Raw genomic sequence first — 71,492 nt, 5'->3', positions numbered from 1 at the left:
ATGGCTGATCATTCACCTCAGTACCCCTTTTCTGCTTTCTCTCCATACCCCATGATCCTTTTAGCCGTAAGGGCCACATCTAACTCCCTCTTAAATATATCCAACGAACTGGCATCAACAACTCTCTGCGATAGACAATTCCACAGGTTAACAATTCTCTGAGTGAAGAAGTTTCTCTTCATCTTGGTCCTAAATGGCTTACCCTTATCCTTAGACTGTGTTCCCTGGTTCTGGACTTCCCCAACATCACGAACATTCTTCCTGCATCTAATCTGTCTAGTCCCGTCAGAATTTTATGTTTCTATGAGATCCCCTCTCATCCTTCTAAACTCCAGTGAATACAGGCCCAGTTGATCCAGTCTTTCCTCATATGTCAGTCCTGCCATCCCGGGAATCAGTCTGGTGAACTTTCGCTGCACTCCTTCAATAGCAAGAACATCCTTCCTCAAATTAGGAGACCAAAACAGAACACAATATTCCAGGTGAGGCCTTCTCAAGGCCCTGTACAACTGCAGTAAGACCTCTCTGCTCCTATACTCAAATCCCCTGGCTATGAAGGCCAACTGCTTTGAGTGCTGTTGAGGGGGATGACTCATCAGGAGTGGGCAGCAGCAGCCAAGTTCATGGCACCGTGGCTGGCTCTGTTGCACAGGAGGGCAGGAAAAGAGTGGGCGAGCGATAGTGATAGGGGATTCAATTGTAAGGGGAATAGATAGGCGTTTCTGCGGCCGCAACCGAGACTCCAGGATGGTATGTTGCCTCCCTGGTGCAAGGGTCAAGGATGTCTCGGAGCGGGTGCAGGACATTCTAAAAAGGGAGGGAGAACAGCCAGTTGTCGTGGTGCACGTTGGTACCAATGACATAGGTAAAAAAAGGGATGAGTTCCTACGAAATGAATTTAAGGAGCTAGGAGCTAAATTAAAAAGTAGGACCTCAAAAGTAGTAATCTCGGGATTGCTACCAGTGCCACGTGCTAGTCAGAGTAGGAATCGCAGGATAGCTCAGATGAATACGTGGCTTGAGCAATGGTGCAGCAGGGAGGGATTCAAATTCCTGGGGCATTGGAACCGGTTCTGGGGGAGGTGGGACCAGTACAATCCGGACGGTCTGCACCTGGGCAGAATCGGAACCAATGTCCTCGGGGGAGTGTTTGCTAGTGCTGTTGGGGAGGAGTTAAACTAATATGGCAGGGGGATGGGAACCAATGCAGGGAGATAGAGGGAAACAAAAAGGAGGCAAAAGCAAAAGACAGAAAGGAGATGAGGAAAAGTGGAGGGCAGAGAAACCCAAGGCAAAGAACAAAAAGGGCCATTGTACAGCAAAATTCTAAAAGGACAGAGGGTGTTAAAAAAACAAGCCTAAAGGCTTTGTGTCTTAATGCAAGGAGTATCCGCAATAAGGTGGATGAATTAACTGTGCAAATAGATGTTAACAAATATGATGTGATTGGGATTACGGAGACGTGGCTCCAGGATGAGCAGGGCTGGGAACTCAACATCCAGGGGTATTCAACATTCAGGAAGGATAGAATAAAAGGAAAAGGAGGTGGGGTAGCATTGCTGGTTAAGGAGGAGATTAAGGCAATAGTTAGGAAGGACATTAGCTTGGATGATGTGGAATCTATATGGGTAGAGCTGCAGAACACCAAAGGGCAAAAAACATTAGTGGGAGTTGTGTACAGACCTCCAAACAGTAGTAGTGATGTTGGGGAGGGCATCAAACAGGAAATTAGGGGTGCGTGCAATAAAGGTGCAGCAGTTATAATGGGTGACTTTAATATGCACATAGATTGGGCTAACCAAACTGGAAGCAATACGGTGGAGGAGGATTTTCTGGAGTGCATAAGGGATGGTTTTTTAGACCAATATGTCGAGGAACCAACTAGGGGGGAGGCCATCTTAGACTGGGTGTTATGTAATGAGAAAGGATTAATTAGCAATCTCGTTGTGCGAGGCCCCTTGGGGAAGAGTGACCATAATATGGTGGAATTCTGCATTAGGATGGAGAATGAAACAGTTAATTCAGAGACCATGGTCCAGAACTTAAAGAAGGCTAACTTTGAAGTTATGAGGCGTGAATTGGCTGAGATGGATTGGCGAATGATACTTAAGGGGTTGACTGTGGATGGGCAATGGCAGACATTTAGAGACCGCATGGATGAACTACAACAATTGTACATTCCTGTCTGGCATAGAAATAAAAAAGGGAAGGTGGCTCAACCGTGGCTATCAAGGGAAATCAGGGATAGTATTAAAGCCAAGGAAGTGGCAAACAAATTGGCCAGAAATAGCAGCGAACCTGGGGACTGGGAGAAATTTAGAACTCAGCAGAGGAGGACAAAGGGTTTGATTAGGGCAGGGAAAATGGAGTATGAGAAGAAGCTTGCAGGGAACATTAAGACGGATTGCAAAAGTTTCTATAGATATGTAAAGAGAAAAAGGTTAGTAAAGACAAACGTAGGTCCCCTGCAGTCAGAATCAGGGGAAGTCATAACGGGGAACAAAGAAATGGCGGACCAATTGAACAAGTACTTTGGTTCGGTATTCACGAAGGAGGACACGAACAACCTTCCGGTTATAAAAGGGGTCGGGGGGTCTAGTAAGGAGGAGGAACTGAGGGAAATCCTTATTAGCCGGGAAATTGTGTTGGGGAAATTGATGGGATTGAAGGCCGATAAATCCCCAGGGCCTGATGGACTGCATCCCAGAGTACTTAAGGAGGTGGCCTTGGAAATAGTGGATGCGTTGACAGTCATTTTCCAACATTCCATTGACTCTGGATCAGTTCCTATGGAGTGGAGGGTAGCCAATGTAACCCCACTTTTTAAAAAAGGAGGGAGAGAGAAAACAGGGAATTATAGACCGGTCAGCCTGACATCGGTAGTGGGTAAAATGATGGAATCAATTATTAAGGATGTCACAGCAGTGCATTTGGAAAGAGGTGACATGATAGGTCCAAGTCAGCATGGATTTGTGAAAGGGAAATCATGCTTGACAAATCTTCTGGAATTTTTTGAGGATGTTTCCAGTAGAGTGGATAAGGGAGAACCAGTTGATGTGGTATATTTGGACTTTCAGAAGGCGTTCGACAAGGTCCCACACAAGAGATTGATGTGCAAAGTTAGAGCACATGGGATTGGGGGTAGTGTACTGACATGGATTGAGAACTGGTTGTCAGACAGGAAGCAAAGAGTAGGAGTAAATGGGTACTTTTCAGAATGGCAGGCAGTGACTAGTGGGGTACCGCAAGGTTCTGTGCTGGGGCCCCAGCTGTTTACACTGTACATTAATGATTTAGATGAGGGGATTAAATGTAGTATCTCCAAATTTGCGGATGACACTAAGTTGGGTGGCAGTGTGAGCTGCGAGGAGGATGCTGTGAGGCTGCAGAGCGACTTGGATAGGTTAGGTGAGTGGGCAAATGCATGGCAGATGAAGTATAATGTGGATAAATGTGAGGTTATCCACTTTGGTGGTAAAAACAGAGAGACAGACTATTATCTGAATGGTGACAGATTAGGAAAAGGGGAGGTGCAAAGAGACCTGGGTGTCATGGTACATCAGTCATTGAAGGTTGGCATGCAGGTGCAGCAGGCGGTTAAGAAAGCAAATGGCATGTTGGCCTTCATAGCAAGGGGATTTGAGTACAGGGGCAGGGAGGTGTTGCTACAGTTGTACAGGGCATTGGTGAGGCCACACCTGGAGTATTGTGTACAGTTTTGGTCTCCTAACCTGAGGAAGGACATTCTTGCTATTGAGGGAGTGCAGCGAAGGTTCACCAGACTGATTCCCGGGATGGCGGGACTGACCTATCAAGAAAGACTGGATCAACTGGGCTTGTATTCACTGGAGTTCAGAAGAATGAGAGGGGACCTCATAGAAACATATAAAATTCTGACGGGGTTAGACAGGTTAGATGCAGGAAGAATGTTCCCAATGTTGGGGAAGTCCAGAACCAGGGGTCACAGTCTAAGGATAAGGGGTAAGCCATTTAGGACCGAGATGCGGAGGAACTTCTTCACCCAGAGAGTGGTGAACCTGTGGAATTCTCTACCACAGAAAGTTGTTGAGGCCAATTCACTAAATATATTCAAAAAGGAGTTAGATGAGGTCCTTACTGCTAGGGGGATCAAGGGGTATGGCGAGAAAGCAGGAATGGGGTACTGAAGTTGAATGTTCAGCCATGAACTCATTGAATGGCGGTGCAGGCTAGAAGGGCCGAATGGCCTACTCCTGCACCTATTTTCTATGTTTCTATGTTTCTATGTTTCTATGCCATTTGCCTTCTTCACCGCCTGCTGTATCTGCATGCCAACTTTCAATGACTGATGTACCATGACACCCAGGTCTCGTTGCACCTCCCCTTTTCCTAATCTTCCGCCATTCAGATAATATTCTGCCTGCGTGTTTTTGCCAACAAAGTGGATAGCGTCACATTTATCCACATTATACTGCATCTGCCATGCATTTGCCCACTCAACTAACCTGTCCAAGTCACCCTGCAGCCTCTTAGCATCCTCCTCACAGCTCACACCACCACGCAGCTTAGCGTCATCTGCAAGCTTGGAGATATTACACTCAATTCCTTCATCTAAATCTTTGATGTATATTGTAAAGAGCTGGGGTCACGGCACACCACAAGTCACTGCCTACCATTCTGAAAGAGATCCGTTTATCCCGATTCTCTGCTTCCTGTCTGCCAACCAGTTCTCTATCCACATCAATATATGACCCCCAATATCATGTGCTTTAATTTTGCACACCAATCTCTTGTGTGGGACCTTGTCAAAAGCCTTTTGAAAGTCCAAATACACCACATCCACTGGTTCTCTCCTGTCCACTCTAATAGTTACATCCTTCAAAAATTCTAGAAGATTTGTCAAGCATGATTTCCATTTCATAAATCCATGCTGACTTGGACCGATCGTGTCACTGCTTTCCAAATGCGCTGCTATTTCATCTTTAATAATTGATTCCAACATTTTCCCCAGCACTGATGTCAGGCTAACCGGTCTATAATTTCTCGTTTTCTCTCTCCCTCCTTTCTTAAAAAGTGGTATTACATTAGCTACCCTCCAGTCCATAGGAACTGATCCAGAGTTGATAGACTGCTGGAAAATGATCACCAATGCATCCACAATTTCTAGGGCCACTTCCTTAAGTACTCTGGGATGCAGACTATCAGGCCCTGGGGATTTATCGGCCTTCAATACCATCAATTTCCCTAACACAATTTCCTGACTAATAAGGATTTCCTTCAGTTGCTCCTTCTCACTAGACCCTCGGTCCCCTTGTATTTCCAGAAGGTTATTTGTGTCTTCCATCGTGAAGATGAAACCAAAGTTTTTGTTCAATTGGTCTGCCATTTCTTTGTTCTCCACTATAAATTCACCTGCAAGGGACCTATGTTTATCTTCACTAATCTTTTTCTCTTCACATATCGATAGAAGCTGTTGCAGTCAGTTTTTATGTTCGCAGCAAGCTTCCTCTCATACACTATTTTCCCCCTCCTAATTAAACCCTTTATCCTCCTCTGCTGAATTCTAAATTTCTCCCAGTCCTCAGGTTTGCTGCTTTTTCTGGACAATTTATATGCCTCTTCCTTGGATTTACCACTATCCTTAATTTCTCTTGTGAGCCACGGTTGAGCCGCCTTCCCTGTTTTATTTTTACTCCAGACCAGGATGCACAATTGTTGAAGTGCATCCATGTGATCTTTAAATGTTTGCCATTGCCTATCCACCGTCAACCCTTTAAGTATCATTTGCCAGTCTATTCTAGCCAATTCACGTCTCATACCATCGAAGTTACCTTTCCTTAAGTTCAATATCCTAGTCTCTGAATTAACTGTGTCACTCTCCATCTTAATAAAGAATTCTACCATATTATGGTCACTCTTCCCCAAGGGGCCTCGCACAATAAGATTGCTAATTTGTCCTTTCTCATTACATATCACCCAATCTAGATGGCCAGCCCTCTAGTTGGTTCCTCGACATATTGGTCTAGAAAACCATCTCTAAAACACTCCAGGATCCTCCTCCACTGCATTGCTACCAGTTTGGTTAGCCCAATCAATATGTAGATTAAAGTCGCCCATGATAACTGCTGTATCTTTATTGCATGCATTCCTAATTTCTTGTTTGATGCTGTCCCCACCTCACTACTACTGTTTGGTGGTCTGTACACAACTCCCACGAGCATTTTCTGCCCTTTGGTATTCCATAGCTCTACCCATACAGATTCCACATCATCCAGGCTAATGACCCTCTTTACTATTGCGTTAAATTCCTCTTTAACCAGCAAAGCTACCCCACCACCTTTTTCTTCCTTCCTATCCTTCCTGAATGTTGAATACCCCTGGATGTTGAGTTCCCAGCCTTGGTCTCCCTGGGGCCATGTCTCCGTAATGCCAATTATATCATATTCGTTAATAGCTGCCTGCGCAGTTAATTCGTCCACCTTATTACGAATACTCTTCGCATTGAGGCACAGAGCCTCCAGGCTTGTCTTTTTAACACACTTTGGCCCTTTAGAATTTTGCTGTAATGTGGCTCTTTTTGATTTTTGTCTTGGGTTTCTCTGCCCTCCACTTTTACTTTTCTATCTTTTGCTTCTGCCCCCATTCTACTTCCCTTTGTCTCCCTGCATAGGTCCCCATCCCCCTGCCATATTAGTTACACCCCTCCCCAACAGCACTAGCAAACACTCCTCTTGGGACCTATACTCACTGCTAAGATCTGGATAGGGCTCGGAACCTGCACCCTTTTTAAGTCTCACTGTTTCAGTCTCTCCGGCTGCTGTCACTGACCCAGCCTGGACTGGGGAACTTAGAAACATAGAAAATAGGTGCAGGAGTAGGCTATTCAGCCCTTCGAGCCTGCACCGCCATTCAAAGAGTTCATGGCTGAACATGCAACTTCAGTACCCCATTCCTGCTTTCTCGCCATACCCACTGATCCCCCTAGTAGTAAGGACTACATCTAACTCCTTTTTGAATATATTTAGTGAAGTGGCCTCAACAACTTTTTTTTTGGTAGAGAATTCCACAGGTTCACCACTCTCTGGGTGAAGAAGTTTCTCCTCATCTCGCTCCTAAATAGCTTACCCCTTATCCTTAGACAGTGACCCCTGGTTCTGGACTTCCCCAACATTGGGAACATTCTTCCTTCATTTAATCTGTCTAAACCCGTCAGAATTTTAAACGTTTCTATGAGGTCCCCTCTCACTCTTCTGAACCCCAGTGAATACAGGCCCAGTTGATCCAGTCTTTCTTGATAGGTCAGTTCCACCATCCCGGGAATCAGTCTGGTGAACCTTCGCTGCACTCCCTCAATAGCAAGAATGTCCTTCCTCAAGTTAGGAGACAAAAACTGTACACAGTACTCCCTGGCTCACTGTCTGCCCTGGGACACTTTGGGACATTAGCTCCTGTCATTGCCGAGCTCACCAGCTATCCTGATTCCCACCACACCTGGGGGCCCTTCACCGGAGATTGTAGTCGAGATGTTCATGTCAAGCATTAGATCCTAAACACGATCTTTGTTATAACCATGCATCAACTGTGGATACAAACCCTATTAGCCGTTGAAAACTGTTGTCTTTCCATGATAGTACCTACTAGTCAATTAGCTTATGCTATGCTCTTGTCACGTTTGCAGAGGAAGACATCTAAGAGTCGGGCTGACTGCAGGCGCACGGGAGGAGGCCCTGCCCAGCTGACCAGCCTTACCGACTTGGAGGAATTGGTCGACAGCCACAGTCGCTCGGCCACCCGTGGTGAGGCAGAGCCCTCCCTTGTGTCACGTGAGTAATGTGTCAAGCAGTGTTAAAGTAATGTAACATCATTTCATTGTAATATAAGAATGATGTCATGTTATGCATACAGCTATCCTGGTTCCCATGCAGCCTCTGTGCTACTCTCAGGTTGACAACATAAGAAATAAGAGCAGGATCAGGCCATCTGTCCCCTTCGCTGTCCGCTCCCCATAAACCTTCAGTCCCTTATCATTCTGTCTATCTTAGACTGATCCAGCCTCCACAGCTCTCTGGGTCACTGAACTTCAACTTGGATGTACTATCATATGTACTACCGTGTGATGCGTTATTATGGAACGTCTCTTGGTCTCATTTATTATAGTAGTGCTGCTCCTCCTTCGTATGTACCTTTCCATTCTAATAAGCTCAATAAGCTCAATTGTGTTTTGCAGGTCCAACAACATCCTTGTGCAGTGAGGCACGAGCTTAACTGGAACCTGTATCGTTGCAGGTGGTCCTCACCATGGGTGGGGAGGAGGAGGAAGACAATGATGTTGATGATGAACAGACAATGGAGCCTGAAGAGGATGTTGCTGATACAGAGGAGGATGCCCCTCTGATGCATCTGTCACCTGTGGGACCTGCGGCCATAACATGGTCTTCGACAGAAGAGGCAGCGGGACCAAGCGGGTTGCAGCCGTCGATGCCAAGGCACATGTTAGTGCTCACGCCGACCCCACGGAGGTCAAGTCAGCGCGGACAGCAAACGCCTGCTCTGGTCGATCGCATCGAGGGTTTGACCAGACTGTACATGGAGAGTGTCGCGATAAGTCGCGAGCTCCTCCAGGCGTTCGTGGTTTACACGAGGGACATGTCCCGGGGTCAGCTCACAATTCGGAGGATACGCAGCAGATGATCCAGGAGATGTGTGCAACGACCGCCTCCATCGATGCCTTGCGGCATGCAGCACTGAACCCCAAGGTGCGGCAGCACAAACCACCAGCAACAGCACACAAGCAAGTCAGGAGGAAGCACTTCCTTCTGGCTGGGAAGGTGTTTCCGCAGGAACGTCTTCCCCTCCACCACCCCCTGAGCTGATCGAGCCATCATCAACCCCCACCCCCCCCTCCACAGCAGGAAGTCTTGCCGTTGCCCGCTGCATGCCTGTCTCGTCTCGATACCCAGGGATCAAAACGGGGGGGGCGGTGGGGGGGGGGTTAAGATACGGGGGATAAAGGACCTGGAGGGAAACATGGCCATAGGTAGGGAGGGGGTTGCTTTATTGTTGTTCTTATTGTTGTTATTATTATATTGTTCTTACTGTTGTTTTTTTAATTTTATTGTTGGTTGACTGTTTAGTTAAGTTGTTTGTTAAATCATTGAAGAATTTTATTGCATTTTACAATTGTTGTGCAGTGTCTTCTAATAACGTACGGTAAAGTAAAACATGAGTACAATTGTTGGAAAACAATCGCCAGGCCAGACCAGGCAAGGATGAAACATAATGCAACTGTTGTCTTTCCGTAACTGTAACTGTGACTGTCCCCAATGTAAGTTCATGCAAATCGTTCATTTATGAGCTGCTGACTCAACAGTTTTGCAGTCACGTAACTCCCACGGGGTTTTTCCAGTCTTGCGGGGGGAGCATGGGGGCAAGGGTTCATCGCCCAGCTGACTGTCCTCCCCGAGATCCTCATCCTCCTCTTCCACCACCCCTCTCTCCTGAGGTGGACCAGGGGTCCCATCTGGTAATGATTGTCCTCTCCTTATAGCTAGGTTATGCAACATGCAGCACATCACAATAAACTCAGCGAACTGGTCATGCTAGTATTGTAGGCTGCCTCCAGAGTGGTCCACACACCACTCCAATTGTCTTTTCGACAATATTTCGTGTAGCTATATGGTTTTCTCGGCTTCTGTCTGGGGATTATGTAGGGAGGTCATGAGCCAGCGGCAAGGCCATATCCTTTATCCCCCAGCATCCAACTGTGACCTTGTGGCTGACTGTTAAACAGGTCAGAGACAATGCTCTCATGCAAGATGTGCGCATCATGGATGAAGCCTGGAAAATTAGCATTTACTGCCATGATTATTTGGTTATGGTCGACAACGAGTTGCGCATTCAAGGAATGGAATCCCTCTCGATTACAAAATACCTCCACATCCTGCAAAGATGCTTTCAGGGTGATGTGCGTACTGTCTATTGCTCGCTGCACCTTGGGGAAGTTTGTTATTCTTGAGAAACCCAAAGCCCTCCCGGTCTGTGCCTCCCTGGTCATAGGGAAGCTTATAAAGTCCATCCTGCAAGTGTAAAGGGCTTGAGTCACATGTCGAATCTGCAGCCTACCAGCACCATCAGGACTGCACGTCCGTTGAGGTAAAGGTTACTGCGGCACTATCCTTCTCTGCATCGGGCAATGTATGGCATGCGAAGAGATATCACAGATGTCGCTAGCTGAAGCTTGAAAGGAGCCCTATGTGTAGAAGGTTAGTGCGCAGTAACCTTTACCTCAACGGACAGTGCAGTCCTGATGGTGCTGGCAGGCTGCAGATCTCCCTTGATGAGCTGGCATTTCTCAGGGATGATCTCCTTTCAGAAGCGCAGCCTCCTAAGGCAGGTGTTATCGGACAAGTTCAGGTATGATTGCTTTTCCCTGTAAGTTCGTCGGATGTACGGTCTCCTACTCCACATCAGTCTGCCACCTCTTTGATTGGGCTCTTCACTAAACCCAACTTCAGTCTCCAGCATGTGAGCATTTACTAATAATGGTACAGACCCCATCATTATCACTATTGCTATAAACGCCCTTTGTACTAATATAAATATAAATGTGAGTATCACAAGCTAGCACTAATCGTTTGCATGGATCATATAGAACAAGTAACTTATTAGAGCATAACAGGTCCCTAGCCTTCTTGAAAGCTGTCTCTTGAGATTTACCCCAAACCTAGTCATTACCCTGACGTAGCAACATGTGCAAAGGTTCTAACAACGTGCTCAGCCCAGGTAGAAAGTTAACAAAGTAATTGAGGAATCCCAGAAATGAATGCAGCTCCGTCACATTTTGGAGTCTTGATGGTCTCCGTCTTGGAGTCCTTGGGCCTGATGCCATCAGCTGCGATCTTCCTCCCCAAACATTCAACCTCTGGCACCAGGAAAACACACTTGGAGCGTTTCAGCCTGAGTCCCACTCTGTCCAGGCGATGCAGGACTTCTTCCAGGTTGTGTAGGTGTTCTGTGGTGTCAGTGATCAGGATTTCACCTTGGAACACGACAGTCCTCGGGACGGATTTTAGCAAGCTCTCCATGTTGCTCTGGAATTTTGTAGCAGCCGAACGAATCCCAAAGGGGCATCGGTGGTAAATAAACAGTCCCTTGTGCATGTTAATGCACGTCGGCTTTTTCAAGGATTCAGCCAGCTCTTTAGTCACATAGGCGGAGGTCAGGTCCAACTTGGAAAATGACTTCCCGCCCTCCAGTGTTGCAAATAGGTCGTCTGCCTTCGGTAGTGGGTACTGGTCCTGTAGCGAGACTCGGTTGATTGTCACCTTGTAGTCCCCGCAAATTCGGAGATCAACGAAATCTTCCCAATCAACAAATCATTCTAAAATACCAATGGAAGCCATGGTCGCATGAAAGTTCGTATTTCTTTACTCGTCACCAGTTAGTGTGTATGAAATAATCTCACGAGGCCAAGTACTGTAAGCTGAAATTAGTATGACCTTGGTTTCTTTATTAAAACTCTCGAGTGTCTAAACAACAAGGTAGCAAGCCTTTTATACCAGCACGAAGTGTGGGTGACCCGTAGGATTCCCGCAGTCACGCCATCTGGTGGCAACTATATATAGCTACATACATAATAGTGAGTGTCCGTGGTTTCAAGATGCAGCTTGTATTTATTACAATGTAAGTTATTTGGGACTGTCAATAAGTGTCCCTTTTAGCAGGTGACTGTTTTTTGGGTTGTCGGATTGTACAGGTTTCATTGTAATCGGCCTGGTGCAGGGAACACTGCATTTTCACCACAATGATGCTGGACTTAAAGGGTTAAATTATGAGGCCAGTTTGCACAACCTTGAGTTTAGCCGGTTATGGGGTAATTGGATTGAGGTGTTTAATTGATGAAAGGATTCAGTAGATTGAGAGAAACTATTTCCGTGGGTTGGGCAATGCAGAATACGTGGGCAGAATATTCCAATTAGAGCCAGACCATTCAGGAGGGAAATCAGAAAGCACCTTTTCACACACAGGAGAGTGGAAATCTAGAATGTTCTCCCTTTGTTGAAATGCTGCACCAAAGTTTAAAAATACGTAAAAGTTACAACACGGAAATAGGCCATTCGGCCCAACCAGTCCATGCCAGTGTTTACCCTGCACACGAGCAAATAGTCCTAATCACATTTACCCCTCCTTCAATTCCATTTCCTCCACCCACCGATCCAGTCTAATCTTGAATGCCTCAGACACTAACTCTGGAAGTGAATTCCACAGCCTCACAACTCTCTGTGAAGATGTTTCTCTTGTTCTCTCTTCTAAATCTTGAACATTTAACCTTGTATCTGTGGCCCCTCGTTCTTCACCCCTCAACCACTGGAAACAATCTGCTTCTATCTACCCTGTCCCATCCTTTCATAACTTTAAACACTTCTATCATGTCGACCCATAATCTGTAATGTTGTAATGAAAAGCTCAACCAGCAATGACTTTCTGAATGTTAGCGACGAGAACACTGACTTGTCTGACTCATGGCTCTCGGTTTTTCTGGGGCTGAGTGTTACCTGACCTGTGACCTGTGGTTAGGTACAGAGCAAAGGTCACGGTCAGTGTGATGTCACCAGTGTCTCATTAACACACAGGTCGCGTTTGTGGCTCATTACCATTAATGGCCGGTACATCATGAGCACAACTGAAAAATCCCAGCCCTATTTTAATAGCAACTCCCTCCCTTCTGAGGTGCAACGATGTTCGTGCCATAACATCTTTGACAGTAAGAACATGAGCAGCACTAATTGGAGCGCTAAACAGGCACAGCAAGATAGCACCCAATTTTCTGATGCACTGCAACTCAGGAAGTGGCCACTGATTAGGCCCTAAACCAAACTTAGGAATATCGCTCATGCCGCAATTTACTTTCCCTCAAAAACCAACAAGCAACAATAAGTACAGAAAAATAACTAGAGAGGGTACAGAGGAGATTTACGAGGATGTTGCCTGGACTAGAGAATTTTGGCCAAGAAGAAAGATTGGATAGGCTGGGGTTGTTTTCTTTGGAACAGAGGAGGCTGAGGGGAGACATGATTGAGATGTACAAAATTATGCGTGGCTTGGATAGAGTGGATAGGATGGACATGTTTCCCTCAGCAGAGGGGTCAACAACCAGGGGGCATAGATTTAAATAATTGGGGGGCGGTTTAGAGGAGATTTGAGGGGAAATGTCTTCACCCAGAGGGTGGTGGGGGTCTGGAACTCACTGCATGAAAGGGTGGTAGAGGCAGAAGCCCTCACCACATTTAAAAAGTACTTGGATGTGCACCTGAAGTGCCGTAACCTACAGTGCTACGGACTGAGAGCTGGAAAGTGGGATTAGGCTGGATAGTTCTTGGTCGGCCGGCACGGACACAATGGGCCGAAATGGCCTCCTTCCGTGCTGTAAATTTCTATGGTTCGATGGGGCGATAAGAAAAGGGATTTTACAAACATCAGGCACTACAAAAAATTTAAGACGATCTTTCTTTTCATTTCCAATCATTTGGCTCAGAAGAAAGTGATTGCTGGTGTGTACTGCGAGCCTCAATTCAGTTCCATCCACCCCCATTCAGGAATCCTGCATCACTTGTCCCTCCTTGTACCTCTCGCGACAGACTCTGGAGTTCAGTATTCATCGTTGAAGGGATAATCTGGGTGATCGCTCCACCTACAGCAACAAAACAGGGAGTGATGGGTTAAGGTGAGGCAACAAAATCCATGCATGGCCAGGCCGGGCCCCACCAATGTCCCTGTTAGCAGATTGCACAACTGAGGCACAGAGACCATAAGCTCCTGAATGGTGGGGGTGGGGGGGGGGGGACCGTGGGGAGGTAATCCTGCTCCTCCCAGCCCACAAGGAGTGAACCCTGAGGTGATCCTCGCCTCACTGCAGCTGTGGGAGTCCCAGGGCCTGGGAACCCCGGCAGTTACACCTGCGAAGCAGGTTAAAACCGAGGATCCAGATAAAGATGGTACAGTTGGCCTCAGTGCTAATGCAGTAGGTAGAGGGAAAATCAACTTGCTCCTGATGGTTATCCAGTGACTGCTAATGGGAAGTGTTGTTGCAGGGTGAGTCTAGGGCTGGGGTTGGACGAGATCAGCCTGAACCAGGACCACACCAAGTGGCACATCTACCCACTGAGCCATCAGGGTTCGGTGGGGTTGAACAATAATAGTTATTTTGCCTTAAACAGTTGGAGGCTGCATTAGATGTGAAAGGTTCCTGACACTGATTCCTGGTTTCACAGATGGGAAGCTTACATCAAAAGTTCCACATATCGCTGGTTTCTGTTGAGAGCACTGATCTTTTTCATTTCTTCACCCGTCAAAGAAAAGTCAAAAATCTAAGAAATGAGAGAAATCAGAGACAGTGAGGGGAACAAGAAATAAATTAAACATTATATTGGTTAAAAGTTACTGAAACTGCTGCTCCCTCTCAAATGATTCATCAGCTGCAATAGTTTTCACTGTGGCCTCACTGTGGATCTCACTCCCAATCCAACTGAAGGCTGAGGGTAATCTGATAGAGGTCTTTAAAATAATGAAAGGGTTTGCTAGGATAGATGTACAGAAGATGTTTCTACTTGTGGGGCAGTCCAAGGGGCCGTAAATATAAGATAGTCATTAATAAATCCAATGGGGAATTCAGGAGAAACTTCTTTACCCAGAGAGTGGTGAGAATGTGGAACTCGCTACCACAGGGAGTGGTTGGACGAAAAGTGTCATGTATTCAACCAGCAATGTAACCCAGGTATAATCTGACCTAAGTTGTACACTGTGAGAACAATGACCACTTGGTGGTGAACTTGTGGGAGACACTCCTAACCTGGAGCTTCATAAGAACATAAGAACATAAGAATTAGGAACAGGAGTAGGCCATCTAGCCCCTCGAGCCTGCTCCGCCATTCAAAAAGATCATGGCTGATCTGGCCGTGGACTCAGCTCCACTTACCCGCCCCCTCCCCATACCCCTTAATTCTCTTATTGGTTAAAAATTTATCTATCTGTGATTTGAATACATTCAATGAGCTAGCCTCAACTGCTTCCTTGGGCAGAGAATTCCACAGATTCACAACCCTCTGGGAGAAGAAATTCCTTCTCAACTCGGTTTTAAATTGGCTCCCCCGTATTTTGAGGCTGTGCCCCCTAGTTCTAGTCTCCCCGACTAGTGGAAACAACCTCTCTGCCTCTATCTTGTCTATCCCTTTCATTATTTTAAATGTTTCTATAAGATCACCCATCATCCTTCTGAACTCCAACGAGTAAAGACCCAGTCTACTCAATCTATCATCATAAGGTAACACTCTCATCTCCGGAATCAGCCTAGTGAATCGTCTCTGTACCCCCTCCAAAGCTAGTATATCCTTCCTTAAGTAAGGTGACCAAAACTGCACGCAGTACTCCAGGTGCGGCCTCACCAATACCCTGTACAGTTGCAGCAGGACCTCCCTGCTTTTGTACTCCATCCCTCATGCAATGAAGGCCAACATTCCATTCGCCTTCCTGATTACCTGCTGCACCTGCAAACTAACTTTTTGGGATTCATGCACAAGGAACCAATCGTGGAGCAGTGGAGGTGTGTCCTGCTCAGTTGGAGCTGTGAGCTGTGAGAGGAGCAGCTATCAATCTGTGCTCCTGCCTGGAGAGCCCTGAGACCAGCCCAGGAAGAGAAGGAGGGAAGGGGCTTCACCACCAACTTTTACCCAGAGGGAGAGGAGGAGAACAGAAAACTTTTTAACAACTTTATCATTTCTGCAAGGAGTTGGAAAGAGGAGGAAAAACCAACAACATCCAGTGTGGAAGGAGGGAGACTCGACATCTTCTACAGGTGGGTGTGGGTGCATTTCCCAAAAAGACTTTGTTGTATCGGTGGGGGGAGGAAAGAAGACCACTGAGGGCCGGAACATCGCGGGGGGTGTGTGTGTGTGTGGAAGTGTGCGTGGGGGCCGTGCTTACAACTAGGCCCCCCCCACAATTGGAACCCCCCCCCACCCCCCACATTTGCCTAGCCTGGGATAGCTGGAGCTACCAGGCTGAAGATTTTTCTCATTTACCCAATTAACATCGTTAGGAGTGTGTGCCTGGTGGCTCTTGCTACCCCAGGTGAAGACATCTTCTCCCCCCACCTGAAGACCAACCCAAAGACTGTGCTTGTGTGTTTTGCCATCTGGGGAGTGCACCTACCCACAGCTGCGAGGGGAGACCTGCCCTCGCAGTTCCCCCCCCCCTTCCCACCCCCCTCTCTCTTTCCCTGTTACTCTGATTCTCCCCTCTCTCTCTGAGAGCCCTTTTCCTCCCAAATCAATTAAAAAACAACAAACAAACAATTGAGACAACTGAGCAGAGGGAGAAAGGCCCCTCCCCAATTGCCAACTAGGGGCGAGGTACCTCATTAAGGGCTCCTCTGCTCAGTCTAATCAAACGAGGCCAATTAAGACCATTAAGGCCTGTGACTTTGGGGTGGGTGTAGCCCTTAAAGGGACCCCGTGATGGCGACCCCATCCACGCCGGTGGCAGGGCCAGCAAAGACGTATGCGCAGGTGGCAACCGCTTCCACGGCACCTCCTGCGCCACCCGCTGCCCTGCCACCTTTCAGATTAATCACCAAAAAACACGGGGTCAAGAGCGACACTCACCCCACAATGAGCATTGAGGAGTGCGTGCGGGCGATGGCTGGGGTAGTCGGCCCCTTGGCCATTGTAGCAGCCTCCAAGATGTCTGGGAAGGCCGTGTTCTTCCTGGGGTCGGAGCGGGCGGTGTCCCTGGCCCTCGAAAAGGGGCTCACGGTGAGCGGGACGTTCCTGCCGGTGGACCCTCTCGAGGCCACCGCGCAGAGGGTCATCATATCGAACGTCCCGCCCTTTGTTCCCGCTGAGCTCCTCCTCCCTCACCTACACCAACTGGGGGAGGTAAGGTCGGGGATCAACCCCATACCGCTCGGCCTCAGGGAGAGCAGCCTGCGCCACGTGTTCTCCTTCCGCCGCCAGCTCTTTGTCCGGCTGGCGCGGGAGGAGACGACGGAGGGGTATTTTAATGTGGTGCACGAGGGGACTGCCTACCGCGTCTTCTGGACGTCGGACGGCGTGCGGTGCCATGCCTGCAGGGAGGTGGGGCACGTTCGCAAGAACTGCCCCGCCTCCAAGGCCGCCAAACCACCGAAGGCGGCCAAGGCTGGCGCCGCCGCCACCCCTCCCCCTAGTTGCGTCCGCGTGCCGGGAGCCGTAGGTGCGCGGGCATCGTCGGGGGCCTTTGTTTTCAGGGCCTCCGGCGGGGGGGAGGGAGAGCGTCCGACCGGAAAGAAGGCGCGGAAGAAGGCAAAACATCAAGAGGCGGGTCCCCTCAGTGCGCCAGATAATTTGACCACCGCGCTCAGCCCAACCCCGTCACCGGCGAGCGCGGGGTGCCCCGAGCCCGTGCCCGAGCCCTTCAACAACACCACAGAGGGGCTCGGGCGCGGGCAAGAAAAGGAAAAGGGGGGTGCGGAGCGGGAGGCCTCGGCAGACATGGAGGTCTCTCTGACTCCGCGCGCCCCCAGGAACAAAAGGAGGCGCGGCTCCGATGAGGCGGAGGGGGAACAACATCCCTCCGCGGAGGAGGCGGTGCCCGCCGCGTGTCCCGCGTCCCCCACCAGCGCCCCCAAACTGCGCTGCAGGCGCGAGGAGTCTGTCCCCGCGGAGGGTGAGGCAGTCGAGGCTGCCCAGCCGCTGCCTCCCGGGGATGGCGTGGAAGATCTGCCTGTCGTGGGGGGCGTGGGGCCAGCGGAAGAATGCATTGCCGCCGGGCCGGGCGTCCCGGGGACTGAGGCGGGCGGGGCCGAAAAGGCCGGACCTGAGCCCGCCCAGCTATTAATCAACTGCTCCCGGGAGTCGCTCGACCCGGCAGAAAATGAAATTAATGTTTTTTATGACACTGTAGATGCTGGGCCGGGGGGTGGCAGCGGGGAGGGGGAGGAACACCCACCCTCGCCCCTTACTTTGGAGCTGGTGCACTTGGAGAGCCTGGGGATTTCCTATGGCCGGGTCTCTCCTTGTTCCCCAGTTCCTGGGGCGGAGGGGGAACCCCTTCCGCTGTCGTTTCCCGACCCAGCACCATTTTTAAAAGAGCCCAGTGGGGACTCCTCTGCCGACGATCCTGGGGGTGGGATCGGGGCAGAGCCAGGGCCGGTTGGAGCGGCCGGTTCATTTGCCGTACCTTGTGCGGTCGATGGGCCGGCTGCTGGCGGCCACCTCCCGGAGGAGGACGGGGACTCGGTGGGGGACGCGGGTGAAGACCTAGAGACCACCGCCAGCGAGGCGGTGGATCTGCTCGGGGCCGCCGCCGAGACCATCCTCATTCCTGCAAGGGAACTCCGGGACTTTTTGGCCCAGAGCCGGGGTCGCTGCAACCAAGCCCGACTGGCCCTGGAAAAATGGTCCGAGCCAGAGCTGATCAAGGGGTCCGTCCGCGCCGCCGTCAAAACCTTGGCCGCGGGCGGGCCTTTGACAAAGGCGCAACACCTTGAGCTGCGCGAGCTCGAGGGACTCCTCGCTGGGCTGCGGAGGGAGCGGAGTTCAACAAAAGACTCCGCTCCCTCCCCCACAATAGGTTAAGGTAGAGGTTGCACTATGCTTTTGCCATGAAGATAACCATAGCCAGCCTCAACATCAACGGCGGCAGAGGGGCACGCCGTAGATTTGACAATTTTTCGCTCCTGCGGGAGGGGAAATATGTGGTGTGCTTCCTGCAAGAAACCCACACCGTTCCAGGAGACGAAGCCACGTGGCTCCTGGAATGGCAAGGAGAGGTCCGCATGAGCCACCTCACCGCCATTTCTAGTGGGGTGGCCATCTTGCTGGGCCCGCATTTTCAGCCGGAGATCATGGGGGTCGAGGAGCCAGTGCCAGGCCGCTTGCTGCATGTCACGGTTCGCCTGGGGGACGTGCCGCTCCATCTCGTGAACGTGTACGCCCCTCAGCCCGGCCCGCAGCAAACGCGCTTCTTTGAAGAGGTGTCCGCTCTTCTTGGCTCCGTCGACGTCGGCGACTGCATTGTCCTCGGGGGGGATTTTAACTGCACCCTCGAGGCGAGGGACCGCTCCGGTGCCCCGCAGTGCATGACGGTAATGGAGAAGTTGAGGGACCTGGTCGGGTCCTTCGACTTGGTGGACGTCTGGCGAAATCTCCACCCCGACTCCAGCGCCTTTACTTGGGTGAGGCCTGGAGTTGGATGGTCTAGAGTCGACCGCCTTTACGTGTCTCGGGCGTACGTTTCCTGCGTCCCGACGGCCTCCATGCGGCCGGTGCCGTGTTCGGACCACCACCTGGTGTGGGCGGAGCTCGCTTCGCTCCGCGCGAGGACGGGGTCCGCGTACTGGCATTTTAACAACCAGCTGCTGGAGAACGTGCGGTTCCAGGACACGTTCCGTCGATTCTGGTCCGACTGGAGAAGGAAGCAGGGGGGCTTCCCCTCCTTGAGGCTATGGTGGGACGTGGGCAAGGCTCACGTCCGCGTCTTCTGTCAAGAGTACGCGAGGGGGTCGACCAAGAGGCGGGCGGCCAGAGTCGGGCGCCTAGAAAAAGAGGTGCTCGACCTGGAAGCCCGTCTCGGTCAAGTCGTCCAGGACCCGGCCCTGCGGACGGTGTACGAAGCGAAGAGGGCCGCGCTGAAGGACCTGCAGCTCGTCGGGTCCCGAGGCGCGTTCGTGAGGTCGCGGATCCGGTTCCTGCGGGATCTGGACCGCGGCTCCCCCTTCTTCTACTCGCTGGAAAAAAGGCAGAGTGTCCGTAAGCAGCTCTTGGCGCTGCTGGCCGACGACGGCTCTCTCGTCTCGGATCCGGAGGGCGTCAACAACAGGGCCCGTGAATATTACGGGGCTCTGTTCTCTCCGGATCCGTCCAGCGAGGAAGCGCGTAGAGTTTTGTGGGAGGACCTGCCGAAGGTCAGCCCGGAGGGCGCCGAAAATCTGGAAGCTCCGCTAAGCCTGGCGGAGCTGACCGGTGCCCTCGCCCGGCTCTCGAGGGGAAAATCCCCGGGGCTGGACGGGCTGACCGTGGAGTTCCACAGGGCGTTCTGGGACGTCCTGGGGAGCGACTACGCGCGGGTCCTGGGGGAAAGTCTGGCGACCGGGGAGATGCCCCTCTCTTGGCGCAGGGCAGTCATTGTCCTGCTGCCTAAGAAGGGCGATCTCCGCCTCCTTAAGAACTGGCGCCCGGTCTCCCTCCTCAGCACGGACTACAAAATCTTCGCCAGGGCGATGTCTGCTCGCCTTGGTGCCGTGCTGGACCACATGATCCACCCCGACCAGTCCTACACGGTCCCGGGCCGGACAATCCACGATAACATCCATCTGGTCCGGGACCTCATCCATTGTTCCCAGGAGGCTGGTCTGTCGGTCGCCTTCCTATCCCTCGACCAAGAGAAGGCGTTCGACAGGGTGGATCACGACTATCTGCTCGGAACTCTGCGCGCTTTCGGGTTCGGGACGCATTTCGTCGCCCGGATCCGAGTTTTGTACGCCGCCGCGGAGTGTCTGATTAAGGTTAACGGGTCCTTGACGGCGCCCCTTCGCTTTAGGAGAGGGGTGCGCCAGGGATGCCCCATGTCCGGCCAGTTATACGCTGTTTGCGTGGAGCCTTTCCTGCGCCTCTTGCGGACGAGGTTGACGGGACTGGCTCTGCAAGGGCCGGGCGTGGAGGTCGTCCTCTCGGCTTACGCCGATGACGTGCTCCTCGCGGTAGAGGATCCCGCTGACCTGCGGAGGATGCGTGAGTGCCAGGAGATTTACTCGGCCGCGTCCTCCGCCAGGATCAACTGGGAGAAATGTTCCGGACTCCTGGTGGGTCAGTGGCGGGTGGACTCCCTGCCGGAGGAGCTCAGGCCTTTTGCCTGGAGCACGACCCATCTCCTCTATCTGGGAGTCTACCTTAGCCCCGACGAGGGAGCCTGGCCGGCGAACTGGCAGGAGCTGGAGGCCAAGGTCGCCGCTCGCCTAGGGCGCTGGACAGGACTGCTCCGAGTGCTGTCCTACAGGGGTCGAGCGCTAGTCATAAACCAGCTGGTGGCCGCAATGTTGTGGTACCGGCTGGTCACTTTGACCCCTCCCCCTGCGTTTGTCGCCAAGATACAGAAGAAGCTGGTGGACTTCTTCTGGAACAACAGGAAGCACTGGGTCTCTGCCGCGGTCTTGAGTCTCCCGCTTGAGGAGGGCGGTCAGTCGTTGGTGTGCGTCAGCGCCCAGCTCGCGACTTTCCGTCTTCAGACCCTGCAGAGATACCTTTACGTCGAGCCCCCTCCTAGGTGGTGTGCTCTGGCGAGGTATTTCTTCCGCCAGCAGCTCGACCTCAATTATGACACGCAGCTCCTGTTTGTGAACTTGGGGGGGTGTCAGGACTGCCCTCCGGGAGCTGCCTGTCTTTTACAGGGAACTCATCAGGGTCTGGAACAAAGTCTCCACCAAGCGCAGCTCTCCACCGGCTGGAGTGGCGGCCGTCCTGCAGGAGCCGCTGCTCGGGAATCCGTACCTCCACGGCCGAGGTTTCATGTGGCGGTCGGAAGAGAGGGCTGTGGCTGGTGAGGTGACCAGATTCATGGACCTGCTCGATGGCGGAGGAGCGGGCTGGATGGCGCCAGACACGCTGGCGCGGCGCCTAAACTCTGCCAACGTCTGCCACGCGGCCGATGCCATCGAGTCGCTAAAAACAGCTCTGGGCCCTGACTCCGTTAGGTGCATCGAGGAGGCTCAAGCACGTGGGGAGATCCCGTCCGAACTGACCCCCGTCCGGACGGAATTCCTCATCGGCGCCAAACCCCGGAACCTCCCTCGGGGGCCGGCGCCTCACAACTTGAGCCGCCTCGGGGAAATCCCCTCCGTGCCTTTCAGTTCCGCGCGGAGGGGTTTCCTGTACGGGCTGCTCCTGCACACCCTCAACTTTGCCATCCTCGCCGGCCGTCCGGACACGCCATGGCGTACCATCTTGCCGTCCGGAGGAGGCGGGGGTCCCCGATGGAGGGCACTCTACGCAGGGGTCCTCCCACTATTCATCGGGGACTTGGCCTGGAGGGTGGTGCACGGAGCAGTGCCGTGCAACAAATTTTTAAGCCGGTTCACGGACTCCCAGGCCGCCTGCAATTTCTGCGGTCTGGAGGAGTCCGTGTTCCATGTTTTTATTGAGTGCACGAGGTTGCAGCCCCTGTTCCATTATTTGAAGGGGCTGCTCCTGAAATTCTGGCTGCACTTCAGTCCCACTCTCCTGATCTTTGGGCACCCTGTGCGGAGGGGAGCGGGTAGGTCCGAGGGCCTCCTCGTAGGACTGCTCCTGGGCACGGCCAAGGGTGCCATCAGCCGGTCCAGGCAGCGGGCGGGAGGGGGTCGTTCAACCTGACTGCCTGCCTCTCATCCGCTCTTACATCCGGTCCAGGGTGTCCTTGGAGATGGAGCACGCGGTGTCCACCGGTACGCTCGCGGCCTTCCGCGAGAGGTGGGCACCGGAGGGACTGGAGTGCATCATCACGCCCGGCAACCAAATTTTAATTTGATTTTACGTTTTTAAGTTTAATTTGTTTTAATTGCCGGTGCTTTTAGTGTCCCCCTTCCCTTTTATAGGGGGCACTGGGGAAAATTGTGATTTTAGTGCCCAAAAAAAAACCAAAAAAAGAAAAACACAAAAAAAACAACCAAAAAAAAAAAAAGGGGGGGGGGAAAAAAAGGGCCTTGTAAATGTCAGGAGTGTCACCCAGGTCGGGTGGCACCGTTTAATGTTTTATGTTTTGCAGGTGAACTCCAAAAAGAGTTTCATGCACAAGGACCAATGGTAGAGCAGTGGAGGTGTGTCCTGCTCAGTTGGAGCTGTGAGCTGTGAGAGGAGCAGCTATCAACCTGTGCTCCTGCCTGGAGAGCCCTGAGACCAGCCCAGGAAGAGAAGGAGGGAAGGGGCTTCACCACCAACTTTTACCCAGAGGGAGAGGAGGAGAACAGAAAACTTTTTAACAACTTTATCATTTCTGCAAGGAGTTGGAAAGAGGGGAAAAACCAACAACATCCAGTGTGGAAGGAGGGAGACTCGACATCTTCTACAGGTGGGTGTGGGTGCATTTCCCAAAAAGACTTTGTTGTATCAGTGGGGGGAGGAAAGAAGACCACTGAGGGCCGGAACATCGCGGGGGGTGTGTGTGTGTGTGGAAGTGCGCGTGGGGGCCGTGCTTACAACTAGGCCCCCCCCACAATTGGAACCCCCCCCACCCCTCACATTTGCCTAGCCTGGGATAGCTGGAGCTACCAGGCTGAAGATTTTTCTCATTTACCCAATTAACATCGTTAGGAGTGTGTGCCTGGTGGCTCTAACTACCCCAGGTGAAGACATCTTCTCCCCCCACCTGAAGACCAACCCAAAGACTGTGCTTGTGTGTTTTGCCATCTGGGGAGTGCACCTACCCACAGCTGCGAGGGGAGACCTGCCCTCGCAGTTCCCCCCCCTTCCCACCCCCCTCTCTCTTTCCCTGTTACTCTGATTCTCTCCTCTCTCTCTGAGAGCCCTTTTCCTCCCAAATCAATTAAAAAACAACAAACAAACAATTGAGACAACTGAGCAGAGGGAGAAAGGCCCCTCCCCAATTGCCAACTAGGGGCGAGGTACCTCATTAAGGGCTCCTCTGCTCAGTCTAATCAAATGAGGCCAATTAAGACCATTAAGGCCTGTGACTTTGGGGTGGGTGTAGCCCTTAAAGGGACCCCGTGATGGCGACCCCATCCACGCCGGTGGCAGGGCCAGCGAAGACGTATGCGCAGGTGGCAACCGCTTCCACGGCACCTCCTGCGCCACCCGCTGCCCTGCCACCTTTCAGATTAATCACCAAAAAACACGGGGTCAAGAGCTACACTCACCCCACAATGAGCATCGAGGAGTACGTGCGGGCGATGGCTGGGGTAGTCGGCCCCTCGGCCATTGTAGCAGCCTCCAAGATGTCTGGGAAGGCCGTGTTCTTCCTGGGGTCGGAGCGGGCGGTGTCCCTGGCCCTCGAAAAGGGGCTCACGGTGGGCGGGACGTTCCTGCCGGTGGACCCTCTCGAGGCCACCGCGCAGAGGGTCATCATATCGAACGTCCCGTCCTTTGTTCCCGCTGAGCTCCTCCTCCCTCACCTACACCAACTGGGGGAGGTCAGGGATCAACCCCATACCGCTCGGCCTCAGGGAGAGCAGCCTGCGCCACGTGTTCTCCTTCCACCGCCAGCTCTTTGTCCGGCTGGCGCGGGAGGAGACGACCGAGGGGAACTTTAATGTGGTGCACGAGGGGACTGCCTACCGCGTCTTCTGGACGTCGGACGGCGTGCGGTGCCATGCCTGTAGGGAGGTGGGGCACGTTCGCAAGAACTGCCCCGCCTCCAAGGCCGCCAAACCACCGAAGGCGGCCAAGGCTGGCGCCGCCGCCACCCCTCCCCCTAGTTGCGTCCGCGTGCCGGAGCCGTAGGTGCGCGGGCATCGTCGGAGGCCTTTGTTTTCAGGGCCTCCGACGGGGGGGAGGGAGAGCGTCCGACTGGAAAGAAGGCGCGGAAGAAGGCAAAACATCCAGAGGCGGGTCCCCTCAGTGCGCCAGATAATTTGACCACCGCGCTCAGCCCAACCCCGTCACCGGCGAGCGCGGGGTGCCCCGAGCCCGTGCCCGAGCCCTTCAACAACACCACAGAGGGGCCCGGGCGCGGGCAAGAAAAGGAAAAGGGGGGTGCGGAGCGGGAGGCCTCGGCAGACATGGAGGTCTCTCTGACTCCGCGCGCCCCCAGGAACAAAAAGAGGCACTGCCCCAATGAGGCGGAGGGGGAACAACATCCTTCCACGGAGGAGGCGGTGCCCGCCGCGTGTCCCGCGTCCCCCACCAGCGCTCCCAAATTGCGCTGCAGGCGCGAGGAGTCTGTCCCCGCGGAGGGTGAGGCAGTCGAGGCTGCCCAGCCGCTGCCTCCTGGGGATGGAGTGGAAGATCTGCCTGTCGTGGGGGGCGTGGGGCCAGCGGAAGAATGCATTGCCGCCGGGCCGGGCGTCCCGGGGACCGAGGCGGGCGGGGCCGAAAAGGCCGGACCTGAGCCCGCCCAGCCAATACCCAACTTCCCCCGGGAGTTGCTCGACCCGGCAGAAAATGAAATTAATGTTTTTTATGACACTGTAGATGCTGGGCCGGGGGGTGGCAGCGGGGAGGGGGAGGAACACCCACCCTCGCCCCTTACTTTGGAGCTGGTGCACTTGGGGAGCCTGGGGATTTCCTATGGCCGGGTCTCTCCTTGTTCCCCAGTTCCTGGGGCGGAGGGGGAACCCCTTCCGCTGTCATTTCCCGACCCAGCACCATTTTTAAAAGAGCCCAGTGGGGACTCCTCTGCCGACGATCCTGGGGGTGGGATCGGGGCAGAGCCAGGGCCGGTTGGAGCGGCCGGTTCATTTGCCGTACCTTGTGCGGTCGATGGGCCGGCTGCTGGCGGCCACCTCCCGGAGGAGGACGGGGACTCGGTGGGGGACGCGGGTGAAGACCTAGAGACCACCGCCAGCGAGGCGGTGGATCTGCTCGCGGCCGCCGCCGAGACCATCCTCATTCCTGCAAGGGAACTCCGGGACTTTTTGGCCCAGAGCCGGGGTCGCTGCAACCAAGCCCGACTGGCCCTGGAAAAATGGTCCGAGCCAGAGCTGATCAAGGGGTCCGTCCGCGCCGCCGTCAAAACCTTGGCCGCGGGCGGGCCTTTGACAAAGGCGCAACACCTTGAGCTGCGCGAGCTCGAGGGACTCCTCGCTGGGCTGCGGAGGGAGCGGAGTTCAACAAAAGACTCCGCTCCCACCCCCACAATAGGTTAAGGTAGAGGTTGCATTATGCTTTTGCCATGAAGATAACCATAGCCAGCCTCAACATCAACGGCGGCAGAGGGGCACGCCGTAGATTTGACAATTTTTCGCTCCTGCGGGAGGGGAAATATGCGGTGTGCTTCCTGCAAGAAACCCACACCGTTCCGGGAGACGAAGCCACGTGGCTCCTGGAATGGCAAGGAGAGGTCCGCATGAGCCACCTCACCGCCATTTCTAGTGGGGTGGCCATCTTGCTGGGCCCGCATTTTCAGCCGGAGATCTTGGGGGTCGAGGAGCCCGTGCCAGGCCGCTTGCTGCACGTAACGGTTCGCCTGGGGGACGTGCCGCTCCATCTCGTGAACGTGTACGCCCCTCAGCCCGGCCCGCAGCAAACGCGCTTCTTTGAAGAGGTGTCCGCTCTTCTTGGCTCCGTCGACGTCGGCGACTGCATTGTCCTCGGGGGGGACTTTAACTGCACCCTCGAGGTGCGGGACCGCTCTGGTGCCCCGCAGTGCATGACGGCGATGGAGAAGTTGAGGGACCTGGTCGGGTCCTTCGACTTGGTGGAGGTCTGGCGAAATCTCCACCCCGAATCCAGCGCCTTTACTTGGGTGAGGCCTGGAGTTGGATGGTCTAGAGTCGACCGCCTTTACGTGTCTCGGGCGTACGTTTCCTGCGTCCCGGCGGCCTCCATGCGGCCGGTGCCGTGTTCGGACCACCACCTGGTGTGGGCGGAGCTCGCTTCGCTCCGCGCGAGGACGGGGTCCGCGTACTGGCACTTTAACAACCGGCTGCTGGAGGACGTGCGGTTCCAGGACTCGTTCCGTCGATTCTGGTCCGACTGGAGAAGGAAGCAGGGGGGCTTCCCCTCCTTGAGGCTATGGTGGGACGTGGGCAAGGCTCACGTCCGCGTCTTCTGTCAAGAGTACGCGAGGGGGTCGACCAAGAGGCGGGCGGCCAGAGTCGGGCGCCTAGAAAAAGAGGTGCTCGACCTGGAAGCCCGTCTCGGTCAAGTCGTCCAGGACCCGGCCCTGCGGACGGTGTACGAAGCGAAGAAGGCCGCGCTGAAGGACCTGCAGCTCGTCGGGTCCCGAGGCGCGTTCGTGAGGTCGCGGATCCGGTTCCTGCGGGATCTGGACCGCGGCTCCCCCTTCTTCTACTCGCTGGAAAAAAGGCAGAGTGTCCGTAAGCAGCTCTTGACGCTGCTGGCCGACGACGGCTCTCTCGTCTCGGATCCGGAGGGCGTCAACAACAGGGTCCGTGAATATTACGGGGCTCTGTTCTCTCCGGACCCGTCCAGCGAGGAAGCGCGTAGAGTTTTGTGGGAGGACCTGCCAAAGGTCAGCCCGGAGGGCGCCGAAAATCTGGAAGCTCCACTAAGCCTGGCGGAGCTGACCGGTGCCCTCGCCCGGCTCTCGAGGGGAAAATCCCCGGGGCTGGACGGGCTGACCGTGGAGTTCCACAGGGCGTTCTGGGACGTCCTGGGGAGCGACTACGCGCGGGTCCTGGGGGAAAGTCTGGCGACCGGGGAGATGCCCCTCTCTTGGCGCAGGGCAGTCATCGTCCTGCTGCCTAAGAAAGGCGATCTCCGCCTCCTTAAGAACTGGCGCCCGGTCTCCCTCCTCAGCACGGACTACAAAATCTTCGCCAGGGCGATGTCTGCTCGCCTTGGTGCCGTGCTGGACCACATGATCCACCCCGACCAGTCCTACACGGTCCCGGGCCGGACAATCCACGATAACATCCATCTGGTCCGGGACCTCATCCATTGTTCCCAGGAGGCTGGTCTGTCGGTCGCATTCCTATCCCTCGACCAAGAGAAGGCGTTCGACAGGGTGGATCACGACTATCTGCTCGGAACTCTGCGCGCTTTCGGGTTCGGGACGCATTTCGTCGCCCGGATCCGAGTTTTGTACGCCGCCGCGGAGTGTCTGATTAAGGTTAACGGGTCCTTGACGGCGCCCCTTCGCTTTAGGAGAGGGGTGCGCCAGGGATGCCCCATGTCCGGCCAGTTATACGCCGTTTGCGTGGAGCCTTTCCTGCGCCTCTTGCGGACGAGGTTGACGGGACTGGCTCTGCAAGGGCCGGGCGTGGAGGTCGTCCTCTCGGCTTACGCCGATGACGTGCTCCTCGCGATAGAGGATCCCGCTGACCTGCGGAGGATGCGTGAGTGCCAGGAGATTTACTCGGCCGCGTCCTCCGCCAGGATCAACTGGGAGAAATGTTCCGGACTCCTGGTGGGTCAGTGGCGGGTGGACTCCCTGCCGGAGGAGCTCAGACCTTTAGCCTGGAGCACGACCCATCTCCTCTATCTGGGAGTCTACCTTAGCCCCGACGAGGAAGCCTGGCCGGCGAACTGGCAGGAGCTGGAGGCCAAGGTCGCCGCTCGCCTAGGGCGCTGGACAGGACTGCTCCGAGTGCTGTCCTACAGGGGTCGAGCGCTAGTCATAAACCAGCTGGTGGCCGCAATGCTGTGGTACCGGCTGGTCACTTTGACCCCTCCCCCTGCGTTTGTCGCCAAGATACAGAAGAAGCTGGTGGACTTCTTCTGGAACAACAGGAAGCACTGGGTCTCTGCCGCAGTCTTGAGTCTCCCGCTTGAGGAGGGCGGTCAGTCGTTGGTGTGCGTCAGCGCCCAGCTCGCGACTTTCCGTCTTCAGACCCTGCAGAGATACCTTTACGTCGAGCCCCCTCCTAGGTGGTGTGCTCTGGCGAGGTATTTCTTCCGCCAGCAGCGCGACCTCAATTATGACACGCAGCTCCTGTTTGTGAACTTGGGGGGTGCCAGGACCGCCCTCCGGGAGCTGCCTGTCTTTTACAGGGAACTCATCAGGGTCTGGAACAAAGTCTCCACCAAGCGCAGCTCTCCGCCGGCTGGAGTGGCGGCCGTCCTGCAGGAGCCGCTGCTCGGGAATCCGTACCTCCACGGCCGAGGTTTTATGTGGCGGTCGGAAGAGAGGGCTGTGGCTGGTGAGGTGACCAGGGTCAGGGACCTGCTCGATGGCGGAGGAGCGGGCTGGATGGCGCCAGACACGCTGGCGCGGCGCCTAAATTCTGCCAACGTCCGCCACGCGGCCGATGCCATCGAGTCGCTAAAAACAGCTCTGGGCCCTGACTCCGTTAGGTGCATCGAGGAGGCGCAAGCACGTGGGGAGATCCCGTCCGAACTGACCCCCGTCCGGACGGAATTCCTCATTGGCGCCAAACCCCGGAACCTCCCTCGGGGGCCGGCGCCTCACAACTTGAGCCGCCTCGGGGAAATCCCCTCCGTGCCTTTCAGTTCCGCACGGAGGGGTTTCCTGTACGGGCTGCTCCTGCACACCCTCAACTTTGCCATCCTCGCCGGCCGTCCGGACACGCCATGGCGTACCATCTTGCCGTCCGGAGGAGGCGGGGGTCCCCGATGGAGGGCACTCTACGCAGGGGTCCTCCCACTATTCATCGGGGACTTGGCCTGGAGGGTGCTGCACGGAGCAGTGCCATGCAACAAATTTTTAAGCCGGTTCACGGACTCCCAGGCCGCCTGCAATTTCTGCGGTCTGGAGGAGTCCGTGTTCCATGTTTTTATTGAGTGCACAAGGTTGCAGCCCCTGTTCCATTATTTGAAGGGGCTGCTCCTGAAATTCTGGCTGCACTTCAGTCCCACTCTCCTGATCTTTGGGCACCCTGTGCGGAGGGGAGCGGGTAGGTCCGAGGGCCTCCTCGTAGGACTGCTCCTGGGCACGGCCAAGGGTGCCATCAGCCGGTCCAGGCAGCGGGCGGTCGAGGGGGTCGTTCAACCTGACTGCCTGCCTCTCTTCCGCTCTTACATCCGGTCCAGGGTGTCCTTGGAGATGGAGCACGCGGTGTCCACCGGTACGCTTGCGGCCTTCCGCGAGAGGTAGGCACCGGAGGGACTGGAGTGCATCATCACGCCCGGCAACCAAATTTTAATTTGATTTTACGTTTTAAAGTTTAATTTGTTTTCATTGCCGGTGGTTTTAGTGTCCCCCTCCCCTTTTATAGGGGGCACTGGAAAAATTTGATTTTATCGCCCCGAAAAAAAAAAAAAAAGGGGGCCTTGAAAATGTCTGCTGTGTCACCCAGGTCGGGTGGCATGGTTTTAATGTTTATGTTTTTGCAGGTAAACTCAAAAGAGTTTCATGCACAAGGACCCCCAGGTCCCTCTGCACCGCAGCATGTTGTAATTTCTCCCCATTCAAATAATATTCCCTTTTACTGTTTTTTTTTCCAAGGTGGATGACCTCACATTTTCCGACATTGTATTCCATCTGCCAAACCTTAGCCCATGCGCTTAACCTATCTAAATCTCTTTGCAGCATCTCTGTGTCCTCTACACAACCCGCTTTCCCACTAATCTTTGTGTCATCTGCAAATTTTGTTACACTACACTCTGTCCCCTCCTCCAGGTCATCTATGTATATTGTAAACAGTTGTGGTCCCAGCACCGATCCCTGTGGCACACCATTAACCACCGATTTCCAACCAGAAAAGGACCCATTTATCCCAATTCTCTGCTTTCTGTTAGCCAGCCAATTCTCTATCCATGCTAATATATTTCTGCTGACTCCGCGTACCTTTATCTTCTGCAGTAACCTTTTGTATGGCACCTTATCGAATGCCTTTTGGAAATCTAAATACACCACATCCATCGGTACACCTCTATCCACCATGCTCGTTATATCTTCAAAGCATTCCAGTAAATTAGTTCAACATGATTTCCCCTTCATGAATCCATGTTGCGTCTGCTTGATTGCACTATTCCTATCCAGATGTCCCGCTATTTCTGCCTTAATGATAGCTTCAAGCATTTTCCCCACTACAGATGTTAAACTAATCTGCCTTTTGTCTGCCCTCTTTTTTAAACAGAGGCATTACATTAGCTGCTTTCCAATCCGCTGGTACCTCCCCAGAGTCCAGAGAATTTTTGTAGATTATAACCAATGCATCTGCTATAACTTCTGCCATCCCTTGTAATACCCTGGGATGCATTTCATCAGGACCAGGGAACTTATCTACGTTGAGTCCCATTAGCCTGTCCAGCACTACCTCCCTAGTGATAGTGATTGTCTCAAGGCCCTCCCTTCCCACATTCCCGTGACCAGCAATTTTTGGCATGGTTTTTGTGTCTTCCACTGTGAAGACCGAAGCAAAAGAATTGTTTAAGGTCTCAGCCATTTCCACATTTCCCATTACTAAATCCCCCTTCTCATCTTCTAAAGGACCAACATTTACTTTAGTCACTCTTTTTCGTTTTATATATCGTTAAAAGCTTTTTACCTGTTTTTATGTTTTGCGCAAGTTTATTTTCGTAATCTATCTTTCCTTTCTTTATTACTTTCTTAGTCATACTTTGCTGTCGTTTAAAATTTTCCCAATCTTCGAATTTCCCACTAACCTTGGCCACCTTATATGCATTGGTTTTTAATTTGATACTCTCCTTTATTTCCTTGGTTATCCATGGCTGGTTTTCCCTTCTGTTACCGCCCTTCTTTTTCACTGGAATATATTTTTGTTGCGCACTATAAAAGAGCTCCTTAAAAGTCCTCCACTGTTCCTCAATTGTGCCACCATTTAGTCTACGTTCCCAGTCTACTTTAGCTAACTCTGCCCTCATCTCACTGTAGTCCCCTTTGTTTAAGCATAGTATGCTCGTTTGAGATACTACTTCCTCAACCTCAATCTGTATTACAAATTCAACCATACTGTGATCACTCATTCCGAGAGGATCTTTTACTAGGAGATCGTTTATTATTCCTGTCTCATTACACAGGACCAGATCTAAGATAGCTTGCTCCCTTGTCGGTTTTGTAACATACTGTTCTAAGAAACAATCCCGTATGCACTCTATGAATTCCTCCTCCAGGCTACCCCATGCGATTTGATTTGACCAATCGATATGTAGGTTAAAATCCCCCATGATTACTGCCATTCCTTTTTCACATGCCTCTATTATTCCCTTGATTATTGTCCACCCCACCATGAAGTTATTATTTGGGGGCCTATAAACTACGCCCACCATTGACTTTTTCCCCTTACTATCTCTAATCTCCACCCACAATGATTCAACATTTTGTTCATTAGAGCCAATATCATCTCTCACAACTGCCCTGATATCATCCTTTATTAACAGAGCTACCCCACCTCCTTTCCCTTCTTGTCTATCCTTCCAAATTGTCAGATACCCCTGTATGTTTAATTCCTAGTCTTGGCCACCCTGCAACCACGTTTCTGTAATGGCCACCAAATCATACCCATTTGTAATGATTTGTGCCGTCAACTCATTTACTTTATTTTGAATGCTGCGTGCGTTTAGGTAGAGTGTTTTAATACTAGCTTTTAAACCATGATTTTTAGTTTTGACCCTTCCTGCAGCCCCTTTATCTTCATACATATTGTCCCTTCCTATCACCTTGTGGTTTACACTTACCCCAGGGCTACTCTGCTCTGTTGCCTCCAGCCTTTTGCATTCAGATATAAAAGGGGAGGCTCCACCCACTTCCTGCACTTGAGTACGAAGGAATAAAGGACAGGTCACAGACTGACCTTCTCTCAAGCATGGGCCTCGTGTGCATTTATACTGTATAGTAAGGACATATCAATGGTGACGAGAAATTGGGATTTAAACCACGCGAGCATGGCCACTAGCAGAACAGACGAGAGGTACTGTGTTAAGGAGTGGTTGGGACAGATATTCAACATTGTTAAAGCAGCACACAGTTCTCCAGGCAGACAAGGGCAATAGGCATTCCCCAACATGTAGCCGAATCCAGAGGGGGAGTTCGACAGAGACAATGGCAAGCTGAATGGCAATTCACACCATTGCAAGGGCCAATGTGGCCAGTAATGGGGCCATCAACATCTGTTAATGGTGCACTCAAGGACAATAACAGGGGCAGTCAGGGACGATCAACTGGCAAGAGACCTTTTGTTTCCAACAGCAGCTCATGTTGGAGGCATGGAGGCACACACTCAGCCGGAGTTTGCAGAGATGAGCAAAATACCTGCAGAAATTGGAGAAATGAACGCTGGGGGAAATCGCTGGAAGCTGAAGTTCAGCGAGTTCATGTGGAGCACGTATACAGTTCATACACCAGGACGCCACCGATAATGATGAAAGTGCTCCTCAATAGCATCCCAATATCAATGGAGCTAGTCACGGGGGCCAGCCAGTCCCTGATGGGTATCAAACAGTTTGAAAAGTTGTGGGCGTCCAAGGCCAGGAGGCCAAAATTATCGGCGATTGACGCACAGCTACGGACATACACAAAGGAGATCATTCTTGTGCTAGGCAGCGCCACGGTAGTCGTGACCCACAAAGATTTGGAGAACAGGTTGCCACTCTGGGTTGTCCCGGGGGATGGTCCCGCACTACTGGGGAGGAGTTGGCTTGCTGTCATGAACTGGAAATGGGGCGATGTCAATGCAATTTCCTCTGTGGAGCGAGTATCATGCTCACAGATCCTGGACAAATTTGACTCATTATTTCACTTTCATGGGGGCCAAGGTAGTGATTCACATAAACCCGGACACCAGGCCAGTACACCACAAGGCCAGGGTGATGCCGTACGTGATGCTGGAAAAGATAGAAGGCAATTTGGACCGCCTACTGAGGGAAGGCATCACCTCGTCAGTCGAATTCAGTGACTGGGCGAGCCCAATTGTGCCGGTGCTCAAGGCGGATGGGTCGGTCAGGATACGTGGTGATTACAAGGCCACCATCAAGCGACGCAATCCGGTGGCAAACTTTTTTCAAAATTGGACCTGACCTCAGCTTACATGACCCAGAAGCTGGCGAATGAGTCGAAGAAGCTGACCAGCATCACGACACACAAGGGGTTGTTTGAGTACAACAGATGTCCGTTCGGGATTCGCTCGGCCGCCGCGATCTTCCAACGAAATATGGACAGCCTCCTCAAGTCGATTCCAGAGATGGTGGTTTTTCAGGACGACATCCTCATCACGGGTTACGATACTGAAGAACACCTCCACAACCTGGAGGAGGTGCTACGCAGATTGGACCGGGTAGAGCTGCGACTGAAAAAGGCGAAGTGCGTCTTCCTAGCTCCAGAGGTAGAATTCCTGGGGATGAGGGTAGCAGCAGACGGGATCAGCCCTACTGCGTCCAAGACAGAAGCGATCCACAGAGCACCCAGACCCCGTAACACGACGGAGCTGCGTTCGTTCCTGGGGCTCCTGAACTATTTTGGTAACTTTCATCTCAAATTAAGCACGCTGCTAGAGCCGCTACACATGCTCCTTCGCAAACGTCGCGAATGGGTCTGGGGGGACAGCCAGGAAAGGGCTTTTAATAGAGCACGCAATTTGTTATGTTCCAACAATCTGTTAACGCTATATGACCCATGTAAGAAACTTGTGTTAACGTGCGATGCGTCATCCTATGGTGTTCGGTGTGTGTTGCAGCATGTCAATGCCAAGGATCAGTTACAGCCGGTAGCTTATGCCTCCAGAAGTCTGTCCCAGGCAGAAAGGGGCTACGGGACGATAGAAAAGGATGCGCTCGCATGTGTATATGCGGTAAAGAAAATGCACCAGTACCTGTTTGGTAGGAAATTTGACCTGGAGACAGATCACAAACCTCTAACGTCCCTTTTGGCCGACAACTAGGCCATAAATGCAAACGCATCGGCCCGCATACAGAGGTGGGCACTCACGCAATTCGGCACAGACCGGGCACCGAAAACTGTGCCGATGCACTCAGCAGGCTCCCGCTAGCTGCCACTGAGGGGGCTACCGAGCATGCTGCTGAGATGGTCAAGGCTGTTGAAGCTTTCGGAAGCGAAGGCTCACCTGTGACAGCCCGTCAGATTCAAGTCTGGACAAATAGAGACATGCTATTGTCTCTAGTCAAGAAATGTGTCCTGAATGGGGACTGGGCAGCCACGTACAGGGCATGCCCTGAGGAATTTAAACCATTTCACAGGCGCAGGGATGAACTCTCGATTCAGGCCGATTGCCTACTGTGGGGAAACCGCGTAGTCATGCCCCCGGATGGGCAGAGCGGTGTTCATCAGAGAACTCCACAATGAGCACCCGGGCATTGTCATAATGAAGGCAATTGCCAGGTCACACGTTTGGTGGCCAGGGATAGACACAGATCTGGAACTTTGTGTTCGCAGGTGCAACACAAGTGCCCAGCTGGGCAATGCGCCCAGGGAAGCCCCCCTTAGCCTCTGGCCATGGTCCGCCAAGCCTTGGTCACGCATCTGTGTGGACTACGCAGGTCCTTTCATGGGAAAAATGTTTTTGGTTGTAGTAGACGCCTACTCCAAATGGATCGAGTGTGACATTTTAAATTCAAGCACATCCTCTGCCACGGTCGAAAGTCTACAGGCAATGTTCGCCGCCCACGGTCTACCGGACATCTTGGTCAGCGACAATGGCCCGTGCTTCACAAACACTGAATTCCAGGACTTCATGGCAGGCAATGGAATTAACCATGTCAGAATGGCACCGTTCAAGCCGGCCTCAAACGGCCAGGCAGAACGAGCAGTGCAGGTAATCAAACAGGGGATGCTCAGAATCCAAGGGGGTTCCCTACAAAGCCGCTTATCACGCTTCCTGTTGGCCTACAGATCCCGACCACAGTCGCTCACAGGGGTTCCACCCGCAGAGTTGCTAATGAAAAGGATGCTCAAAATCCGGTTATCCCTTATACACCCCACCATGAAAGAAATTGACGAGAGCAGGCACCAGTCACAATATGACTACCATGACAGGAATGCGAGGGCGCGATGTATTGATGTAAATGACCCTGTTTTTGTCCTCAACTACGCTGCAGGGCCCAAATGGCTCGCAGGCACTGTGATTGCCAAAGAGGAAAATAAGATTCTGGTAGTGAAACTTACCAATGGACAAATCTGCCGCAAACATGTGGATCAAACAAAAAGGAGGTTCAGCAACCCCATAGAAGAAGCAGAGGAAGAACACAATATAGAGTTCACTCCTCCACAGGTGACCGAACACAGGGACCAAAGGGAGGAGAGCCCAGTCACTGTGGGCAGTCCGGATAGGCCTGAGGCAGCGCAAACAGCAGACACTCAGGCCAGCACCCAACAACCGGAGCCCCAACTCAGGCGCTCTACAGAGAGCGTAAACTACCAGAGAGACTCAACCTGTGATCCCAATAAGACTTTTGGGGGGGAGGTGATGTCATGTATTCAACTAGCAATATAACCCATGTATAATCTGACCTAATTGTGCACTGTGAGAACAATGACCACTAGCTGGTGAACTTGTGGGAGACACTCCTAACCTGGATCTTCAGATATAAAAGTGGAGGCTCCACCCACTTCCTGCACTTGAGTGCTAAGGAATAAAGGACAGGTCACAGACTGACCTTCTCTCAAGCATGGGCCTCGTGTGCATTTATAGTGTATATTAAGGACGTATCAAAAAGCATCGATGAATTTAAGGGGAAACTAGACAAGTGCACGAGGGAGAAAGGAGGAAGGTTATGTTGCAAGGGTCAGATAGAGACAGGTGGAAGGAAGCTCGTGTGGAGCAGAACCAGTGGAATGGATCGTATCAAAACCTGGTTAGGCCGCAGCTGGAGTACTGTGTGCAGTTCTGGTCACCACATAACAGGAAAGATGTGGTTGCACTAGAGAGGGTACAGAGGAGGTTTACGAGGATGTTGCCTGAACTGGAGAATTTTACCTTTGAGGAAAGATTGGATAGGCTGGGTTTGTTTATTTTGGAACAGAGGAGGCCTCAAGTGAGACCTTAATGAGGTGTATAAAATTATGAGGGGCCTGGATAGAGTGGATAGGAAGGACCCATTACCCTTAGCAGCGAGGTCAATAACCAGGGGCACAAATTTAAAGTAATTGGTAGAAGGATTAGAGGGGATTTGGGGAGAATTCTTTTCACCCAGAGGGCGGTGGGGGTCTGGAACTCACTGCCTGAATGGGTGGTGGAGGCAGGAACCCTCATCCTATGGATATGCACTTGAAATGCCGTAAGCTGGGCCAAGAGCTGGAAAGTAGGATTAGACCAGATAGCTCTTGGTCGGCCGGCACAGACACGATGGGCCGAATGGCTTCCTTCCGTGCTGTAAATTTCTATGTAATTCTATATAATAGAACACATTTAAGCAAAACATTACCTCAATGTAAAATACATTTAAACAAATTGGTACCTCAGTGTAAAATAACTTTAAACTACACTTTACCTCAAAGTTCTGTTTGATGCGTTCTGGGTTAAAACTTTTTGGAATGACGACTATGTTACGCTGAAGCTGGTAACGCAGAGCCACCTGGGCACTTGTCTTCTTGTACTTTGTTGCCACAGAGTTTAGGACAGGGTCATCCAGCAAAGAGGGAATCTCGATGTTCACCCTGCAAACACAGACAAGCACCATGTAATTTGCAAAAAGCCCCCTTCCGATTGTGCCTCCGGAGAGCACCACCTTTGTTGGGTACAGTCCCATAGGTACCGGACACTCTCTGGTACCTTGTCCCATTGCCATTCTACAGGGCAGTTTTCCACACTGTCGGGTAGATGCCAGTGTTGTAGCTGTACTGGAACAGCTTGGCTAGAGGTGTGGCTAGTTCTGGAGCACAAGTCTTCAGCACAACAGCCGAGATGTTGTCGGGGCCCATAGCCTTTGCTGTATCCAGTGCACTCAGCCGCTTCCTGATATCACGTAGAGTGAATCGAATTGGCTGAAAACTGGCTTCTGTGATGATGGGGACATCAGGAGGAGGCCGAGATGTATCATCCACTCAGTAATTCTGGCTGAAAATGGTTTAAAACACTTCAGCCTTGTCTTTTGCACTTGCGTGCTGGGCTCCGCCATCATTGAGGATGGGGATATTCAGGGAGCTGTGTTTAATTGTCCACCACCATTCACAACTAGATGTGGCAGGACTGTCGAGCTTTGATCTGATCTGTTGATTGTGGGATCACTTAGCTCTGTCTGTAGTATGTTGTTTCCGCTGTTTGGAATGTATGTAGTCCCGTGTTGCAGCTTCCCCAGGTTGGCACCTCATTTTCAGGTACACCTGGTGCTGCTCCTGGCATCCTCTCTACACTCCTCATTGAACCAGGGTTGGTCCCCAGGCCTGATGGTAATGGTAGAGTGAGGGATATACCGGGCCACGAGGTTACAGATTGTGGTGGAATACAATTCTGCTGCTGATGATGGCCCACAGCGCCTCATGGATGCCCAGTTTTGAGCTGCTAGATCTGTTCTGAATCTATCCCATTTAGCACGGTGGTAGTGCCACACAACATGATGGAGTGTCCTCAGTGTGAAGACGGGACATCGTCTCCACAATGACTGTGCGGTGGTCACTGCTACCAATGCTGTCATGGACAGATGCATCTGCGACAGGTAGATTGGTGAGGATAAGGTCAAGTAGGTTTTTCCCTCGTGTTGGTTCTCTCACCACCTGCTGCAGGCCCTGTCTGGGGGCGATGTGCTGTGTTTTGAGTTGGCCCTCCATTCTGATGCAAAGCTGTAATACAAGTAAGTCAGTGGACGTGAAAAAAAGAAGGATTTTCACTTGTATAACGTCTTTGGTGATCTGAGGACATCCCAACGCGCTTTACAGCCCATGTAGTATTTTTGAAGTGTAGTCACTGTTGTAATGTAGGAAATGCAGCAGCCACAGCAAGTTCCCGTAAACACAGCAATGAGATAAATGAACAGGTCATTTGTTTTAGTGATGTTGATTGTGGGATAAATGTTGGGCTGGACACCAGGGAAAACACCCCTGCTCTTTTTTAAATTAGTGATATGGGATCTTTAATGTCCACTTGAGAGGGTAGATGAGGCCTCGGTTTAAGATCTCATGTGAAAGACGGCACCTCCGACAGTGCAGCACTCCTTCAATACTGCACTGAAGTGTCAGCATGGATTATGTGCTCAAGTCTCTGGAGTGGGGCCTTAACCCATAACTTTCTGACTGAGGGGCATGAGTGCTGCCCACAGGGGAACGCCTGACACCCGATTACTATGAAGATAGGAGTAACTGTGCTATTACAATTAACCTCAGTGCCCCTGGCTACTGAAGGAGAATAATCTGTCAAGATTCCTGGCCCAGATTGTACTGCACATCTATGGCATCACATCAGGCAAGAATTGTGTCTATGGAGGTAAAGCGATGTCGCTGAGAGAGGTAAATTGCCCAATCCCAAAGCTGCAGACATTTTTATTCTGTCCGTAGCAACAAGATTTGAACATTGCTGAGCTGTGACCTGCTCAGCAATGCAAAGGTCGAGAGTTAGAATGTTAACCTCACTAAGGTGGGCTTAGATTAGCTGAGCTGGGGAGAGGTTTGGGCTTACCCAGCTTTTCAGCAATTGCTGCTGGTCACGGACTCTACCCTGCAGAGCGATGGGGGGTGAATTTACAACCCAACAACCCGGCTTAGGATAGAGATCCACGTGAAGGTATCTGATCTCAACCACTGCACCATCTCAGGCACAATTTCTGACCGCGACACACATGAAGAATGGTCAGTTGGGTGAGAAGCCCATGGAACATACCCCAACAGGGAGTGAGCACTCAGAGAGGGGAAGAAAGTCACCAAACTACTTACCAGAGGGAGTCACGACAGGTTCCCAGGGGGCTGTAGCCCACGATGACAATGCCATGGGAGTCACAAAATTCATTTAACTTAGTCTGAATAAAGTACGGGTGGCATTCGACCTGAGCAGAAAAAGACAAAAAGAAAAAGCCTTTTGTAATTAAGAGCAGTGGATGCAGTTATTGGCCTGGCATTATTCTGTGTAAATGGCACTCAGTATAAAGGGTCTCAGTCTGGTTCAATGGGGGGAGTCGGGGGCGGGGGGGAGTCGGGGGGAGTTGGGGGCAGATGGAGTGGGGGGTAGGGAAAGTCGGGGGGAGGGGAAGTCGGGGGCGGAGGGAGTCAGGGGTGGGGGAGAGTCGGGGGTGGGGGGAGTCTGGTCGGGGAGAGTTGGGGGCAGAGGGGGAGTGTCAGGAGAGGGGGGAGTCAGGGGCGGAGCGGGCTGGAGGGAATTAAGGGCAGGGGGTTGTTGGGGGAGGGGGGGGAATCGGGAGCCAGGGGGAGTCGGGGGCCGGAGGAGAGTCGGGGGCAGGAGGGAGTCGGGGGCAGGGGGCTGTCGGGGCGGGGAAATCGGGGGCAGGGGGGTTGTTGGGGAAGGGAGGGTAGTCGGGGGCGGGGGTAGTTGGGGGCGGGGAGAGTCGGGGGCGGGGAGAGTTGGGGCGGAGGGGGAGTGTTATCAGAGGTGGGTGTCGGGTGCGGGGGGAGCCGGGGCTGGAGGGGAAGTGTCCAGAGCGGGGGGGCGGGGGGGGAGTCAGGGGCAGGGGACGGGGGCAGGAGGGCCTTGGGGGCAGGGGGTTGTCGGGTGCGGGGGGAGAGTCGGGGGCGGGGGGAGAGTCGGGGGCAGGGGGAGAGTCGGGGGCAGGGGGAGAGTCAGGAGAGGGTGACTTGGGGGCGGGGGGAGTCATGGACATGGGGAGTCGGGGGAGAGTTGGGGGAGGAGGGGGAGTGTCGGGGGCGGAGGGGGAGTGTCGGGAGAGGGTGGTGTCGGGGGTGGTGGGAGTCGGGGCCAGAGAGGGAGTGTCTGGAGACGGGGGAGTCAGGGGCTGGATGGGCAGGAGGGAGTCGGGAGCAGGGGGTTGTCGGGGGCGGGGGGGAGAGTCCGGGGCGGGGGGAGAGTTGGGGGGAAGAGGGGAGTGTCAGGAGAGGTGGAGTCAGGGTGGGGGAGTCAGGGAATTGGGATGGGACAGTAGTTAGCAAGGACAGAAGGGTTAAGGGTGGATTTTTTGAGGAGGGGGTGATGGTGGCAGACTTGAGGGGGCGGGGGAACAGTACCTGAGGAGAGAGAACCGTTAACAATATCAGCTAACATGGGGGCCAGGAAGGGAAGTTGGGTGGTCAGCAGTTTGGTCGGAATAGGGTCAAAAGAGGAGACGGGCTCATGGACAGGACGAGCGTATAGAGCACACGAGGGAATATTGGAGAGAATGTAGAGAAAGATGCAAGTTCAGGGCGAGTGCAAGTGGGAACCTGAGGGGAAGTTTGTCCCTGTGGACTAGGGGACTGGAGGGAAGCAGCAGAGTTAGCTGATCGACAAAGGGCCAGAAATTAGTTTTTTTCGCCAAAAATACCGCTTTCACTCTGCTATCACTGCAAGGCCTAAACTTCAGGCTTCAATTCACGCAACGGTAAAAATCGGCGTTGCACGAGGAATTATGGCGCAAACCACTAATTTTCTGCAACTTTACTCCGAGGCCGCTGTGAGAGAGGCCTTGGGAGTGGGGAAAAAACCAAAAAATACATTGCTAAAAAAAAATCACAAAACGTTCACAAGACACATAACTAGCGAATCGCTGCAAAAGAATTAAAAAATAAGAACTTTAACTAACCGTTTTTGCAGGTCTTCATACTCACTGCTGTTCTAGGGGCTGAAACGCAGCTTTTTACCTGGCGGTTTTTTTCATCCTAAATACGGGTGCGCTGTGAGCCAAATTGTTGGCGAAAGCGATATTTTGAGTCTTGCATGGTGGCGGTCCGCTCCCCAGCGATATTTAAAAACCACCGCCGCAAGACTTCTCCAAAAATATCGCCAAAAAACCGGGTGCAAGTTTGGCGAATTTTTAGCCCAAATTTAGTGTCCATGAATTCCTCACACTTGTTGTTGGGGATGAGGATGGAGGAGGCAGGGAAGAGGGGTTTAAGGTAACGGTTTGTAGTGGAGAAAAAAATCTGGGGGTTATTTTTGCACTCCAGAATGATCCTGGAATAGTGAGCTGTTTTGGCAGAGAAGAGTAGGACCCGATAGTGCTTTCTGTGGTCTAGCCAGATCTGGTGATGAATAGCTAAAGAAGTTATCTGCCATAAACGTTCAAGTCTATGTCCCTTTGACTTAAGTGAGCGGAGATGAGGGCGTTACAAGGGGGAGTGAACGGGATGAGAGAGAATAATAATTTTAATGAGGACTAGGAGGGTGTGATTGAGCAGATTGGTAGCTGTAGATGTACATGGTGAATGTCAGGACAAAGACTAGACGGTTGGGAATTTTTAAGTGTAATTGTAAGTGACTTGGGTGAGAGTTTTTTCAGGGGCAGACCTAGAAGGAAGTGACGTTATTGACATAATGGGAGTAGAGAGGTGACATGAGACGGCAAGGTCAACGATGTGGCCGTTAATCTGGGTAGGGGAGTTTATATCGAGGGAGAGATTAAGAGAGGATAGGAGGGCAGTGAACTCAGAGGAGACAGGGTCTGATGAGTTGCGATTCAGGTTGAAATCACCAAGGATGAGAAGTCGCTCGGTGCAGAAGCTGAGGGAAGAAAGCAGTGCAGATATCTCAGTGAGAATATTGGCATGGAAGTTGGGTGGGCAGTAGAGAACAAGGAATTTAAATAGTGGCGAGAGGGATGGAACAAGGTGAGATGCTCAAAGGAGGAGAAGGTACCGGAGGAGCAGGGGACAGACCAAGGTGTGATTTGCTGATAAAGGGCCGCACTGCTACTGGTGGGACATGTGGTGGAATGTATGGCCAAGCGGAGAGGCTTCCTTTAGGATGAAGGTGTCACTCCATCTGCTGCAATAAGTAGGACCACCACATGACACTACATGTTGTAAATGGACAGTACCTGGTTTACTGCTGGCTTGTACTTCAGGCCTGGTTTGTTCAGGATCTGCTCCAACTGTCTGCGATTGAAATTTGACACACCAATCGACTTCACCAAACCAGCATCTTTACACATTTCCATGGCCTAGCAAATAAAAATGCTTGTACTAAAGCAAAATATTATGGATGCTAGAAATCTGAAATCAAACCTGAAACATTAACTGTTTCCTTCGCCACTGATGCTGCCTGACCTGCTGAGCATTTCCAGTTTTTATATTAAATAAAAATCCTTTTCACTTTCATTCTAATGACCATCTCCAACAAGCGAGAGTCTAACCATCTCCCCCCTTGACATTCAACAGCATTACCATCGTTGAATCCCCCATCATCGACACACTGGGGCTCACCATTGACCAGAAACCTAACTGGACCAGCCACTGAGACAACAAGAGCAGGTCAGAGGCTGGGTATTCTGTGACGAGTGTCTCACCTCCTGACTCCCCAAAGCCTTTCCACCATCTTCAAGGCACAAGTCAGGAGTGCGATGGAATACTCTCCACATGTCTGGATGAGTGCAGCTCCCACAACACTCAAGAAGTTTGACACCATCTAGGACAAAGCAGCCCGCTTGATCGGCACCCCATCCACCACCTTAAACATCCACTCCCTCCACCACCGGTGCACCGTGGCTGCAGTGTGTACCATCTACAAGATGCACTGCAGCAACTCACCAAGGCTTCTTCGACAGCACCTCCCAAACCCGCGACCTCTACCACCTAGAAGGGCAAGGGCAGCAGGCGCATAGGAACACCATCACCTGCAAGTTCTCCTCCAAGTTACACACCTCCTGATTTGGAAATATATCGCCATTCCTTCATAGTCACTGCGTCAAAATCCTGGAACTCCCTCCCTAACAGCACTGTGGGAGCACCTTCACCACACAGACTGCAGCGGTTCAAGAAGGCGGATCACCACCACCTTCTCAAGGGCAATTAGGGTTGACAATGAATTTAAAAAAATATACTCGGGTTCATAATCATATACTAGTGGCTACAATCACATACCCGGGTCTACAATCATATACCTAGGTCCGCAATCATATACCCAGGTCTACAATCATATACCTAGGTCTGCAATTATATACCGAGATCTGCAATCATATACCCAGGTCTATAATCATATGTGAGTGGCTACAATCATATACCCAGGTCTACAATCATGTACCGAGATCTGCAATCATATACCCAGGTCTACAATCATATACGAGTGGCTACAATCATATACCCAGGTCTACAATCATATACCGAGATCTGCAATCATATACCCAGGTCTACAATCATATACGAGTGGCTACAATCATATACCCAGGTCTACAATCATATACCTAGGTCTACATTTATATACCGAGATCTGCAATCATATACCCAGGTCTACAATCATATACGAGTGGCTACAATCATATACCCAGGTCTACAATCATATACCTAGGTCTACATTTATATACCGAGATCTGCAATCATATACCCAGGTCTACAATCATATACGAGTGGCTACAATCATATACCCAGGTCTACAATCATATACCTAGGTCTGCAATTATATACCGAGATCTGCAATCATATACCCAGGTCTACAATCATATACGAGTGGCTACAATCATATACCCAGGTCTACAATCATATACCTAGGTCTACATTTATATACCGAGATCTGCAATCATATACTAGCGGCTACAACCATATACCCAGGTCTGCAATCATATACCCAGGTCTATAATCATATACCCAGGTCTGCAATCATATACCCAGGTCTGCAATCATATACCCAGGTCTACAATCTTATACCCAGGTCTAAAATCATACACCCAGGTCTACAATCATATACCCAGGTCTGCAATAATATACCCAGGTCTACAATCATATAGCCAGGTCTACAATCATATACCTAGGTCTACAATCATATACCCAGGTCCACAATCATATACCCAGATATACAATCATATACCCAGGTCTACAATCAGATACCCAGGTCTGCAATCATATACCCAGGTCTGCAATCATATACCCAAGTCTACAATCTTATACCCAGGTCTACAATCATATAGCCAGGTCTGCAATCATATACCCAGGTCTACAATCATATACCTAGGTCTACAATCATATACCCAGGTCCACAATCATATACCCAGATCTACAATCATATACCCAGGTCTACAATCAGATACCCAGGTCTGCAATCATATACCCAGGTCTACAATCATATACCCAGATCAACAATCAGATACCCAGGTCTGCAATCTGATACCCAGTCTGCAATCATATACCCAGGTCTACAATAATATACCCAGGTCTGCAATCATATACCCAGGTCTACAATCATATACCCAGATCTGCAATCATATACCCAGGTCTACAATCATATACTCAGGTCTACAATCATATACCCAGGAACACAATCATGTATACAAGGCTCAATAAATATCCAGAACCATAATAAACAAATAAAATGAATGTACACACAGAGGTGAAGAACAGACAAATATTGAACTATTTTACACAGAGGCATGAGGAATGGGCAGATGTGTGGATCTATTTCACAAGGGGTGAAGAGTAGCTCTAGAAACAGGATAGCGATTTAGCCCCTCGAGCCTGTTCTGCAATTGAATGAGATCTGCGACCGAACTCCATATACTCGCCTTTGCCCCATATCCCTTAATACCTTCAGTTAGAATCATAGAATGGTTACAGCATTCATCGAGCCCATGCCAGCTCTCTGCAAGAGCACGTCAGCTGCTCCCACTCCCCCGCCCTTTTCCCATAGCCCTGCAAATTTCTCCTTCAGGTACTTCAAGTGCATTCTAGATCCTAACCACTTGCTGCATAAAAACGTTTTTCCTCATTTCGCCTTTGGTCCTTCTGCCAATCACCTTAAATCTGTGTCCTCTGGTTCTCAACCCTTTCACCAATGGGAATAGTTTCTCTCTATCTATTCTGTCCAGACCACTCATGATTTTGAACACCTCGATCAAATCTCCTCTCAACCTTTTTTACTCGAAGGAGAACAACCCCAACTTCTCCATCTATCCATGTAACTGAAGTCCCTCATCCCTGGAACCATTCTCGTAAATCTTTTCTGCACCCTCTCTCAGGCCTTCACATCCTTTCTAAAGTGCGGTGCCCGGAATTGGACACAATAATCGAGTTGAGACCCAACCAGTGTTTTATAAAGGTTCATCGTAACTTCCTTCCTTTTGTTCTCTTTCCTCTATTTATGAAGCCCAGGATCCCATAATCCTTTTTAACCGCTTTCACAACCTGCCCTGCCACCTTCAACAATTTGTGCACATATACCCCCAGGCCTCTCTGTTCATGCAGCCCCTTTAGAATTGTATCCTTCAGTTTATATTGCCTTTCCTCATTCTTCCTACCAAAATGTATCACTTCGCACTTTTCTGCGTTAAATTTATCTGCCACGTGTCCGTCCATTCCACCAACCTGTCTATGTCTTCCTGAAGTCTATCACTAACCTCCTCACTGTTCACTATACTTCCAACGTTTCTGTCATCTGCAAATTTTTAAATTGTGCCCTGTACACCCAAGTCCAAGTCATTAATATATATCAAGACAAGCAGTGGTCCCAGTACCGACCCCTGGGGAACACCACTGTATACCTTCCTCCCGTTCGAAAAACCATTCACCACTACTCTCTGTTTCCTGTCACTGAGCCAATTCCGTATCCATGCTGCCACTGTCCCTTTTATTCCACGGGCTTCAACTTTGCTGAAAGCCTATTATGTGTCACTTTATCAAACACCTTTTGGAAATCCATGTACATCACGTCATCTGCATTACCCTCATCAACCCTCTTTGTTACCTCATCAAAAAACTCAATCAAGTTAGTTAAACACAATTTGCCTTTAACAAATCCGTGTTGACTTTCCTTAATTAATGCACATTTGTCCCAGTTAACAAAACGCTATCAATCTCCGATTTAAATTGAACAATTGATCCAGCATGAATTGCTGTTTGTGCAAGAGAGTTCCAAACTTCTATCACCTTTTCTGAATAGAAGTGTTTCCAAACTCCAGTCCTGAAACTCCTGGCTCTAACCTTTAGGTTATGTCCCTTAGTTCTAGACTCCCCATCCATCAGAAATAGTATCTCTCTACCCCATCAGTTCCCCTTAAAAGCATGAAAACTTCGATCAAATCATCCTGTAACTTTCTAAATTCCCCAGCAATATAACCCGAGTTTGTGTAATCTCTCCTTGTAATGTCACCCTTGAAGTCTGGGTATCATTCTGGTAAACCTACGCTGCACTCCCTCCAAGGCCAATATATCCTCCTGAAGGTGTGGTGCCCAGAGCGGCTCACAGTGCTCCAGGTGTGGTCTAACCAGGGCTCTGTACAGCTGTAGCCTAACTTCTACCCCCTGGTGTTCTAGTCCTCTAGATAGAAAGGTCCGCAGAGCATTGGTCTTTTGATTGTTTTCTGTATCTGTCCGTGACATTTTAATGATCGATGTAGATGGACCCCCAAGTCACTTTGGACCTCCATAGTTTCTAGCTTTACACCATTTAGAAAGTGCTCTAATCTTTCCTTTTCAGGTCCAAAGTTGATGACCTCGCACTTGCCTCAATTGAAATCTATTTGGCAGTTTTACACATAACGCAGAGAGGGGAGAATGAGGGTATGCCCCACCATACCTCCCAGGTGGCACACAGGTCTGTTGGGTGGTAAAAATACTTCCCGTTTTCATCTTTTGGGTAAATGGCATCTCCCGGCTGAAATATAAACACAAAGAATTACAAGGCATGAAGCAAAGAGAAGAATAATCTCCCAATGATCCTCCCCCCAACCATTCAACCAGCCAATTGAACCTTTCCTTGAGGCACTAACCCCTGACCTGATACAGGGCCACAGGTGCTTTAAGCGTCTGCTACTTTTCCCAGCCGAGTAGCTTTATTACAGTGATATTACTGAATGAAATGAGCAGCAAAGGGGATTGATCACCGGAAGGTTATTATCAGTCTTGGGATTCAGGAAATTAGGAACCTCCATGACCTGCATGGGTCAAACAGGATAATGAGACCACCTGTGTATTTTAAAGAAATGCTCCTAATGTGCACCAGATAATATCACTGGAATACTCTCCATTTGCCTGGATGAGTGCAGCTCCAATAACACGCTTAGACAGCACCTCCCAAATCCGCAACCTCTAGGGCAAGGACAGCAGGCGCATGAGAACACCACCCCCTCCACATTCCCCTCCAAGTCACACATCATTCGGACTAAGAAGTATATTGCCGTTCCTTCATCGTCGCTGGGTCAAAATCCCGAACAGCACTGTGGGATTTCCTTCACCACACGGACTGCAGCGGTTCAAGGCAGCGTCTCACCACAACCTTCTCAAAGGCAGTTAGGGATGGGCAATAAATGCCGGCCTTGTCAGTGACACCAACATCGCAGAAACAAATTTTTAAAAAGCTACAGCATGAATCATTAATGAGAGGAATCTGGACGGGATTGGTGTCATCACCTGGATCATAGAGACTGAGGCTTAAGTTTGATAGTGCCTGATAACTTGCACTAAATGATCAGGGCATTAACCGCCTGAAGAGGGGGCTATCCTTAGGCCTCATTGGAATAAATCCCACCAACTGTGAGCACTAACTGGGCTCCAGTTGCAGTTCTCTGGGCTGGTGGTGAGATAGCCCACAGGCAAGGCCTGGGAAACGGGAAGAGACTGAGCACAGAGCAGAGGAGCCCACAGTATTCATTTGAAGGTAGGAAGTGCACTTCTTGCCACATTGAGGCAAATAGATTATTGCCCATTGCATAACTCTGCATCTGCCTCTCTTTTGACCCAGACCTTGAGCAGGCAGGTCGCCATTGGTATTGGTCGATCGGTGTGCCCAGGTCTGCACAGGTAGTTAGTGGCATCTTACTGGATGCAGCCAATCAGGCAACAGTGGCTGTAGATCACCCTGGTGTTTTTAAAAACTCATTCATTCATGGGATGTGGGCGTCGCTGGCAAGGCCAGCACTTATTGCCCATCCCTAATTGCCCTTGAGAAGGTGGTGGTGAGCTGCCTTCTTGAACCGCTGCAGTCCGTGTGGTGAAGGTACTCCCACAGTGCTGTTAGGGAGGGAGTTACAGAGTTTTGACCCAGCGATGATGAAGGAACGGCGATATATTTCCAAGTCCGGATGGTGTGTGAGTGAGTCGCGGTAGAGGTCACAGGTTTGGGAGGTGCTGTCGAAGAAGCCTTGGCGAGTTGCTGCAGTGCATCTTATGGATGGTGCACACTGCAGCCACGGTGCGCCGGTGGTGGAGAGAGTGAATGTTTAAGGTGATGGATGGGGTGCTTTGTCCTGAATCTTCCATACTCAAGGGAATATGAGCCTAGTTTATGCAACCTGTTCACATAATATAACCCTTTTATTGTTTGAAATCATTCTCAATTTGGTGACATTCTATAGAATTAACACAGAAACAGACCTTCACCTAATCCTATCAGCATAACCTTTTCACCCTTTCACCCTCATGTTCATGTCTAACTTCCCCTCAGTTACATCCATGCTATTCACCTCAACTGCTCATTGTGGGAGCGAGTTCCACATTTTAACCACTGTAAAAGAAGTTTATCCTGAATTCAGTCTTGGATTTATTAGTGACTTGGATTTATTAATGGCTCCTAGTTTGGATTCTGCCTCAAGTGAAATCATCTTCTGTAAGTCTACCCTACTGATCTCCTTCATAATTTGAATTAGTTCACCTCTTTTCCCCATTTCCCCTCTTTACACTGTCTCCATAATCCCTTAATGTTCAAAGTCTATCGATTTCTGTCATGAATATACTCAAAGACTGAGCCTCCACAGCCGTCTGGGGAAAATAATTCCAAAGATTCACCACCCTCTGAAGAAGTGAAGAAGTTTCTCCTCATCTCAGTCCTAAATGGCCAACCCCTTATTCTGAAATTGTGACTCCTGGTTCTAGACTGCCCAGACAGGGGAAACACCCTCCCTGCATCTACCCTGTCTAGCCCTGTATGAATTTTGTCTGTTTCAATGAGATCACCTCTCATTCTTCTAAACTCTGGAGAATATAGGCCCAGTTTACTCAATCTCTCCTCATAGGATAATCCCCCCATCCCAGGAATCAGCCTGGTGAACCTTCGTTGCACTCTCTCAATGGCAAGTATATCCTTCCTTGGGTAAGGAGACCAAAACTGTACACAATACTCCAGGTGCAGTCTCACCAGGGGCCTATATAATTGCACACAATTATGTTTGTGGCGGAGGAGCGGCGCGAGATCATGACGGAGGTGCGAAAAATGAGGTCATGGGTCCCAGAAGAGCCGAGGGCCTAGGGTCAGCATGGGCCAGCCCACACTGCGATATGTGTGCACACTAGGTCCGTGCAGCAGAGCTGGTCTCCAGTCGTCCTGCTCAACCCTTGCCACTGGATAAAGGCCCAGCTCTGTCAAGCCCGTATGGTGGCTAATGAGCAACGGTCACCACACGTTAAAAAAATCCACGCACAGGCATCTTCCACCCCTGAAGTTCAGGACTGGAACATTGGGTCCTTTATTGAAATATCTACAAACTCATGTGGAAGCAAGTCATCCTCGTTCGAGGGACCGCCTATGATGATCATGATGACGATGATACAATTACAGTAAGACATCGTTACTCTTATACTCAAATCTTCTTGTAATAAAGGCCAACATACCATTTGCTTTCTTAATTGCTTGCTGTACCTGCATGTTAATTTTCAGTGATTCATGTACAAGGACAGCCAGGTCCCTCTGAACACCAACATTTGCCAATCTCTCACCATTTAAAAAATACTCTGCTTTTCTATTTTTCCTACCAAGGTGGTTAACTTTGCCATGTTCTTGCCCACTCACTTAGCCTGTCTATATCCCCCTGAAGCCTCTTTGCATCCTCCTCACAACTTACATTCCCACCTAGCTTTGTAACATTAACAAACTTGGATATATTATATTTGGTCCCCTCATCCAAATCATTGATATAGATTGTGAATAGCTGGGCACAAGGACGGATCCTTGCGGTATCCCACTAGTTACAGTCTGCCAACCCGAAAATGACCCGTTTATTCCTACTCTCTGTTTTCTGTCCTATTCTCAATCCATGCTAGTATATTACCCTCAATCCCATGAGCCCTAATTTTGTTTAGTAACCTCTTGTTTGGCACCATATCAAATGCATTCTGAAAATTCAAATACACCACATCCACTGGTTTCCCCCTTATCTATTCTGCTGGTTACAAACTCAAAATACTCTAACAGATTTGGTAAACATGATTTCCCTTTCATAAATCCAAGTTGACTCTGCCCAATCCCATTATTATTTTCGAAGTGCCCCATTGCCATGTCCTTAAAAATAGATTCTAGCATTTTTCCTCGTACTGATATCCGGCTAACTGGTCTGTCGTTCCCCATTTTCTCTCTCCTGACTGATGATCCCTTTAACGAATGTCCCTGGAGCCGGTTTCCTGGTGCTGCATGCCAGCTCTCCTTGGCGGTGTTTACTCCAGGCATTGAGATAAGTGGCAAGAATGAATTTTGCAAATCGGGTGGTTATTGAGCATTGCACACTCACTGATCTTTCTGATCTCACACACCCTGCCCTTTCCTATCTACCTGATGTTGTCGTTCCCGGCAATACCTCTTACTGGTGGCGCTACGGGGCAGTGCCAGATTTGGCGGCGGCACTGGATTCACCTTGCCTCGAGCGAGACTGGTCTCGTGCCCCATTGACGGCACTAAGGGGACACATTTTTCCCACTCAAACTCTTTCTCAAAGATCTCTGTTCAGTTTTGGATTTTTACATTAAATATTACCCTCAGGTTTGGCATCATTGAGCATCTCATAAGTAACATAATCCACATCACATATACCATAAAAATCCTTTCACAATACTGAGAAGCAAAGGATATTAAAAATGTATCTCTCATTAGGTGGTCTGCCTTTCACAGAATTCAAGCAGTGTTTTCCCACAAATATAGCTGCCACTTACAGTAGGATGCAACTATCAGTCTGTACCCAACCGATTTTCAAGCTGTCAAAATTGGATAGGGGACACACAATGCTGCTTTGGAATAATATCTTTGAAGTAACTTCTTGCATACCAGACAATATTACACGTTCCCTGCAGCTTGACAAAGTTAACAGTACCTAACTTTTAAATTTACTTTCAGACACCTGTGCAAATATGCTGAGATCCTTGGTCTTTCTGAGAGTGACCAAATCTCTCTATTGGTCACGCCTCCATCCTGTGCTTTCCTATTTTATTGGTTCCTATATGAACTGTGACTTCTGGCTAGATCTCTCCATTCTTAGAACTTATTCTGCCAGCTCTGTTCTGTTTCCTACTCTGGCACTTGGGAGGCAATGCATTAATGGCTACAAAACAGGCTATCTATCCCCTGACTTAAATCCCTCAGAACTCCCGATCTCATTCTCGTGGCTAGTGTCTTTCTATATCCTAAAGGTAACCCCTTGCAGTGCTGTGATGTAATTCTCAATTAATCTCCTTGCATCTCCAATCCTTCTGTATATATTGCAAATCCAGGCTATCTCACATTATTCATAATGCATCATTCACTTTATCTCCTGATCCTGCCATTACTACAATCTAATGTCTGCTTGACTTTCGACTTAATTAATTGGAACTGATTCTCATTTACTTGCCTGGTTTTGCTGACTGTCCACTCAGTTTCAAACTCCTCTTCAGGAGCGATCATCACCAAGCTCACTCTGTTTTGCCACTTCAATTCTCCCTCCCACTCTGACCTTTTTGTCTTTGGCCTTCTACACTGTTCAAACGAAGTTCAACTCAAGTGAGGAACAATATCTCAGCATCCTACAAGACACTTTGCAGCCCCTTGGCCTTAACCTTAACATCAACAACTTTCACTGCAGCTTCCATGTTCTCTCTGGCAGAAGGTGCTGGCGATGTTCGATGGATGAGCTGGAATGTCCAGGGATGGGAGGAAGGAGCAGATTGGTGCTGGGCATGGGGACTCCACTCCACCACCCATCATAACACCGTATGGACAGGGTGGTCTGCACCCTCGGTGCCCACCTGTTTATTCTTCCAGCAGGCCCTGCCGGCACTGGGTCTGCTCCATTTTGTCCGTCTTGGCACACTGACCTTTCTACCTACCTCTCCCGCCATTCACGCAGTCTCCTTCACACGCTCTCTGTGTCTTTTACTGCTTTGATTTCTCTCATCCTGTCTCCTGCTAATATCACCTCTCCGATTTAACCATCTCCACTTTAACTTATCTGATCACCTAGGCTCTAGTGGAGCCTAATTGTTGGCATGGACTGGTTGGATCAAATGGAATGTGTCTCTGCTGCATACTCTAATTAATTCTATGAATAGCATTTAAGAGGAAGTTATATAAGTACATGAGGGAGAAAGGAATAAAAGGTTATGCTGATAGGATGAGATGAAGCAGGGTGGGAGGAGGCTCGTGTGGAGCACAAACACGGGCATAGACCAATTGGGCCGAATGGCCTGTTTATGTGTGTAAATTCTATGTCAGATCTCTCCACAGATACAAAAAGATCCAGAGACGTCACTTTAAAACTGTAATTGACCGTGGATATCTGCCACTCGGCTGGCAGTCCCATAAGGAGCTCTGGAACGCTTCACTTCTACCCCCAGGAATCCCATGCCATCCTTTGCCCTTTCTCTCCCAAATCTCCGCACTGGCACTGATCAAGTTCCCCAGGATCCATCAGTTGGTGCATTTTAGCCCCAACCACAATTTCACAGCTTTAAATCTCCATTACCCATTCCCCACCTCTGCTCTCTGCTTCTCAAATTTGTTTTCTGAATTCCTGGACTTCTCTGGACATCTAGGCCTAGAAATTTGGGTCGTTTGCGCCTCCCGTTAGTGCCCCGGGGGGGGGGCGGGGGGCGGTTAACGGGCGGCAAATGAGTTTTGGCCCGGGTGCGGCACCGCTAACAACTCCTGCTAAATTCCGGGGGCTTTAGCGGCGGCGGTAACCCGTAGCGCCCTGCTTCACCGGCGATGATAACATGATCACCATAGTCAGCGCCCCAGACCCTAAATTGGATATTGCCCGCTGAAGCCAGCGACAGGTTCAGTGGGCGGCTACAGGGCAGTCGACTGCTCGCACAGCGCAAGTTAAAGGGGAGGTTTGGGCCAAACCACCCAAAAAAAATCCGCCGATTTTGCCAAGCGCCCCCATTGGGGCTTTGAATGCAGGGTCATCAGAGGTTCTCCCCTTTAAGCTAAGGGGTGGGTGTTGAAGCGTGTCAACAGTATGTGGAGTGTCTGTGTAGTGCTTCACTCCCTGCTCCAGTAGTGCCTCGTCCATAAAGGAAGTGGAGGGCACCAGATTGCGCTTCACTTCCTGTGAGGGACGGTAAGCACAATTCAGCGGCGGGGGCGGGCCAGGAGCAGGAAGTCCCGGTCCCAGCTGGTTACCGCCTACAAGTGGGACACAGGGCAATTTCGCCCCCAAATTATTTGTTTAATTTCTCTGCCATTTCCTTGTTCCTCATTATAATTTTTCCATCTCAACCTGTAAGGAACCCACATTTACTTTCACTAATCTTTTCCTTTTTACATACCTATAGAAGTTTTTATAGTCTGTTTTTATATCTCTCGCTAGTTTACTCTCATGTTCTATTTTCTCTTTCTTTATCAATTTCTTGGTCCTCCTTTGCTGAATTCTGAAACACTCCCAATCCTCAGGCTTACTGCTCTTTTTGGCAACATTATTAGCCTCCTTCTTTGATCTGTAGAATTTACCAATATTTCGCAAAGATTCCTTGTACCTTTCCCCTGCAGAGGAGAAGAATCCCTATCTGGACTTTTAAAATGGAAGGAAAAACTTCGGGACACAAATGAGTTTAAAAGGGCAGATGAGGCCTGCAGGGGATAAAAGGGGACCCCCCGCCCCCAGTGTTTGGACTCATAGGAAAGGGAATTTAATTTGGAACTATCTACCAGAAAGTTTGAAATCCTAAAATGCACATGGAAGCAACTACGAACTTTAATCGAATTTGGGATTTTTAAAAGATGAATGTTGGGTCTGCAAGAAAAGGGGTGGAGTCAATCTCGAAAGGGCCAGTTTGGACATTGGAGCTAATAAAATTGTCTGGGAACTGTTTACCCTCAAACCTTGCCCCTAGAAAACATTAGCATTTAAACAATCGTTCATGGAAGAAACATTATCACCCCACCCAGAGGACCCAAATGTCACATACATATTAGAACAGCATTTCAACAGGCATAGAAATATCTGGCTCAGGCTAGACGAGCACAATGGATGAGAGCTCATCAACTTCGAAAAGCCTATTAACGCCAGATTAAAACCACTTAATCAAGTTTCAGTTAGCTGGGCTGCAAAATCGAAACAAAGAGCTGGGCCAGATTTGGTGGGAGATAAGGAAGCCTTTTTGGGGTATATCTATTCCCAGTTTTACAAGGAAAAACTCACAGACTCAAACACAGACACAAGCAGCCGGAGCTGGGGAGTGAAGAAATGGAATAGTGAAGGAAACTACTAGAACTCATCAAGAACTGACCGAGCACGAGGCCCACGAAACTGAAGGTTGTCAGCAGCCAAATTGACAACCACTCTACAATCTACTTCTGAACGACCCAACGGATGAGAAATTACCAAAAAGGACGAACTAAAACTATTCCTAACCAAAGAAAGTGGGTACTTACCCAACCATCCAAAACGCAACTTACCGCATCAACGGACACACCCCAACCGAAGACTACGCAGTCCGAAGTCCTCTCCTCCGTCCGGGGTACAGCTCGCCTAGAAGGCCAAGTGCAGCGAACCCTGAAACTGCGATTCACTGACAACTGTCCAAAGTGGATTGGTGAGCATAGCCCCTGAGCCCCCAGAGCTATAACTTAGTTAGTAAGGGGAATTGGGAGGGGGGAGGCTGGGATAACTTGTGTAAATGTATTTGCATTCTCCTCTTCATCCCATTTAGAGTTTAAGCTGTATTCTTTTCCCCACAGGCTGTAATTTGACATTTTATGTGTTGTACCCCTCAGTGTGTATTGGTATTACTATTCTGTGTGTGTTATTAAAGATGTGCCTTTTACTTCTTTTTAAACACAATAAAGCCATACCTGCTTCCTACCTTGAAACCGATTGTCTGTCCAAGTCTGTCACAGTCCCTTCATAATTCCAGAGTCCAGAACCAAGGGTGTGAGAGCGATTCGGAACCGCTCATATAAGGTCAGAAGGGAAAGCTGACCCCCTGAAAACCATCCCTTACAGATCGAATACTATCTTTAACTTCTCTTGTTAGCCACAGTTGGACCACTTTTCCTGTGGGTTTTTTGTGCCTTAAAGGAATGTATATTTGTTGTAAATTATGTATTAATTATTTAAATGCCAGCCATTGCTCGTTTACCGTCATACCTTTTAACGTAATTTCCCAATCTACCTTAGCCTACTCTCCCCTCATGCCTACATAGTTTCCTTTGTTTAGATTTAAGACCCTAGTTTCAGATTTAATTAAGTCACTTTCAAGCTAAACATAACATTCTATCATATTATGATCACTCTTCCCTAAGGGCCCCTTTACTACAGGGTTATTAATTAACACTTTCTCATTGCACAATACTAGATCTAAAATAGCCTGTCCCTATTTGGTTCCTCAACATACTGATCTAGAACACTATCTTGTATACATACTATGAATTCGTCCTCCACACTATGGCCGGAATCTTCCCAGCCCTGCGAGTTTGGGTTTGGAGGCTAATTGACAGCGGGGCGAGATCCCATTCTGAACACGCCTCCGTATCAGTTTCTCAACTGTCGGGTCTGCCTGTGGCTCACAGACCCGGGCCAGGCAATTAACATAGAAACATAGAAAATAGGTGCAGGAGTAGGCCATTTGGCCCTTCGAGCCTGCACCACCATTCAATATGATCATGGCTGATAATTTTTGCAACTTTAGTATCCCATTCCTGATTTCTCTCCATACCCCTTGATCCCTTTAACCATAAGGGCCACATTTAACTCCCTTTTGAATCTATCTAACGAACTGGCCTCAACAGTAGAGAATTCCACAGGTTCACAATTCTCTGAGTGAAGAAATGTCTTCTCATCTCGGTCCTAAATGGCTTACCCCTTATCCTTAGATTGTGACCCCTGGTTCTTGACTTCCCCAACATCGGGAACATTCTTCCTGCATCTCACCTGTCCAATCCTGTCCGAATTTTATATGTTTCTATGAGATCCCCTCTCATTCTTCTAAATTCCAGTGAATATAAGCCTAGTCGATCCAGTCTTTCTTCATATGTCAGTCCAGCCATCCCGGGAATCAGTCTGGTGAACCTTCCCTGCACTCCCTCAATAGCAAGCATGTTCTTCCTCAGGAGACCAAAACTGAACACAATACTCAAGGTGAGGTCTCACCAAGGCCCTGTACAACTGCAGTAAGACCTCCCTGCCCCTGTACTCAAATCCCCTCACTATGATGGCCACCATGCCATCCTTTACTGCCTGCTGTACCTGCATGCCTACGTTCAATGACTGATGTACCATGACACCCAGGTCTCGTTGCACCTCCCCTTTTACTAACCTGTTACCATTCAGATAATAATCTGCCTTCCTGTTTTTGCATCCAAAGTGGATAACCTCACATTATCCACATTATACCGCATCTGCCATGCATTTGCCCACTCACCTAACCTGTCCAAATCCCCCTGCAGCCTCCTAGCATCCTCCTCGCAGCTCGCACTGCCACCCAGCTTAATGTCATCTGCAAACTTGGAGATAGTACATTCCATTCCTTTGTCTAAATCATAAATGTAAATTGTAAATAGCTGGGGTCCCAACACTGAACCCTACGGCACCCCACTAGTCACTGCCTGCCATTCTGAAAAGGTCCCGATTATTCCCACTCTTTGCTTCCTGTCTGCCAACCAGTTCTCTATCCACATCAATACATTACCCCCAATACCATGTGCCTTAATTTTGCACACTAATCTTTTGTATTGCACCTTGTCAAAAGCCTTTTGAAAGTCCAAATACACCACATCCACTGGTTCCCCTCTGTCCACTCTAATAGTTACATCCTCAAAAAATTCTAGAAGATTTGTCAAGCATGATTTCCCTTTCATAAATCCATGCTGACTTGGACCGATCCTGTCACTGCTTTCCAAATGCGCTGCTATTACATCTTTAATAATCGATTCCATCATTTTCCCCACTACCGATGTCAGGCTAACCAGTCTATAATTCCATGTTTTCTCTCTCCATCCTTTTTTAAAAAGTGGGGTTACATTAGCTACCCTCCAATCCATAGGAACTGAACCAGTGTCTATACAATGTTGGAAAATGACCACCAATGCATCCACTATTTCATGGACCACTTCCTTAAGTATTGTGGGATGCAGACTATCAGGCACTGGGGATTTATTGGCCTTCAGTCCCTTCAATTTCCCGAACACCATTTCCTGACTAATAAGGATTTCCCTCAGTTCCCCCTTCTCGATAGACCCTTGGTCCCTTAGTATTTTCAGGAGGTTATTCGTGTCTTCCTTAGTGAAGACAGAACCAAAGTATTTGTTCAATTGGTCTGCCATTTCCTTGTTGCCCATTATAAATTCCCCTGATTCTGATTGCAAGTGACCTACATAGAGCTAGTGCCTTCGGCTTCATACACTTTGGAATAGTTTGTAGTGAACTCTATATTCACTGTAATCTTCTTGAAGGAACATTTCTGACCATTAACAGATTGCTTCTGTCAATTCAAATGGATGTGGCATCTAAACAATCAGAATGGGCCCGATTTATGCTTTCTCATCTGGGTCCTCAGAGTGTGGTGAGCAACAGCCACATGAGCAACAACAGGAGTGCCGACCTTCTCCTGAGCCACCTCATGCTGCACAGGGCATCACGCTGGCATTTACCCATTTTGCCTATCTCTTCTAAAAGTTAAATATTCTGCAATATTTAGTCAACTGTGGACACTTTGCAACCATGTCTCCGTAATGGCTATTAGATCAAACCGATTAATTTCTATCTGCGCTATTAATTCTTCTATTTTCGCGCATTCAGATATAGTGCCTTTAGCTTTGACTTTTTACTATTTTTCCCTGATGACATCATAGTCGACAATGCCCTATTACCTTTGTTACCCTCTCTGCCCCTTCCTGACCCACTCTGCTTATTTTTACCCTCAACTCTGCTCCAGAGCCTTGACATTTCTCTTGCTGCTTTTAAACTCACACTTTCCTGAATCCCCCTCCCACTCCCCTTCCCCCTCATTAGTTTAGCGTCTTGTGTACCACACCTAGTTATTCGATTCACCAGGACACTGATCACAGTCCAGTTTCAGAGGAGCCCATCCCAATGGAACAGCTCCCTCTTTCCCCAGTACTGGTGCCAGTGCCCCTACCTCCCACACCACTCTTTGAGCCACACATTGAACCTTCTAATCTGCTAATCCCTATACCAATTGGTGCGTGGCTCAGGTAACAATCCAGAGATTATTACCTTTGAGGTTCTGCTTTGTGATTTGGACCCCAACTGCTCAAACTCTCTCAGTAGAACCTCATTATAGTTCTACCTGTGTCGTTGGTTCCTACGTGGACCACGACAACTGAATCCTTCCCTTCCCATTCCACGTTCTTCTCCAGCTGCGAGGAGATGTCTTTAACGCAGGCACCGGGCAGGCAGCACAACCTTCGGAACTCCCTGCAGAGAACAGTATCTATCCCTCTGACTATACTGTCCCCTACCACAACTATATTCCCTTTCTCTCCCGCCACTTGAATGACCCGCTGCACCATAGTCCCATGGTCAGCTTGCTCATCCATCCTGCAGGCTTTTCCCTTATCCACACAGGCAGCAAGAACCTCATACCTGTTGGATAAGGGCAAAGGCTGAGGCTCCTCCAGCACTGCACCTGGGGTCCCCTTACCTGCCTGAGTTGCAGTCACACCCTCCTGTCCCTGACCAGTTAGCAAACCTGTACCACTATCTAACCTAAGGGGTATGACTGGCTCCTGGATCAAAGTGTCCAGATAACTCTTCCCCCTCCCTGATGCCCTGCAATGTCTGCACCTCAGACTCCATCTCAGATGCAGGCACTTACTGCAAACATGGTTGTGTGCGGGATCACAATGCGTTCCACAAACTCCCACATGCTGCAGTTGCAGCACACCACCTGCCCTGCCATCCCTATATGACAGTGTTCTATTTAATTACATTTATATTTAGCTAACTTAATTTACAGTTTTGTTTCTTGACTACTTAATTGATCTAGATTAAGTTATGGGCAATTAAATTAAATATCTACCTGTAATACAAAGCACTACAATATGTAGGCAAAAAGGAACAACTCCTTCCTCCTCTTCTCTGAATTCCCACTCTTTCCAAATTCACAAACAAGAAACTCTGTTTAAGTGACTCTGTTATCCGGCTCTGTGCAGACTTGTTCTATGAGTTTTCCTGCTTTGCTGGTCGCTGGCTTGTGGTTTCACATTTTCTCCGCCGCTTTTGATCTACGTGGCCTCAAACTTCGCGTTAACTTCGCCATCATCTTTCTGCACCACAACTGATTTTCATTATCATGGCAATAACCTCCATCCTCCAATTCTCCACCCTTCAAATAGCTGCTGGACTTATCGCCTGCTACACCTGTCTCTGAACTTGGACAACATTTCGCTGATGCTCCACGTCGACTCCATCCTACCTACATCAACTTTCTCCCTCCACGGGACATCCGACTTTAACTCTGGACTTCCGACTAATGTCACCCACCTATTTCCTGCTACCACCAAGTTATATGCAACCCTATAATTGCTACATAACCAGGCCGATGTAACTTGAGTTTTCCCGTGTCCATTCACGTGCACACTTTGCCTGCTGCTCTGGACCTGAGCCGTTCACTTCTATTCCCAGGTTTTTCTCCCCCTTTTCCATTTCTCTCTATCCCTCCCTGACCGCTCTCTCCTGTCATCATACCACCTCTTATCTCTTCTTTCCCAAATCCCTACCCTAACCCGTCATTACTCTTCAACCTTCCTACTCTCCTGCCGCCATCTGAATAACTAGTATCCTGGCGAATCGAATAACTAGGGCTGCAGAGAGAGCTTTAAACTAAATACTGGGGGTGGGAGGATTCAGCTGAGCGGAAATTTAAAAAGTCAAAGAGCAAGGAGAAGGCAATAGAGCCAGGCAGCACGGGGGGAATGATAACCAGAGCATGACAGGAAGGGACAGAAAGTATAAACATAAGAGTGTATCAGAAAGTGGGGTCAAAGCAGGGAAAATGGTGAAGAAACAAAATTAAAAGCTCTTTATCTGAATGCACGCAGCATTCGTAACAGGATCAATGAGTTGACGGCACAAATAGATACAAATAGGTATGATCTGATAGCATTACAGAGATGTGGTTGCAAGGTGACTAACGCTGCGAACTGAATATTATGGGGTATTTGATAATTCTGAAGGATAGGCAGAAAGGAAAAGGAGGTGGGGTAGCTCTGTTAATAAAGAATGAGATCAGTCGTTAGTGAGAAATGATATTGGCTCAGAAGATCAAGATGTTGAATCAGTTTGAGTGGAGATAAGAACTAATAAGGGGAAGAAGTTACTGGTTGGCATAGTCTATAGGCCCCCTAACAGTAGCTACACTGTTAGACTGAGTATAAATCAAGAAATAATGGAGGCTTGTAAGAAAAGTACGGCAATAATCATGGACGATTTTAATCTTCATATTAATTGGACAAATCAAATTGGACAAGGTAGCCTTAAAGAAGAGTTCATAGAGTGTATGCGGGATAGTTTTCTGAACATTACATGCATAACCAACCAGGCATCAGGCTATCTTGGATCTGGTACTGTGTAATGAGACAGGATTAATAACTGATCTCCCAGTGAAGGATCCTCTTGGAAAGAGTGATCATAGCATGATTGAATTTCAAATTCAATTAGAGGGTGAGAAAGTTGGATCTTAAAGCAGCGTTCTGATCTTAAATAAAGGCCCTAACAAAGATATGAAGGCAGAGTTAGCTAAAGTGGACTGGGAAAATAGATTAAAGTGTAAGACGGTTGATAAACAGTGGCAGACATTGAAGGATATATTTCATAACTGTCAAGAAAAATATATTCCAGTAAGAAGAAAAGACTTTAGGAGAAGGGAGAAGTATCTGTGACTAATGAAGGAAGTAAGGATGGTATCAAATTGAAAACAATGGCATATAAAGTGGTGAAAATTAGTGGGTGGCCGGAGAATTGGGAAACTTTTAAAACTTTTTTAGTCGTCAGGCAAGGGACAAAATAATAAAGAGAGGGAAAATAGATTATGAGAGTAAACTAGCAAAAAATATAAAACCTGATAGTATATACAGACATATAAAAAGGAAGAGAATAGCTAAAGTAAACGTTGATCCCTTAGAGGTCGAAACTGGGAAATTAATAATGGGGAACAGGAAAATGGCAGAGACTTTGAACAAATATTTTATAACAGTTTTCACGGTAGAAGACACATAAACATCCCAATAGTGGATAATCAAGGGGCTATCGGGAGGGAGAAACTTAAAATGATCACTATCACTAAAGAAACAGTACTCGGTAAAATAATTGGATTGAGGTGGACAAGTCCCTTGGACCTGATGACCTGCACTCTAAGGTCTTAAAAGAAGTGGCTGCAGAGATAATGGATGCATTGGTTGTAATCTACCAAAATTCCCTGGATTCTGGAGAGGTTCCAACTGATTGGAAAACAGCAAATGTGACGCCCCTATTTAAAAAGGAGGCAGACAGAATGCAGGAAACTATAGACCAGTTAGCCTAACATCTATTGTTGGTAAAATGCTGGAATCCATTATTAAGGAAGCAATAGCAGGACATTTGGAAAAGCATAATACAGTCAAACAGAGTCAGCATGGTTTTCTGAAGGGCAAATTTGACAAATTTGCTGGAGTGCTTTGAGGATGTAACGAGCCGGGTGGGTAAGGGGAACCAGTGGATGTGGTGTATTTAGATTTCCAGAGGCATTCGATAAGGTGCCACATAAAAGGTTACTGCACAAGATAAGAGCTCACAGGGTTGGGGGTAATATATTAGCATGGATAGAGGATTGGCTAACTAACAGAAAACGGAGTCGCAATAAATGGGTCATTTTCAGGTTGGCAAACTAAAACTCGTGGGGTGCCACAGGGATCGGTGCTAGGGCCCCAAACATTTACAATCTATATTAATGACTTGGATGAAGGGGCCGAGTGTAATGTAGCCAGGTTTGCTGATGATACAAAGATGGGAAAGCAAGTTATGAGGACACAAAAAATCTGCAAAGGGATATAGACAGGCTAAGTGAACGGGCAAATATTTGGCAGATGGAGTATAATATGGGAAAGTGTGAAGTTATCCATTTTGGCAATAAAAATAAAAAAGCAAATTATTATTTAAATGGAGAGAAATTTCAAATTGCTGCAGTACAGAGGGACCTGGGGGTCCTTGTGCATGAAGCACAAAAAGTTAGTATGCAGGTACAGCAAGTAATCAGGAAGGCAAATGGAATGTTGGCCTGTATTGCAAGGGGGATGGAGTATAAAAGCAGAGAAGTCCTGCTACATCTGTACAGGGTATTGGTGAGGCCACACCTGGAGTACTGCGTACAGTTTTGGTCTCCTTATTTAAGGAGGGATATACTTGCAATGGAGGTAGTTCAGAGAAGGTTCACGAGGTTGATTCCGGAGATGAAGGGGTTGACTTATGAAGAAAGGTTGAGCCTATACACATTGGAGTTTAGAAAAATGAGAGGTGATCTTATTGAAACATATAAGATACTGAGGGGGCTTGACAGGGTGAATGCAGAGAGGATATTTCCACTCGTGGGGGAATTTAGAACTAGGGGGCATAGTTTAAGAATAAGGGGCCGCCCATTTAGAACTGAGAAAAGAAGGAATTTCTTCTCTGAGAGGGTTGTAAATCTATGGAATTCTCTATCCTAGAGAGCTGTGGAGGTTGGGTCATTGAATATATTTAAGCTGGAGATGGACAGATTTTTGAGCAATAAGGGAGTAAAGGGTTATGGGGAGTGGGTGGGGAAGTGGAGTTGAGCCCATGATCAGATCAGCCATGATCTTATTGAATGGCAGATCAGGCTGGAGGGGCCAAATGGCCGACTCCTGCTCCTATTTCTTATGTTGTTATGTATCCCAGGTTTGGCTCCCTCTTACATAAGACCACAGCTTGCTCTCTGTGCCTCTCTTGACATCCTCCGAAGGACCCACGTGGCACTCGTCGCTGCCTCCTCACGAGTAGCAACACCAACTGTCGTATCCTAGTCCCCCGCCGACCTTCCTGCCCAGCGCATCCGCCCACAGGGCTAATCTTTACAATCTCCTCCCCACCCAAACTCACCCCGCCCCCAACGCTGACCCTGTGGACGTTGGCAGTGGATCAGCTATCACTGACCCTCTCCGCATCTCCCTCCAGAATGTCCATCCGCTTGCGAACATGGCCTTTCCCTTCCATGAGCTTATCATGGATGATTGCATCAACATCATGGCCCTGACGGAAACTTGGATGAAGGGTGATGATACATTTGCCTTAAGTGAAGCCTCCCTGCCTGGCTATACCTTCCACCACTTGCCCCGCCCAGACCGCCATGGTGGCGGTGTGGCTCTCATCAGCAAATCACTCCTTGGTCTGTGCCCCTACTCCTCCGGCACTTTCTCCTCCTTTGAACATCTCACCTTGTTCCACCAAGATATCTTCACTGTTTTCCTCCCTCAGCCTCTGCACCGAGCGACTTCTCATCCTCGGTGATTTCAACTTCCATCTCAATTCATCATGCGTGCTCTCCTCTTATCCTCCCTTAATCTCTCCCTCTATGTGAACTCCCCAACCCATATTCATGGCCACCTCCTTGACCGTGCCATCTCTCGTGGCCTCGCTACTCCCATCGTGACAATCACAGATAAGGCCATCTCTGACCACTTCCCAACACCGACACCTTTGCTGCCGAACGCAAATATTTCCCCCGCTGTTTTTTTTTACTTCCTACCAAATAGAATAACCTCACGTTATACTCCATCTGCAAATTTATTGCTCACTCACTTAACCTGTCTATATCCCTTTGCAGGCTCTCTGTGTCCTACTCACAGCCTACTTTCCCAGTAGTTGAGCAAACTTGGATACATTGCACTCGGTCCCTTCATCGAAGTCATTAATATAGTCATTGTAAATAGTTGAGGCCCCAGCACTGATCCCTGCGGCACCCCATTAGTTACAGCCTGCCGACCGGAAAATGACCCATCTATCCCGACTCTCTGTTACCTCCAAACCCATGAGCCTTTATCTTGCATAGCAACCTTTTATGTGGCACCTTATCGAATGCCTTTTGGAAATTCAAATATACTAATCGTGGGAGAGAGAGAGACACTGGGAGAGACAGTGAGAGAGACTATGGGAGGTGGGGGCGGAGAAAAGAGAGACTGGGGGGGCGGAGAGCGAGACTGGGGTGGGGGGGTGGAGAGAGAGACTGAGTCGGGGGGGGAGAGAGAGACAGGGGTCTGGGGGGGAGAGAGAGACTGGGGTCAGGGGGGAGAGAGAGACTGGGGTCTGAGGGGGAGAGAGAGACTGGGGTCAGAGGGGAGTGAGAGACTGGGGTCGGAGGGGGAGAGAGAGACTGGGGTCGGAGGGGGAGAGAAAGACTGGGGTCGGGGGGGGAGAGAGAGACTGGGGTCGGGGGGGTGAGAGAGACTGGGGTGGGGTGAGAGAGAGACTTGGGGGGGGTGGAGAGAGAGACTGGGGGGGACAGAGAGAGACTGGGGTCGGGGGGGGAGAGACTGGGTTGGGGGGGAGAGAGAGACTGGGGTGGGGGAGCAGAGAGAGACTGGGAGGGGCGGAGAGAGAGAGACTGGGGGGCGCGGAGAGAGAGAGACTGGGGGTGGGCGGAGAGAGAGAGACTGGGGGGGCGGAAAGAGAGAGAGACTGGGGGGATGGAGAGAGAGAGAGACTGGGGGGCGGAGAGAGGGAGAGAGAGAGACTGGGGTGGAGGGCGGAGAGAGAGAGAGAGACTGGGGCAGGCGGAGAGAGAGAGACTGGGGGGGCGGAGAGAGAGAGACTGGGGGGGGCGGAGAGAGAGAGAGACTGGGGGTGCGGAGAGAGAGAGAGACTCGGGGGGACGGAGAGAGAGAAAGTGATGGGGACCGGGGAGAGAGAGAGAGTGGGGAGAGAGAGAGAGAGTGGGGAGAGAGAGGGAGAGAGAGAGAGAGAGAGTGGGGGGATAGAGGGAGAGAGAGAGAGAGAGAGAGAGTGGGGGGAGAGAGAGAGAGTGGGCAGAGAGAGAGAGAGAATGAGAGAGTGGGGGTAGAGAGAGAGAGAGAGTGGGGGGAGAGAGAGAGCGAGAGAGAGAGAGTTGGAGGGGGGAGAGAGAGAGAGTGGGGAGAGAGAGAGAGACTGGGGGGGGAGAGAGATAGACTGGGGGAGAGAGAGAGACTGGGGGGAGAGAGACTGGGGGAGACAGAGACTTGGGGGGTGGGGAGAGAGACTGTGGGGGGAGAGAGACTGGGGGGAGAGAGAGACTGGGGGGGGGAGAGAAAGACTGGGGGGAAAGAAAGAGACTGGTGGGGAGAGAGAGACTGGGAGGGAGAGAGAGACTGGGGGGGGGGAGAGAGAGACTTGGCGGGGGGGAGAGAGAGAGAGAGAGACTGGGGGGAGAGAGAGAGAGAGAGAGTGAGGGGGAGAGAGAGAGAGAGTGAGGGGGAGAGAGAGAGAGAGAGTGGGGGGAGAGAGAGACTGGGGGGGAGAGAGAGACTGGGGGGAGAGAGAGACTGGGGGGGAGAGAGAGAGAGAGAGACTGGGGGGGAGAGAGAGAGAGTGAGAGTGAGGGGGAGAGAGAGAGAGAGTGAGGGGGAGAGAGAGAGAGAGAGTGGAGGGAGAGAGAGACTGTGGGGGAGAGAGAGAGATAAACTGGTGGGGGGGAAGAGAGAGACTGTGGGGGGGGGAGAGAGAGAGAGAGAGAGTGGAGGGGGAAAGAAAGAGCGAGAGAGAGAGAGTGGGAGGGGAGAGAGAGAGAGAGTGGGGGAGAAGCAGAGGCTGGGGGGGAGAGGGATAGACTGGGGGGAGAGAGAGACTGGGGTGAGAGAGACTGGGGGAGAGAGAGACTTGGGGGGTGGGGAGAGAGACTGTGGGGGGAGATTGACTGGGGGAAGAGAGAGACTGGGGGGAGAGAGAGAGTGGGGGGGAGAGAGAGACTGGGAGTGGAAAAAAAAGACTGGGAGGGGAGAGAGAGACTGGGAGGGGAGAGAGACTGGGGGGAGAGAGAGACTGGGGGGGAGAGAAAGACTGGGGGGGAAAGAAAGAGACTGGTGGGGAGAGAGAGACTGGGAGGGAGAGAGAGACTGGGGGGGGAGAGAGAGACTTGGCGGGGGGGAGAGAGAGAGAGAGACTGGGGGGAGAGAGAGAGAGAGAGAGTGAGGGGGAGAGAGAGAGAGAGTGAGGGGGAGAGAGAGAGAGAGAGTGGGGGAGAGAGAGACTGTGGGGGAGAGAGAGAGAGACTCTGGTGGGAGGGAAGAGAGAGACTGTGGGGGGGGAGAGAGAGAGAGAGAGAGAGTGAGGGGAGAGAGAGAGACAGAGAGAGTCAGGGGGAGAGAGAGAGAGAGTGGGGGGAGAGCGAGAGAAGAGAGAGAGACGGGGGGAGAGAGAGAGAAGAGAGAGAGAGAGAGAGACACTGGCGGGGGCGGGTGGAGATAGAGAGAGACTGAGGGAGAGAGAGAGAGACTGGGGGGGTAGAGAGAGAGAGTGGGGGGGAGAGAGAGACTGGGAGGGGAGAGAGAGACTGGGAGGGGAGAGAGAGACTGGGAGGGGAGAGAGACTGGGGGGAGAGAGAGACTGGGGGGGGGAGAGAAAGACTGGGGGAAAGAAAGAGACTGGTGGGGAGAGAGAGACTGGGAGGGAGAGAGAGACTGGGGGGGGGGAGAGAGAGACATGGCGGGGGGGAGAGAGAGAGAGAGAGACTGGGGGAGAGAGAGAGAGAGAGAGTGAAGGGGAGAGAGAGAGAGAGTGAGGGGGAGAGAGAGAGAGAGAGTGGGGGGAGAGAGAGACCGTGGGGGGAGAGAGAGAGAGACTCTGGTGGGAGGGAAGAGAGAGACTGTGGGGGGGGGAGAGAGAGAGAGATAGAGTGAGGGAGAGAGAGAGAGACAGAGAGAGTCAGGGGGAGAGAGAGAGAGAGTGGGGGGAGAGCGAGAGAGAGAGAGAGACGGGGGAGAGAGAGAGAGAGAGAGAGACACTGGCGGGGGCGGGTGGAGAGAGAGAGAGACTGAGGGGAGAGAGAGAGAGAGTGGGGGGAGAGAGGAGAGAGAGAGTGGGGGGGAGATAGAGACTGGGGGGAGAGAGAGACTTGGGGTGGGAGAGCGACTGGGGGGGAGAGAGAGACTTGGGGGGGAGAGAGAGACTGGGGGGACAGAGAGAGACTAGGGTGGGGGGAAGAGAGAGATTGGGGTGGGGGAGAGAGAGAGACTTGGGGGAAGAGAGAGACTGGGGGCGGAGAGAGAGACTCGGGGGGAGAGAGAGACTGGGGGGTGGAGAGAGAGACTTGGGGGGAGAGAGAGACTGGGGGGGGAGAGAGAGACTTGGGGGGGAGAGAGAGACTGGGGGAACAGAGAGAGACTGGGGTGGGGGGGAGAGAGAGACTGGGGTGGGGGGGAGAGAGAGACTGGGGTGGGGGAGCAGAAAGACTGGGGAGGGGAGGGGAGAGAGAGACTGGGGAGGCAGAGAGAGGGAGAGACTGGGGGGCGCGGAGAGAGAGAGACTGGGAAGAGCGGAAAGAGAGAGACTGGGCGGCGGAGAGAGTGAGTCGCGGGGGGCGCGGAGAGAGACAGACTGGGGGGCGGAGAGAGAGAGACTGGGGGGGCGCAGAGAGAGAGACTGGGGGGCGGAGAGAGAGAGACTCGGGGGGCGGAGAGAGAGAGACTGGGGGTGGCGGAGAGAGAGAGAGTGAGGGGGTGCGGGGAGAGAGAGAGTGGGGGGAGAGAGAGAGTGAGAGAGAGTGGGGAGAGAGGGAGAGAGAGAGAGAGAGAGAGAGAGAGAGAGTGGGGGAGAGAGAGAGAGAGAGAGCGAGTGGGGGGAGAGAGAGAGAGAGAGAGTGGGCGGAGAGAGAGAGAGAGAGATAGAGAGAGTGGGGTGAGACAGAGAGAGAGATAGTGGGGGGAGAGAGAGATAGAGTGAGAGAGAGTGGGGGGAGAGAGAGAGTGGGGGGAGAGAGAGAGAGAGAGAGAGAGAATGTGGGGAGAGAGAGAGAGACTGGGGGGAGAGAGAGACTGGGGGGGACAGAGAGAGACTGGGGTGAGGGGGAGAGAGAGACTGGGGTGGGGGAGAGAGAGAGACTTGGGGGGGAGAGAGAGACTGGGGGGGGGTGAGAGAGAGACTTGGGGGAGAGAGAGACTGGGGGGGGAGAGAGAGACTTTGGGGGGAGAGAGAGACTGGGGGGGAGAGAGAGACTTGGGGGGGAGAGAGAGACTGGGGGGGACAGAGAGAGACTGGGGTGGGGGGGAGAGAGAGACTGGGGTAGGGGGGAGAGAGAGACTGGTGTGGGGGAGCAGAAAGACTGGGGAGGGGCGGGGAGAGAGAGACTGGGGAGGCAGAGAGAGAGAGACTGGGGGGCGTGGAGAGAGAGAGACTGGGAGGAGCGGAGAGAGAGAGACTGGGCGGGTGGAGAGAGTGAGTCGGGGGGGACGCGGAGAGAGACAGACTGGGGGGCGGAGAGAGAGAGACTGGGGGGGCGCAGAGAGAGAGTCTGGGGGGCGGAAAGAGAGAGACTGGTGGGGCGGAGAGAGAGAGACTGGGGGGGCGGAGAGAGAGAGACTGAGGGTGGCAGAGAGAGGGAGATTGAAGGGGGGCGGGGAGAGAGAGAGAGTGGGGGGAGAGAGAGACTGGGGTGGGGGTGAGAGAGAGACTGGGGTGGGGGAGCAGAAAGACTGGGGAGGGGAGGGGAGAGAGAGACTGGGGAGGCAGAGAGAGGGAGAGACTGGGGGGGCGCGGAGAGAGAGAGTCTGGGAGGAGCGGAGAGAGAGAGACTGGGCGGCGGAGAGAGTGAGTCGCGGGGGGCGCGGAGAGAGACAGACTGGGGGGCGGAGAGAGAGAGACTGGGGGGGCGCAGAGAGAGAGACTGGGGGGCGGAGAGAGAGAGACTCGGGGGGCGGAGAGAGAGAGACTGGGGGTGGCGGAGAGAGAGAGAGTGAGGGGGTGCGGGGAGAGAGAGAGTGGGGGGAGAGAGAGAGTGGGGAGAGAGGGAGAGAGAGAGAGAGAGAGAGAGTGGGGAGAGAGAGAGAGAGAGAGCGAGTGGGGGGAGAGAGAGAGAGAGAGTGGGCGGAGAGAGAGAGAGAGAGATAGAGAGAGTGGGGTGAGACAGAGAGAGAGATAGTGGGGGGAGAGAGAGATAGAGTGAGAGAGAGTGGGGGGAGAGAGAGAGTGGGGGGAGAGAGAGAGAGAGAGAGAGAGAGAGAATGTGGGGAGAGAGAGAGAGACTGGGGGGGACAGAGAGAGACTGGGGTGAGGGGGAGAGAGAGACTGGGGTGGGGGAGAGAGAGAGACTTGGGGGGGAGAGAGAGACTGGGGGGGGGTGAGAGAGAGACTTGGGGGAGAGAGAGACTGGGGGGGGAGAGAGAGACTTTGGGGGGAGAGAGAGACTGGGGGGGAGAGAGAGACTTGGGGGGGAGAGAGAGACTGGGGGGACAGAGAGAGACTGGGGTGGGGGGGAGAGAGAGACTGGGGTAGGGGGGAGAGAGAGACTGGTGTGGGGGAGCAGAAAGACTGGGGAGGGGCGGGGAGAGAGAGACTGGGGAGGCAGAGAGAGAGAGACTGGGGGGCGTGGAGAGAGAGAGACTGGGAGGAGCGGAGAGAGAGAGACTGGGCGGGTGGAGAGAGTGAGTCGGGGGGGACGCGGAGAGAGACAGACTGGGGGGCGGAGAGAGAGAGACTGGGGGGGCGCAGAGAGAGAGTCTGGGGGGCGGAAAGAGAGAGACTGGGGGGCGGAGAGAGAGAGACTGGTGGGGCGGAGAGAGAGAGACTGGGGGGGCGGAGAGAGAGAGACTGAGGGTGGCAGAGAGAGGGAGATTGAAGGGGGGCGGGAGAGAGAGAGAGTGGGGGGGAGAGAGAGACTGGGGTGGGGGTGAGAGAGAGACTGGGGTGGAGGAGCAGAAAGAGTGGGGAGGGGCGGGGAGAGAGAGACTGGGGAGGCGGAGAGAGAGAGTGACTGGGGGGCGTGGAGAGAGAGAGACTGGGGGGGCGGAGAGAGAGAGACTGGGGGGGGCGGAGAGAGAGAGACTGGGGGGGGGGCAGAGAGAGAGAGACTGGGGGGCGGAGAGAGCGAGACTGGGGGGGGCCGGCGGAGCGAGAGAGACTGGTGGGGCAGAAAGAGAGAGACTGGGGGGGCGGAGAGAGAGAGAGACTGGGGTTGGCGGAGAGAGAGAGAGCGAGGGGTGGCGGGGAGAGAGAGAGAGTGGGGGGAGAGAGAGAGAGTGAGAGAGAGTGGGGAGAGAGAGAGAGAGAGAGAGAGAGTGGGGGAGAGAGAGAGAGAGAGAAAGTGAGAGAGAGTGGGGGGAGAGAGAGAGAGAGAGAGTGGGCAGAGAGAGAGAGAGAGAAAGAGAGAGTGGGGGAGACAGAGAGAGAGACAGTGGGGGGAGAGAGAGATAGAGAGAGAGAGAGTGGGGGGAGAGAGAGATAGAGAGATAGAGAGAGTGGGGAGAGAGAGAGAGTGGGGGGAGGGAGAGAGAGTGAGAGAGAGAGTGGGGGGTGAGAGAGAGAGAGACTGGGGGGGAGAAAGAGAGACTGGGGGGGCGAGAGAGAGACTTGGGGGGAGAGAGAGACTGAGGGGGTGAGAGAGACTGGGGGGGTGAGAGAGACTGTGGGGGAGAGAGAGAGACTGGGGGGGAGAGAGAGACTGGGCTGGGAAAGAGAGTGGGTGGGGTGGAGAGAGAGACTGGGGGGGGAGAGCGACTGGGGGGAGAGAGAGTGGCTGTGGCGGGGGAGAGAGACTGGGGGGGAGAGAGAGCGACTGGGGGGGTAGAGAGAGACTGTGTAGGGGAGAGAGAGAGCCTG

General features: G+C 51.0%; 1 protein-coding gene across 1 annotated transcript; it reads right to left on the bottom strand.

The window, feature by feature from the left end:
- Positions 1 to 34,254: 34,254 nt before the first annotated feature.
- LOC139257746 (aldo-keto reductase family 1 member D1-like) lies at positions 34,255 to 64,208 on the bottom strand. Its single transcript, XM_070874609.1, has 8 exons — positions 64,145 to 64,208; positions 59,024 to 59,088; positions 48,061 to 48,114; positions 47,093 to 47,170; positions 42,411 to 42,533; positions 39,364 to 39,473; positions 36,990 to 37,155; positions 34,255 to 34,290 (listed from the first exon to the last, which is right to left on the bottom strand). The coding sequence occupies exons 1-8, from the start codon at positions 64,206 to 64,208 to the stop codon at positions 34,255 to 34,257; spliced, it is 696 nt and encodes a 231-aa protein (XP_070730710.1).
- Positions 64,209 to 71,492: the final 7,284 nt, after the last annotated feature.

The sequence above is a fragment of the Pristiophorus japonicus genome, unplaced genomic scaffold (assembly GCF_044704955.1).
Source record: "Pristiophorus japonicus isolate sPriJap1 unplaced genomic scaffold, sPriJap1.hap1 HAP1_SCAFFOLD_906, whole genome shotgun sequence".
NCBI classification, from domain to species: domain Eukaryota; kingdom Metazoa; phylum Chordata; class Chondrichthyes; family Pristiophoridae; genus Pristiophorus; species Pristiophorus japonicus.
The sequence above is the reverse complement of the archived record's forward strand: the minus strand, read 5'-3'. Positions and strand labels throughout refer to the sequence as shown.

Excerpts from the sequence above, each read along its gene's own strand:
- LOC139257746 (XM_070874609.1), bottom strand. The coding sequence starts at position 64,208 with ATGAGAAGTCGCTCGGTGCAGAGGCTGAGGGAGGAAAACAGTGAAGAT. Across the intron at positions 47,171-48,060 it reads AGAACTGCAACTGGAGCCCA|CCGGGAGATGCCATTTACCC; the intron begins GTTAGTGCTCAC and ends TTTATATTTCAG. Across the intron at positions 37,156-39,363 it reads ACCTGTCGTGACTCCCTCTG|GGTGAACATCGAGATTCCCT; the intron begins GTAAGTAGTTTG and ends CTGTGTTTGCAG.